The 60,948-nt window shown below is 40.3% G+C and overlaps 3 protein-coding genes across 7 annotated transcripts; all 3 read right to left on the minus strand.

The window, feature by feature from the left end:
* Nucleotides 1-7,530: 7,530 nt before the first annotated feature.
* Nucleotides 7,531-25,958, minus strand: OMA1 (OMA1 zinc metallopeptidase). Its single transcript, XM_009987281.2, has 8 exons — nt 25,422-25,958; nt 24,764-24,992; nt 23,533-23,706; nt 23,330-23,437; nt 21,602-21,730; nt 17,068-17,142; nt 15,017-15,166; nt 7,531-7,833 (listed from the first exon to the last, which is right to left on the minus strand). The coding sequence occupies exons 1-8, from the start codon at nt 25,931-25,933 to the stop codon at nt 7,615-7,617; spliced, it is 1,596 nt and encodes a 531-aa protein (XP_009985583.1). The 5' UTR covers nt 25,934-25,958; the 3' UTR covers nt 7,531-7,614.
* Nucleotides 25,959-35,605: 9,647 nt separating this feature from the next.
* Nucleotides 35,606-36,541, minus strand: TACSTD2 (tumor associated calcium signal transducer 2). Its single transcript, XM_009982872.2, has one exon. It carries the CDS (start codon nt 36,539-36,541, stop codon nt 35,606-35,608), a length of 936 nt encoding a protein of 311 aa, XP_009981174.2.
* Nucleotides 36,542-40,098: 3,557 nt separating this feature from the next.
* On the minus strand, nt 40,099-60,484 carry MYSM1 (Myb like, SWIRM and MPN domains 1). Of its 5 annotated transcripts, XR_015222361.1 has the most exons (21): nt 60,408-60,484; nt 59,233-59,308; nt 58,961-59,031; nt 57,914-58,003; nt 57,751-57,777; nt 56,805-56,883; nt 55,993-56,091; nt 53,631-54,397; nt 52,319-52,449; nt 51,041-51,144; nt 49,834-49,911; nt 48,670-48,758; nt 48,299-48,353; nt 48,164-48,214; nt 47,377-47,451; nt 46,905-47,093; nt 46,551-46,683; nt 44,371-44,476; nt 44,193-44,250; nt 42,758-43,337; nt 40,099-41,667 (listed from the first exon to the last, which is right to left on the minus strand). XR_015222361.1 is itself a non-coding variant. In XM_086617262.1 (20 exons), the coding sequence occupies exons 1-20, from the start codon at nt 60,482-60,484 to the stop codon at nt 43,173-43,175; spliced, it is 2,487 nt and encodes an 828-aa protein (XP_086473388.1). In that variant the 3' UTR covers nt 42,614-43,172. The 5 variants fall into 5 exon arrangements, 4 of the variants coding, with proteins under 4 accessions (XP_086473388.1, XP_086473387.1, XP_086473386.1 ...); XM_086617262.1 differs by lacking the exon at nt 40,099-41,667 and having other exon boundaries at nt 42,614-43,337; nt 57,914-57,991; nt 59,233-59,305; nt 60,426-60,484; XM_086617261.1 differs by lacking the exon at nt 40,099-41,667 and having other exon boundaries at nt 42,614-43,337; nt 57,914-57,991.
* Between the last annotated feature and the right edge of the window lie 464 nt (nt 60,485-60,948).

The following is a 60,948-nucleotide window of genomic DNA, read 5'->3' on the forward strand; positions in this document are numbered from 1 at the left end:
ATATCTTGAATTAATTTATTCTCTCACATTCCTGCTTTACAAAAGAGAAACTTACACACTAAAAATCTATATGACCCTTGCAAGATGGCATAGGATATCGAAATCTGAAGTCTCCATTCCTTAGCTAGGATCTTCACCATTAGGCCACTCTGGCATTATGCAGTCAAATAGGCTCTCCTATCCCAGGATGGCTGTGTCGGAGCTCAAATGCACCAGCAGGCCTTAACTGCCCTGACTGGTCTCAGCAGGGACCTTTGCGCAGGTACCCACCAGCCAGGGCTCCAGGCCAGCTCAGCCCCAGGCCTTGATGAGCTTCGCTGGAGGTAGGTCCGTACACAGCCCTGTCCACTGCTCATCCTGACGTGTTGGCTGGGCCTCCCACTTTGATTTTGGACTGGACCTGCCACCTAGAATTTGTCTGATGACCACCCTGCTTGCGAGATGACTAGCTGGTCCTGTGGTCACCCTCATCTCCCAGCTCACGTTCCCCCACGGAGTGGCCTCACCCTCACTGCTCCCTCTTTCACTGTAGAGGAAGGAAAAAAATAAACCCCAGGATACCAGAAACATGAGTGGGAGCATATATCTTATCTCCTTAGAGCACAGATCCTGCTTTAATCATTAGACAGTGACAAGCATGCCGTCAGCACCAAAATAAAATGTTCTGTCTCCGTTTGTTACCCTACGGTAGGAGGAACGCAGATCGGATTTGCAATAGGGGCTCAAAACTGGCTACTACGAGTGTAAATCCAATGGTGCACACTTAATTTTTGCATGTACCATTTTTCACTCAGTTGCTCATTTCCGATCACTTCTACTGAAGGAAAGCAAGGCTTGCCAGACAGCAGCTTTCTGTAAAGTTATCTGCTACCCAGGTAGAGAGGAACTGGAAGTCTTCTACAGAACCAGACGGGATTCACTGGCTCACAAGGATGACGTTCCGAGTTTGCTCTAGCGAAGAGTCATTGCAGTTACCGCTGAAAGGGAAAATCACCTTGATGATTTACTAAAGCCAGGCTAAAAACGAAGGTGTTGCACTGCATCAGTTTGCAGAGCCGCTCGGGCAGCCCCGCTGCCATCTCGTGGCTAACGGACCACACTGCCCTACTCCTTCATCAGTTACTCCTTCGTCGTTTGTTCCATACACATGCGAAATAAATCTGACGACAACATATCCCAGGCTGGAATAAGGAGCTCTGATTCTCTAGAGCTCAAATAAACAATATAGATCACTGTTGTTAGAAGGGAGAAGAGATAAATTTAATTACATCTCTTAGCGTGCAGTGGTGGGAAGGGGATCATCTGGGTGGGGGCAGAAGCCACCTAAATTCTGGTACTATTCTACACACATTGATCTGGCAAAAGTAAACCAACTTCAATACCTACACGGAGAAACATCCTTTAAAAGTTTGGGGAAAATATTTCACTTGACAATTGGGTCAAATACCCAATCTGCAGCAAGGGAGTTAAGAAATACCACTTTTCGAGCGGATTCTTGCACCTTTTGTGGCCCCTTGGGCTGACCTCAGTAGCCGCTTGAAAAGGTCAAAAGTGGTATTTGAGATTATGAAGAACCTGCAGTGAAACTTGCACAACAACTTTAGAGCTTCCTATAACGTTTATCAAGTTTTCAACCCATTTAGCACTTTCAGTAGCTTCTGTCACTTTTGTATGAATCACCTCACGTCCTTTTTTCACATTGACTTGATGTGGAAATGTTGGTTTGCTCTCCTTACTTCTATGGCACTTGAATTTTCTACATCGGATTGTGTAGAAAAGGCATGATAAGAACCTGAGAGAAACTAGATAGCCTTGACTATGACATCACTCATGAACAAGAAAAAAACCACAACTTGTATCATTTTGATGGAACTCACTTTGGAAAACAATCTTTGTACTCCCCATTACAAACAAAAGATAGAATGACCACAAGGCTGTCCCAATACAGTCACAACAAACATCTTTCCCGTGAAAATCTACATGCCAGTGAATGCTGAAGGAAAAAGTAGGCAGGTCAGATCATACAGCACATGCCACAAGCAAAATTTTTACTTCTGCTTGTTAAATGAGCTGTTTCTAAGATGAGCTATCAGAGCCTCCTCGCATCTGTGCCTCCACTGCCTTTTCACAGGAAGGCAGCAGCAAAATGATCAGATTCCGAAGACTGATCACCTTTGTCTTTGCCTGTTTCCTGCGGTTCCAACTGGAACTACTGCCCTGAGCAGTTACATAGAGCCGTGTGCTCCGAAACAGGCGTCTTTAGCTAAAAGACTTGCAGGCTGAATGTCACAAACTAAATTTGTTCAGCACACATTTTGGTATCTAAGACCAAAAAGTGCTGTCAGCCAGCAGTGTTTTTATCAAATTAAGATACAGAAGACAATCATATCAAACAGAAAGCTATTCTTCAAACCTGTGTTTTCACAAGTTTTGTTGGTCTCCAACTATATAAAAGACTCTATTAAGGATATCATACAGGTGACTAAGTTATACATCAGGTTTCTATCAACTGTTATCCCACTAAATGTTCATTCTGATTTTCTAATAAATGCAGCATTGTCAGAATCTCGTTTTAAACTGAAACATTTTAGTAAGTTGTAACAAAAGGTTTAGGAGCATAATTTTTGGAAGGTGATAGATATCAACAAATAGAAGACTGCTTGAAAAATATTTATGCTTAAAATATAATAACTACTGCACATATCCTGTTCAACTTTTACGCTTCAGTCCATGTATTCTAATTGAGCACTACTGAATTACTTTTCTAGTGGATAAATACTGTACATGCTGCAGTGTGAAGAGACATCATGTAATGTATACTAATTAAGCCATTATATCTGTAGAGAAGATCGTATCTGAAATATCAAATTAGCAGAAATTAAACATCTCAGAGGAGTAACAAAATGTTACGGAGCCATGCACTTCCAGGTCAACAGGTTCAATTTCAGCTTCGTTTAATAGTTATAATGAATTTATGTGCTTGAGATAACAATTCCCTGCACCCATTCATAAATCGGGGTAAGAGCCTCTGGCTTGTGCCAAGAACGGCAGCCTTTAACCAGTACAGCCAGAGCAAGGTAGCCAGGAAGGTTATGCCAGGCCTAAATTTGGCATGTAGCCTCAGGCTCCATGAGATCAACCAGCACATTTCCTGGGCGCCTGCAATATGTGCAGGCAGCAATGAGGGACACCAGAGACTCTCAGTCAGTTCTCCTTACACATCTGCCAACAATTGCCAACCCCAGCAACGAAGTTATCACAGGCAGAACATTCACCTCCATCTTTTATTTGATTTAGTTAAGAGTCCATTCTGCTTATCCTGATTCCTTTCCCAGCAGCCCTTGCTGCCTCTAGCAGAGACAACTGCAACACAAGAAGAAGATGGAGCGGGGGAATGGGAAAGGAAGAATTGCAGCCAACTTTGATGCAGCGTTACCTTACAGCTAATGTGACAGTGGAACCACAAATCTGAGATGAAACTTTTTTTGAGATTAAAGAACCACCATGTCAACAGATTTAGGCATCAGCTCCTTAGAGACAACGGGCAGTAAAAAAATCAATAACCAGTTTACATATAAAAGAAAGGAGTTAATGAGTAACTACATCAACAACAAATAACTGTATCTTAGCCAAGCATGCAGAAAGAGGTACACCCGCCCTCTGTAGATACGCATCAAAAGATGACAAACCGCACAAATGTAACAATCACCCAAAGCCTAGCACTTCCATTTGCTATGAGGACTCTGGGATTCGGCACACAGACATTATACCATGGGCCACAGTAAGCTAAGGAATGATTCAGAACGCCAGAGTTCTGGCCCCAGAGATTTTCATTGATCTTCTTTGAAGCTGTGCTAAAATCACTGTCTTACTGAGCTTCAGAACCTACAATCGAACTGTTAGAAAGTTCACCCGTGCAGGTATTACAGAAAAACTTCACGAGTATTGATGAGGTGCTTCCAGTGATCTAGAAATGCTAGTTATCAATATCAGTCCTTACTGCAGGGGACTAAACCACGCTCTGCAATACGGACTGGAAATCTGAAGAAGCTGCAGCATACTGCAGACAGAAAAGTCTTATCCTGCTGCTTCCGCTACCAACCACAATTCGTCATCGTCTTGCTCCCGCTTTGAAAGCTCCAGAGATCCAGAAAAACAGCCAGGATTTTCAGCAGAGAGAACTTTGATGGCAGTAAAAGAGTTTACAACAGACTATCATATTGGAAATAGTTTTTCAACCAGAGGTATTGAGATAGCAACACCACACTGAAATAAAAAACAAAAAAGCTGTGGCGGCATATGTAATATATGAAAAAAGGTCAAGATTGCAGAATTGTCCTCTTTTAATGACTACAGACAGAATTCAAGAACTAAGGCCATTCTAACAGCTGCTTTCTTTGCTTTCCTAGCACTTACCTATTTCAAGTGAAAAAAAAAAAAAGTGTAAACGTGCCAAACCAATAGGATAAAGAGCCATTTTTATCACAGGACAGCCTCGTGTGCGCATCCCCTGCTTATCAAGTCTCTCAACACTCCCACTACAGTAAAAGCATTAAGAGATTTAGTGAAATTTGTACTCGATATTTAATCTTTCAACAAGAAGCTATGAAGCACAGCCTGCAGCATTCGGGGTGGAAATGCAGACGTGTTTTTACTGATCTATCTTGCCTTTCCTCACTTTAGCCACTGTTCTCCCTCTTGTATGACCTGTGGCTTTCAGGTACGGAATTCCTTCAACAACACTTCGAGATCTCCTTTTCCTGGGACATACTAAGTTACACAACTGCAATATAAAGTTTCTGCAGATCATCAGGAGCTTGTAACCACAGTATTTTCTTAAGGGATATATTTTGAAATTATAATCATTAAGATTAATAATCTATTAATATAGGATAGTTTAATATATATTAGCATACTATATGTAATAATATATTACTATATATAGAAAACAATTTAAAATTATTATATGTTCTTTAATTTTAAAAGTGCAATTTTTACTCTGACTTCCCAAACCTTTAGAAAGCAACATTATTTTTTTTGTTCAAGAAAGAAAAAAGAAAATACTTTCACAATATAGATGGATGTAATGTATAGCCTTCAGTAAGAATTTAAGGAAGAAGTGCCTTCCAAGAGGCAGACGAACACAAGACATTTTCTGTGTTGGACACAAGAGAAGCAGGAAGAAGAAACCCCTCCCAAAGGACCTGAGAAAAATATTAGGGATAATTCAAGATGTAAAGTAAAAACTGAAATTTTCAACATCCCATTTTGGACTTTAGAATGTTTTAGTGTAGAGGCCTAACTCTTGTGTTTGTGTGTGTACTTTATATACATGTGTATATAAAGTACATGTATGTGCGTGTTTGCATATATAAGGTTTGTAAGGAGAGAGAGATGTTTTATTAGACTAGAACAGCTAAAAAAAGTCCATAAGCCCTTTGTTGGTCTAATACGAGCTATTGCTTCTCCCTTGAAACCTTTTCTCTCACATCACCATGGATCATGGTTACATGACCCTTTACATACAAATTTAAAAAAAAAAATATCCCTCGGTGAACTTAAAAATTGCATTTCCAGCATTTCACTGCAATACTTAAGCCACTTAAAATAGAGAGTAGAAATATGGAACTTGTGTCGCTTCATACTTTACCTGGAACGCTACAAAAACTCTCCTGTGTTCTCCTTAGTCCTACCAGACGCAAGCATCAAGGTTCGTGTCAACCAGGAGCCCTGAATAACAAAACCAGCTTTGACACTGGAGCGAGAGAGAGGCAGCAGTGTGGGGCTCTTGGTGTTGCAGTATAAACTACAAAGGTCCACAGGGAAAACTAAATGGTGTATTTTTCTGTTTACCTTCAGGTGACAATGTCCAAACGCTTCAACACATCGCTGAATGTCTGTTACAAAAACTCCTGTCACTAAGAATGAAAATGGATGGATGAATAATGGTCAGGCTGGACCTTCTGCCTCTTGCCAGGAGTGTTGAGAGAGATTTAAAAACAGCTTATAAGCAACATGCAGCCAGTCTAGACCTATACAATCAGACCTAGAATCATCAACATTACAGATACATCAACTTACCTCTGAATAGAGATAAGGTAGGTGGTTGCTGGTGTTTCTCAAAGGACTCTGGTTTGTCGACTGAAGTCAGTGAAGGAATTGCTTGTTTCATAATCTTTTTTCCAACTATATTCACTGACAGTACTGAATAGGTTATTTTTTCCTTTTAAAAATCTTGCATACTGCTTTAATTGAAGAAATATGATGAAGTCTGCCTCTCTCCATATATAAAAAAGAATGTTTCAAAACATAACACACAGTAAAATATTTGGAATGCCCCCTTCGTGTAAAACCCTACCATACATGAAACAGACTTTTGCTTTAATATGAGAAACAAAAAACCTGATAGCAAGTACATCTTGACAGATAAAAGAACAGGATTTCCCTTTTTTATTTTCATTCACTGCTGCCTCTTTCTATGTCTTCCTGCAAGATTGATATTTCAATATTTTCATCAACTGCGAAGTAAGGATAACTCAAACAGTTGCAAATAAAGATTAGCATGCTGGCTATACTGGCTAGCCCATCCTGAAAGGGAGAGCTTTACCTGTATTGCACATATTGGTGTCCACGGTATAAAACACGTGGCTTCAGGGGGGCTGGGGGAAGCAGAGATGCTCAGCATTAGACACCAGTTTCCCAAAGAGAAGTCATCTTTTAGGATAAGGTACAGCCGCGAAAGCTGTGCAGTCAAGAAATCCTGTATTGTCTACTACGTAATAAGTTTCCATATCAGCAATCACTCCTATCCAAACGGATATATCCAAATCAAATGTCATTGCAGTAAAACTGCCCTCTGAGGCACTCTGATCATTTAAAAAAGACAACAGCCATCCCTACAAAGCGTTCTAGTGCTACAAACTACGGTTTTTATGCCGTGTTTCTTTCAGAAGAAAGACTTCCTTGAAAATTATTTAACTCCTTTTTCATACTGAACTTTGAGCAGCCCTTTCAGGTTGCTTTGAAGAAAAACGTTGAACCAATCCATATCCTAAAATGCCTTAGAAAGAAGAAAAATCCCAGCAGTAAATCCCCCTAATTAAGTGAGGGTGTATCTAACCCACAGGCTATTATCACATCTCAGCTTAATATTTTTAAACATTCTATATGTGGAACAGGCAGTAAGCTCTCCTCATTATTTCTCAAATGAAGCTGAACAGTTCTAACCCAAATTGCAGCAAGAAAAACCAGACAACTTAAATGATGAAAATTGTATTTTTTCCTCTGCTTTAGGGACGCTTCTGGCCCAGCTGTCCTCTGATCAAGGTGAGCCTGATAAAGCTGAAAATTACACTGTGTGACTGGATTGTACGAGATTATCTTTCCCCTGAGAAGTGATTTATTTTAGTAACTCTTGATGAATAAGAAACTTCCTGCTCCAGCATTCTGCTCTTCTTGTGTGGGCATGGTTCCTTATTGCTTTGAGTGAGAGATCACATAAAAGAAACGTAGAACATGAGTGGCTACATCTTCTTTATGGCTCAAAGACAAATTTGCATTATAACACAGACCTTCAGGGACCACAAATTTAATAAAAGGTGAAAATTGTTATCATTAGTTTGTAGGTTTAACTGCAAAAGTTACTGGCATATCTTCCACTTTTTGAGTGTGAGGAAAATCCATTTTTGGTTTTGAGAGATCTCGCTTTGTAGAATTTGGAGTTTCTTGATCTTTAGATGATTCCAGGAGATGTTGCATGCTAAGTTTGAAAATGAGGCGAGGATCTGGTCCAGAAAGAGATGGGCAATTGCAGCTCTCTCTTATTTTAAGAGCCTGTGGATACATAGGAAAACAAATCAAGCTCATTTAAATAAGAAAAGCAAAAAAATGTTTCAGTCATCGATTTGGCTTTCCAGTAAGATCTGCATTTGCACATAAAGCTTAGTGAGTATAAAACTGAATCTGAGTTGTTATTGAACAACTTTGTAACAGAAACCAAGAATTCCTGAGAAGAAATGTAGCAATATGGTAAAAAAATGGAAAAAAAAAAAAAGAATGAGGAATGAAAATAATTTTCTTACAGTCTCTCAACCAACATATACTCTAAAAGGTACAGTGTAAATAAATAGGAAGTTCTCCAACTATTTTACGTGATACTTGTTCACATCAGCACCTTTTACTTTTTAATTTACATTCACATGTAAATTAAAATGACTGCATCAAGAAAAAAAGGGCTGTGAAAAATTTACTTCTTCAGATAAGTTCTGTTATTGAAGCAACTGTATATAGGTGTCTGACACAAAAAAAGAGGGAAAAATCTCTGATGACATGATGGACATTTAACTGTTCGGCGCAGAGATAACAGATGGTTGATCAGAACAGTTAAGGTTCAGTTACACAAATGATCTCATCTCTAAGAAGCATTTGAATACACAGCTTCCAAGTGTTCTCAGAAAACCATGTCTCTAGAAGGTAAAAATTTATCTGGATAAAAAGATTAGCACTAAGAGACCAAACTTTAAATTACTCCTGGTCACCAAGTAAATGCCGTGGCTTCCATTCTACAGATTAGAAAGTAGAGGCACAAAGGAGCCAAAGAATTTCACAGAGAACCCAAATCCGTTAGCGCAGGCACGCTCCTCCTGATCATTCCGTCTTGTGGGCAATATAAGAAAGGCATGACAATGGATGAGCCTCACGTCTCAAAGGCACCGTGGAGAAACTGATATAAAACTGTCAGCTGTTTTAAGGGATGCTAAAGTTGGTGTTCGTTGTAACAGAGCTGAACATACTTTAATTAGTTCATAAAAACAGGCAGCTCGTTTTAGAGCCAGCGATGCATACCACACAACTAAGTCCAATGCAGTACTTGGCAAGTGGTTGTACACAGATCTACTAGTATCATCCTTCGAGATCCATGAATTCTCCTACAAGAACCACTTACTCTAATCAAGAAAAGCAAGTTCCTATGTATCATATAGCAAAATATTACACGTAGAATTTTAGAAGGTTTCACACTTCTGCTGAGAACTATTTTTTCAAGATTTGCAAAATGAAACACCGGGATAACACTAAGCCAAAAAACTAGCCTGATATTTAGCATTAATCAATGGTCACTGTGTTACAGTCACTTTTATGCAGTTTTATCTGTATCTTGACCTCAATTAACAGCATAAAACCACGGGCAGATTAACATCCAGCTTTATTTTTAATCCTTTCATGGGAAAATAACTTCAAATGTTTATTTTATTCCAATTCTTTTCATAACCTCAGATTCTTGAGAAGTAATGGCAAGACCTGTGCTTAGTTGCAGCCAGGTGCTCCTTGACCAGCACTAAGGACCTGTTACCAGAAAGCAGGGGTTGATTCCTTTGTTCTAGATGGATTAAACAGGTTGAAGAAAGTAGCAGTTTTCATAGCAGTCCTACCACTGCACTTAAAAAACAGAGCAGAAATTTTCATCTGCTTTACATACACGAGATTTGGCTGAATTACCAAATCAAATATTCCAGTACACTATGTGTAAGTATTTGGGAAAATTTTGAAACAATTTGGTGTTCTTCCACAGAAGACACTGGGAACATCTTACTACAGCAGATTTTAAAACAAAAAAGCAGAGCTTCTTAACTCGTTTCTTTGCATAAGGAGGTACCAAAACATCTCTCCCTATCTTTACTACAGTGAACTGATAAAGGGTTTGCTGTAAATGGCTAGAAACAAATAGAATTTAAATATAACAACTGACTTTGGAAAAAGATGCAGTCAAGGAATATAGCAAGAATTTCTCCAGCTGTTGCTTGCTGAAATGTAACATTTACATTACTGGATACACAAGCCTGGATTAGGCACGCAAATATTTCTCTTGTCTAACTTTTAAAAACTATGAATAAAGCTTTCAGTATTTGTTTTTCCACAGCACGATTGTCCATAGAGTCATCAAATGTAACTGTACCGTGGAACACCCTTCTGCTTCAGTGACCAACTAATTTCTAAACTGACATTTATGACGAACCAGGAGCTTTCTCCTGTTCTCTTCTGGAACATAAGCTGCTGCAAGACTACATTAATGTCAAGCAGCATTATTCAAGGCAAATGGAAATATAAAGATTTAGGCTGTATCCTGGGAAGGGCAACATAATCCTCTTTTAAACTAATTTAGCAATTTTATAGCTCTGGTTTTCGTGGGTATCTAGTGCCTGGCCTATTTTCATGGTTTCACTTATCTAAGATACTAAACTCACAACAGCAAAGGTAAAAAACAATACATTTTTATGTATTGTTAACATTTTTACCCTCTGGATGTCTTTGCACTCTTGCTAGATGTAAAGCTGCCCAAGGAGGTAGAAGGCATCTGTTCAACGCGACCAACTCACATGCCACTAGAAAGACTGCAGTTAGGAGAACGGAAAGCTGTGTTGACATGCCATCTCACTGCTGAAGGCAGCTATGACTACACACTCTACTGAAAGTGGTCCTTGTAGGTAGGTTTGTGACTGCCATGCAACATTCAATCCCAGTTACAAAATGTTCTTTCCCCAGCTCCGTTGACTGCTGCCGTTTTTTTATGCCAGTAGCCCTGTCATGTCATTAGGGTGCCAGTAACAGGCTGAGGAGCTTACACTATAATTTTCCCTGAGATAAACCAGCCTAACATTGTCAGCCATACTATACTTCCAAAATCACGAGCAACTTCAAATTCAGTAATTCAATATTGCTCAAGTAAACTGGTTTTTGACAGTCTGGGTAAGAGGACAAGTAAAGGCATTCTTAACGAAGCACGTGCTAATTGATATCACAATAAGAACGTGTTTCATTGACTGTTTATGCTGAAGAGTGTTCTCCATACAGACGGAACGAAGACAAGGTTAACTAGCTAGAGTGAGTACGTAGATCCACTTGGGAACGGAGAGTTCTCTAGTGGTGTTCATCTCGGGGTGACCTAAGAGAGAAGTACTGCTGAGAATAAAGACCACCCGCATGCTTACTGGTTCAGGAGATCTCAAATAAAACATCAAAACTATCGCCTGTAAGTAACAAAGGGGAAGCTGTTTTTCTCATCAATACAGTAGCAGTCACCTCTTGCAACGTGCTGGGAGGGGGAAAAGGTGTAAGAGTTAGGGAGGTTTGCCCCATCTTATTGCTTTCATATAAAGCCTGCCGGTAGAAACAAATATAGAAAAAAAGTAATTTTTAGCTCTCGGTGTTAATGCTTCACCACTGTCACAGGTACCAGGCAAACCGCTGCATGTCAGCCCCTTACAGGCTTTTGGGGGGCATCCTGCCTCTCAGGCTGTCAGCTGCCTCAGCACAAAAGCCATGTCGTTCTCGTGCCGGAAACCAGGCCGAGGGTTATAATCTGTAGATGAACTGTGATTCCCTCGGCAGGGCTGACACGCTCTGACCTTGCAATTCTGACAAAAACTAAAAAACAGCGCAAGCATGTAGAGAAAAAAAATAAAAATAATTTTTAAAAAAATAATCAGAAACGCTGAGTTGCAAAATGAATTAAAATTAGCATGCAGAGAAGCCAACAGGTTCTACAAACGAAGTGGTAGTAAAAAGATGACTAGAAGAATGGACAGATTTGTTACTTTACAGAGAAGAAAAGCAACTTATATATAATACTAATACTTCAAATCTTTCACTGCCTGTTGGCATAAAAAAGAAAAATTGTAACAAAGTATTCAACAACTTTATGAGGAGGATAGAAAAACAGGCCAGTGTTTTTTTTATTCTTATTTTCCTTTAACTTTTCATATCACACAATTGATAGAGCCTAATTAATATATCCTACTACTAGAACTATCTGAAGCAATCTTCACATTATAAGCAAAGGGCAAATACATCAATTCATTTTTGAAAAGACAGCGAAATAAATGCGTCTTCAATATCCAAAAGGCAGCAGACTGAGGAATAAGCCAGAGCTGCCCAAACAATATTAAAAATAATAAACAGCCAATGTAGATTTGACAAGAACATGTCTTGCCAAAGTAAACTTTTTTTTTTTTTTTTGGCAAGTTAACTAGAGTTAACAAACAAAAGAGAAGCAGTAGACATATCCCAGCTTAGTGTTACTCTCAAAAAGAGTGGGAAACGGGAGTTACGGTGAATCAAAAATGGAATCTGAGCCAAAAACATGATGCCAAAGAAGCAAATGTCACGTCAAGATGAATTTTTGTGTCACAGGCAAGGCTCAGCAGATAACCTTCTGCTTTATTCAGTATAGCTGAGGCTTGAGCTGATGTTCTATTCGGACAGCCTGCTGGGAAAAAGGTAGGCAAACTGTAGCAAGTCAGAGAACATTAAAAAAAAAAAGGTTCAGAGATGAACTAGAAAATCCTATAGCTTCCCTCTGGCACTACACTTCCACAATTTTTCTTTCCAGAACAACGGTAAGCATCCTTCCTGCTAGTACAAAATTATTTTAAGGTTGTTTTTTTTTCTGAAAATAAAGAGCATAGGCCTTAATCGAGCATCTCACCACCTTCCATGTAGGAACTCTAGGAGATTTCAATTTCCTATTTAACAGTACATTCTGTTTTCCTAATTTACAACCCAAATCTCTCCCAGTCTGAGGGGGAAATTCTTTGAAAACATAGTAAATCTTTTTAGTTTCCTTTCCTTTCCAGGACAGCACCACTTTGTAACTGCTTATAGTTCTCTCATTTACTAATTTCTCAGCATGGCTTCCAACTTGTTCAGAAATCCACATGCAAGATCTTTAAAAGCCATTTGATTTGCTCCCTGTCTTTTAATTACGCGCCAAGAGAATCCCTGTGACCTGAGACTGTTAAGTCACCTCATTGAGACATGCCATCTCATTACCTGGAGAAAAATTATCACTTTATATGATCGCATCTTATCGTAAAAGGAGTCTGTAAAGAAACATCTGTGTAGCCTGAGAACTCCAAAAACTTGTCCCTATTTTCCCCAGCTACAGTAGCTGGTCTAATAACAGATATTTTATTGTCCTGAAAAGCATTTCAGCTTCAAAAGCATCAGCATATGAAACAGAACAACGGTCATGATGGATCTGATACTGAGTCTTAAGAAGTACAGCTTCTTCACAGAGATACTAGAATGATAAAAAGGCCCTTTTCAAAACCTGGCTTCTCCCTCTGGGCCTGAATATCTAATGGCCATTAATATATGGTAAACATACTGTTCCCTTTAAATGCCTGAAATTCAGCTTCTAGAAGGCAGCACTCAGATGAAGGGGAGTCAACACTTCAGACAAGAAGCCTCCAATACCACCTCTATGTACATTCTTTCATTTTTATTCCACTTTTGTAGTATCAACCTCAATTATCTAGTGAACTTCTGCTAAAAACAGGAAGCCTTCGGCCTCTGCTTTTTCATACTACTCCAAAGAATGTTTAAGGTAAAAGATAAATGAAAACATCTCCTCAATTATCTTTTGGAAGAAAAATTTCTAGTCTCCACCACTCTTGGAATTGAGAGTGTCTGTAAAAAGATGAAGGTTGCTCCACCTGTTAAACTACAAGAGATAAGACAGAAATAACACGACACAGTTGCTCAGGTATTTAACTTACTTGCTCAGTCCTGGGGTAGAACATAAGGAGCAATTTACTTCATTACCATTTCATAAGCCAGTCAATAACTGTATGAAAATAAAGGATCCTGAACCCTTTATGTTAAATCTAACTAAAACTGAGGCTCCACAACAAGTATCATTTTCCATTCAGCTGCTCACATGTGTCAGAAAATCCATTAAAATAGTCTCACAATTTGTTTTTGCAAAGTACAGAATTTGTGTATATTAATTTAAAACATTCAGCCTAGCCAGTCTCCAACCTCCGACTCCTAACGTTGGTTTTGATTTATGCCATCATTTAGAATATTTACTGCATCCGTTCTCATCAAAGAACTCATGAAGATCTTATTTTCTCCTTTGAAATCAGCAAACACCTCAACATTTTAGTGCTCTGTCTGCCAATAAATCTTCAACTGTCTTTACAGTTTGGAACTGAGAAAGACTTAAAGTGACTGAGAGTTTAAAAAAAAAAAAAAGAAATTATCGGTTGGTTATAAGAAAGGGAATTTCCAAACACAGTTTAGCTTGCTGAAAAAGTGCTGTTGCGAAGTGCTTTAACACTATATTTTAAAAAGAAAAAACGAGGCAAAACCCCAATCCATGCTATTTTTCTGTAGCTACAAAACCCACTCTTTAAAGAAATAGCAAACAATCTAAGACTACTAAGCTCGAAACAGTTCTCTGTTGTTAGGCTACCAGCGAGTAGCACATCAAATTAAGAGAACCTCCAAGAAGCTATCCACTTGGCATTTCTCTGAGAGGAAATCTGAAAGAAAGAAGAGAGAAAAGACTGAGGACGATAGGCAACGGAATCAATTAGCTCAGTTTCCTTGGAGTGGGGTAAAATTTGCTCCCTAATGTGATGGAACAGAGATGTGAAGAAAAAAGCAGGCTGCAAAATCTACCGAGACCTATCATAACTAGGGCTGTTAAGAAATCTTCTACTGGGGATCTGACTTTCTTCTGAGGCACAGTTATTCGAGCAGCATTCAATCCCACATCAGTGAGAGTGAGAGGATAGGATGGAGCATTCCCTATTTGACAGCCAAGGGCTAGCTACCAAAGCAAGAGAAGTCAAGAGAGTTCAGGGATCCAACTTCGAAAATGGTTTCCAAAATGGCAAAGAGAAAAGAATGGATGAGACTTGTGACACTGTCACATCGATACAAGGAAGGCGATTCAAAATAAAAAATACTTCACTTTCTTCAGAAATCAGAAAAGAAAAAAACCCTAGAATATAGTTACATTTTTCCTGTGCTATCTTAACTTTTCCTCATTTAACAAAACCTTTAAGATTGAGAGGTTTGTAACAGAAAATTTCTGTGAGGATAAGGAGAAAGATAAGCATGCTGCTAAAAGAGTAGCTTGTGAATCAATACCAAAGTAGCTTGTGAATCAATATCAAACACTCTGACAACCTTCCTAAGAGGAAAAAAACACGCTTCCTTCAACTCTGCTCACCTCTGGGATAAGCCGGTCTAAGTGCTCAGCTCTGTTTTCATGGGAAGGGTGTGTGGAGAGCCACTCTGGTAACTTGGGCTGCCCTTGAATGGTTTCTGCTAATTCCATCTGTTGCCAAAATACACTGCTTGCTCGTACATCCACACAAGCCTGAAAACAGTAGGGAAATGTATACACCACAATATTTTTTAAATAATACAATACGCTTTCTAACAGATACTGAATTACAAAAGACATCTTAAATTTCAAATCTTGAAAGTCTGTTTAGATACTGCCCCCCATACCTCACAAGAAAAGGCTGTTCTAAAATATCTAAACACAGTAAAAATCTCATCTGGAGAGACACTGGATTTGTTCCTTTTAACATCCATGTAATTCCAGTGATCTTAAAAAACTTACAGCTGAATTAGACAATTCAGGAGAAAAACAGATTCACTATCTCCAGCATGCACTTGTTCCTTAAAAAAAAAAATCCAGCTGCTTATTTTAAGTCACATTTGCAGAGGAACCAATTAATCATCTCCACAGATTTATGAAAATTAACAGAAAAAATTTGAGAGTCAAAAATATAAAACAATAATAATTTATACTTAAATATCTCTAAAAATGAACTACAAAGGCCTTTCTGTAAGTGATTACGTTGCCTTTTCCAAGGGTGATCTGTGTAATCTACAACAGATTAAAACAGTAATTTTGCAGAATTCCTACCTCTCTCCATAAAAATAAAGTCATGGAACACTAACTTTAAGAATGGCATTTTTATATCAACAGACTCCTTTATATTTGCATTTAAGTGGAGGGGAAAAAAAGAACAAGATTTCTTACATTAATTTTCATTGTTTAAGAGAAAAAGAAACAAGTGCTCAGAAGGTAAGACAACGACCAGAATTCACCCCCTAGAAATACAAAAGTGTAGAAATTGTAGAAATACAAAAGCGGTGCTTCATTCTTTAATTTAATTTCTTAAGATTATTATTACAAAAAGATTAACTGCACAAGCAGAGAAATGCTGAGATCCCACTTTGCTTGTTTCTTTCAGCTATGGCCCTACATCTTAGGTGATGAGAAGCAGTGAGCACCCACACAGCAATTACATTTTTTGCCATGAATTGTGTTATTCACTTAGATGACTTTGAACTACAAATGCAGTTTCAATCCCCAAATAAAAGTTAATTTTAAAAACTCTTCCTTGAAGAAATATTAATAATTATGAAGAAAAGGAAATTATCCTTATGAAATATTAACACTAGATGGTGCTGCTCTCGTAGTTATCTAACACTTATCTAACTCTTGCACCTAGCTAGAACTTAAAGAGTTGATTTAGTTTCTTTAATTTAGAATTAAAATCCACAGGGACAAAAAAAAAAAAAGTGACTGAAAAAACAAATTATGAAGAAAATGCTGAGTAGATTCTGATTTAATTTTTGTCTGTCTTTAGCAAAGTCACATTATTTTTATGGCTGTATTTAGACTACATCTTTAAATATTAGAACAACATGGACAGCCTTCGCAATTATCGGCAATCTCAGAAAATAAAATCACAACATCAAAAAGTTCTTAAATTTCACTGTATTGTTACGAGAATAGATATTACAGATCAGAATATTTTAGGTGCACTACAATATAGTAAAGCATTCCTCAGGACTTCTCACAATAGGTGGAAACTAAGTGAGAACAATCTAAAGGGCAATTTATATCCTACTTTTATATATATGTATATATCCTACTTCTGGAAGTTCACTATTTGGCATTCTCTTTATGTAGCTTTTTCTTTTAGTAGTAATAAGCTATATTGAAATTATACTGTGCAGTTAATAATGCACAACTTTACAAACTTAAATTTTATTACAAACAATTTAGCCAGAATGACTTTGTCTTTCCCTACAAACTGTTTTATTTCCCATTGCTTTTTTAATCTACATATCTTTAAAGATTTGGGAACCTTCCCCCATGCACTTTACCTCTGCATAAAGTGTGAAACTCCCTCTTATTAGAATAGAAACTGAAAAATGGCTGGTAAATTGCTAATAAAACCAATCAGTTGTAGTTACCTTTGCTGCAAACTGAAGTCCCACTTTATCAGCTTCGGCCTCCAATGTTCTGCTGTATGGTCTGTCAAACATAAACTGCAAGGAAGCACATCAAATCTCTGTTTCTTGGTTTTGAATGTGTACAAAGCTACAGCATTGTAGCTATTTTCTAACCTTCTCACAAGAAAAGGTGTTTATCATGTTCACATTGCCTGTGATCAGTATTCATTTTCTTAATGTAATCTTTAATTCCATTAGATGTATTTTCATGGCCCTTCTCATCAGCCAGTCTCACGGTATTTTGCAGCAACCAAAAGGTCAACACCAACTTTAAACTAGAATTTTTTCACTTCACTTTTATTGGCATTAAGATTTTTGGATGTGTGTAAAAATTGGTGTTGAGATTTCTTTACTAAATGTAAGAAATTTAGATTAGATCTAAGGAAGAAAATTTTCACTTCGAGGGCGGTGAGGCACTGGCACAGGTTGCCCAGAGAAGTTGTAGATGCCCCATCCCTGGAAGTGTTCAAGGCCAGGCTGGATGGGGCTTTGAGCTACCTGGTGTGGTGGAGGGTTTCCTTGCCCATGGCAGGGGGGTTGGAACTGGATGATCTTTGAGGTCCCTTCCAACCCTAACCATTCTGTGATTCTATAAAATTCCAGTGGCTCCCTTAAACTTTTATGATAAATGTCTTTAAAGCAGGTATGATGTATTTGGTATGGTAAAGAGGCCACATCATGGAACGTAGCCATAAACATTTTCACGCAGAAATCACTCCTTTGTCATGATTATTCCCCAACACAAGTTGAGAAATCAAACTAGAAGACATAAATCTGACAACCCTTCTCCCTTTTTTCTAGTGTATGACATTGAATTAACACACACCAAGAGACAATGGTAGTTTTCTCTAATGGTTATTTAGTCATATAACTTGGGATCTTCCGGCATGGATCATTCATGTGGATTTGGCCAGCCTCACCCTAGTAGATCAGGTTATAGTAAACACAAATCAGGACTTGTTAAAACAGGCTTCTCCTGCAGAGATAAGGAACGTGTCACAACATTCTGGTCTGGGCATCAGTTAGGAAATATCAACTGAAGAATGAGAGTGTGCAAGGGTAGTGAAGAGAAACAGGGTTTATCATCTCTTTATCTGGTTAAAAAACATGTCTTCCTTATATGCTCCAGAAAAGAGAAAAAAAAAAAAAAAAAGCAGATAGAAATGAAGAGCACCAAAGAAGTAGTCCAATCCCTTGAGTACATAAAGATATCTGCAACTTTTTGCTTCTTTCTAAAGCAGTACTGATAGTTTTTCTTTACTAGGTTAAAAATAAAAGCCCACCAAAGCTGCTCCTTCACAGGTGTTTTCAAGCCAAATACATTGGCTTGTAAGTACAGACAAGGTCACTTTCTAAATTCTTTGTTTCGTTACAGACCTTATACATTGCAATTATAAAGATATTTTTAAAATCCTCTGAAGATAAAGTCATTATTTGAAGTAGAATATATTTTTCTATTACCTTGAAAAGTGTTCTGGGCCTACTGGAGTGCATATTTTCACTAAACGACAAAAATATCCGTGGCTAGTCTGTCATACATTCCTGAAGGACCATTTCCCAGTTAGCCAGATAAACTATTTGTTTAATTGTTAAACATTTCTTGGACAGGGAAATGAAACTGGTAAGAGGCAACAGGACTACTCAAATCATCAACTGGAACAGAGGCAAAAGAGGTAGCATCCACCACAAAAAAGATTTGGAGAAGTCTAAGAACCAGGGAATTGATGGGCTGAATGCACATGACTTAACAGACCATCTAGAACGAGAGAAGTGGGACAGAACTAAGACAGCAATAAAAATATCAGTATTTAAACTGGTATTTAAAGCCCTTAATTTCACTTGCATGTACAGTTAAGCACTAGGGTAGGACTATTACCTGTATGCCTACCCCAATAGTGCCAACAAGAATATGGCTATATTTTTAAAAATAAACAGAACACTAATGCAATTCCTAGTTCAGGATCTACCCATGCTGCAGACTGCAGAAGCAGGGATGGCATCTGAAGAAACTATCACCCTACAACTGCTGTTATTTCCTCTTCTTTTCCTGTATCTGCTAGTGACCAGTCACAGGCAAGATGTGAGCCTAAAGAGACTCTGATGTGATTCCATATAGGAATTATTAAGCTAGATACAGCTTGTGAGCAAGTAGGGTTCCAGACTCATTATATTCTCATCATGATCCCAATTTCATGAACATAGAAGAGACTTACACGCGTCCTCTGCAATTTCTGAGAATTCTGTGTTTCTTCTTCAGATCTAAAATTGAAACTATAAGATAATCTGAATCTCTTGAGAAAACTTGGAGTCTCTTTCACAGTGTGCTTCTAGCCAAGAAAGTCTCAGCAATGGTCACATAAAAGGGTCTCGAGACACGTAACGTACAATACTATTCATGTGCTACTGAAAAAAGAATTTTTTAAAAAAAATCTTTTGTGAATGTGCTGGAGTAAAAAATTAGATCTTCAAACTCTGATCTAAAATCCTTGTCAGAAATTGGACATAATAAAGAAGATGATTTAATTTTTCAAATCAATTACCAGAGCTGTCTGTGTATGTTAAAGAAAAGGAAGTTCCAGGCAAGCTGACTATCCAAAGTCACCGGTTTCCACATGAAATACAAATCTGATGGTGTGAGGTGGACAAGACAGGCAACATCAAGTACTGTAACTGTACCTACTATGTGTGGGCCATGAGTAAAACTCATGCTTTGTGCTATTCCAAGAATAATTCCTAGGCTTCAGTTCCCATATAAAATAACTGCTGCTGTAAAACCAAAGCCAACGTATTTCAGTTCAGAAATACAGGACTGAAGAACAGCCATGAATCAATCCCAAAAGAGAACTTAACAATTTCTTAAGACAAGCAAACCCATTAGCTTTGGAGGAAAAAGCACAACTGGACCTAACATGCCAAAGGACCTACAAAGAGTCACTGGAAACTACTTACAGTCAATAGTAAAAAATAAACAATAGTCAATAGGTAAAATAGTTAAGCCTCTGAGGACATAAAAGAAAACGAATACTGAAACTGAAGCAAGTACTGCAATGTGGCTTAAAACATCCTTTCATAGAGTGGGATGCTAAAACTTTAAAAAGTAAAATACAGTTATGGAAGAAGAGGAAAAGAAACATCCTGAGAACATGTGCAGAAAAATGCCTTTTCATGTAAGCACAACAGGCAAACGTTGAATGGAGGAAGCAAACAGACATTGTTCTCCTGGGTGACTAACTGAAAAAAAAAATTCTGTTTAGCATCTTCTGTGTGTGGGATGAAAACTTTTTAAGTATAAATCACTTATTTATTCTGCATTACATATGGACACGTTTAATGTTACTGAAGCTGAGTTTGATCAGTTTTACAGCAGGATGTTTCTGTACAATACCTCGTGTATGATAGATCCTTCCTGAAGCATACTGGGACTGTGAGCTTAAACCCAGGTCCCATTTGCAAAAAAAGCACAACTCCAGTCCTCCATGCCAGAATACCAGTTGCACTTAGAGGAGAAAAGATGCTGACAGGGAGTTAAATCTTGCTCTCTAAATTGTGAGCAGTCCCAGGATTGATTCACACGTCGTTCTTTCCAAATTCAGCTCTTCAAAATGCTGGCTAGCATTCAGCAATGTGTTGGTTTCTTAGCTGCTCGTACAAATATCCAAGCTCTTTAGAGACAATCCATGTTCGGAATTCATACATCTACCCGTTAGCATAAGAACTACCACAACAGATTATTTATGTTTAATTTCATGTTTTTGAGGAAGCAAGGGAAATCTCAGGAAAAGCATCAAGAGAAGTCACAGAAACCAAAGAGCTTTTCACTTAAATTCAGCTTCAAGTTTAATGATGTAAGCAAAATTTCTTTTCAAAAACTCCCACTTTTTAAAAAAGAAATGGATCAGTAGCTGTCCAGAGGCAGAGAGTAAATTGGACTGCTGAAGAAAACTGGCGCCACAAAGCCTCTGAATTTTATTTATTGGAATATATGCTGTCAGAAAAAGATCATTTCAGTAAGTTTTATTATAGCATGGTTAATTCTTCAAAAGATTCTCAATTTTCTTATCCAGGAAGCCATTCTTACCACTAACAATGTATTTAAAGAATTCCATATCTTTTATTTGGTTTAGAAACAATATAACAACTACTCAAAATAAAACCACGGCACTTCAACATATAGAGCTTTGAAGGGCGAGCTCTAGTTAAAAAAGGCAATCATCTAACTTAATTGGCGAGCAGGTACTTGGAGCCTGTCCAGTTAAACCCACTCATGTAGGGAGATCCAAAGTTCCTCAAGATGCCAAATGAAAATAGGTATCAACTAAAGCAGATGCAGATTTATAAAAACATATTCCATTCAAAAACACACTCAAATATTAATTTTTGCTTATAATATTTCTCCTCTTGCTTTTTACATGCTATTTACTGGTACTATCTCCCTAAGATTAAAAAACATTTTTTCATGGAGCTCAGGAAGGATAACACGAAACATCAGTCTTACCTCCTGCAACTTGCTCTGAATCCACTGGCCAACGACTGCCAAACTGTCACGAGGACAAATGGCCCAAATCATAGTGAGAAAGATGAGTGATAGAAAATCCAAGAAGTGAACCAGGCTGGCTTTCTCTGCCTGCAAACAGAAATTGTCTCATTTTCATTCCTTACTGTCTGACATTTCTTTAGAACATAGTAGCATTTGGAAACACTCTAAAAATCAGTTTTTTTTTTTTTTTTCTCTAGGCAGCCACAGGAACAGGGCAAGCACGAGCTACCCTGCCTGCACAAACAAAATCCACTTGGATGCGAGGTGCTTTCAGTCTAGAATCCACATCAACTGCATAAACACAGCTGAAACAAACACATTTTAGCTATCGCCCAATTTGAGAGATTCAAACTTGAGATAAGATGATGGCAGCAGGCAGGCAGAGTTCATTAGTAAAAAGGCCATGAAACACCTTAGTTGGAAGGAAAAATCTATAAAAAGACCTAGAAGATTGCTCTGTACATTAACTTGAGAAGAGATAGACATCATTTAGACAGAAACACTAATGGAATAAGGGGACACTGGGCATAATGTATTTATTTTTTCTATTTTCTAATGCATTACTTTTATTTCAAAAACTGAGAGATCCTGAAAGAAACTGAAATTCTTCTGTTTTTCAGACTTCTATTTGACAAGCAATAAATTGATATGAGCATTTACAAGCTGGATCATGCAATTCTCTTCTCTATGCCAGTCGGGTGACACGGCTCCATACAAACAAGGCAAGTTCTCTTTATTATTAGAAATTTTTGTCAGAAGTTTAACAAGTTAGTTGGCTCAACTGAGCCCAAGCAACTACGATGTGAACTCTTTCTCGTCCAAAATCATACGAGATGTGGTAAAGCAATTCTGTATTTCCACTGCTTTTAAAATGCGTTTACAATTTTAGCAGGATCTTTATGTTTACAAGCTTCTAATTATGTCTCCTTAAACTGATGAACAGGTAATTAATATAATTTTTTAAAACAACATGCACAGAAAGAAACCAATTTGGAAACAAAGAAGAACTTTCTAGAAAATCATGCCAATCTAGAGGAGTATGAGTCACATTTCCATACCATCCTCTTTTTCCATAGTTGTATCTACAAAGCACAACAAAATTATTATATCAATTCTGTTCAAATGACAAAGAACTACCAATTTCAACACATCCATGCCAGCACATGGAAAAATTAAGTCTGTGAAAGCAATCATCTGTAAATGCAGAATCAAGCTCCAGGTATTCTGAAGTCTAGCATTCTAAAACTGTGTGCTACTGTAAGAAAAATATCATGTATTTTATAATAATTTATTAAAGTATATCCACTTCTGTAGATATTAATGAGTCTAGAAGTAACAAACGGAGTTGCTGAGTGCCTCTAGTTCCTTATGCCCGCGCTGCAGGAGGAGAGGCATCTCCAGACCAAGTTCTAAGTGATTGTTAACAGTGAGCCATAATCGATCCGTACAATTGTGAAAAAAGCCCTGGCAGACTTTGTGCTAACACTGACTACTACAGAACTTATGACAGTTATTAAGTATTGCATGAGTAATAAGGATATACGGTATCAGAATACTCTCATTTCAAACTCAAATTTTCATTAACTAGAGTCACACTGAAACTTTGTTGGTAGTGATAGGACAAATCTTAATTAAAGTAATTAGAGTTAATTCAAGAATTTTAGACAGCCTTCTTTAAATACTTACTGCATGTTCCAACACAGCGTGAGCTATTTCATGTCCCAAAATGAAAGACAGCTGATGAATATCAGAAACTGCATTTAACAATCCAGTGAAAACAAACACTTGGCCATTCTGTAAACAGGAGGAGAGCAAAAATTAAGTAGAAGACACATAAATAAAAAACTGTTTCAATATTACTAACAATTTTTATATTGGGTTCGACTTACTGGAAGCACAAAAGCATTTACACCTGGTTCCTCTACCACATGGATAACCCACTTGAGTGAGGAGAGCTGTGGGATGTCCTTATTGCTCTCAGATAAATGACCAACAACTCTCTCCACAACCTGATACCGGGCATCCGTCTCAGGTAACATTTTGCTTTTGAACTCCTCCATCCACTGAAAAAAAAAAAAAAAATCCTTGTCATGCAGAACAAACACACAATAAATTACTAATTTAGTGTCTATACACAATTTGGTTAAATCTAAGTTTTAATACTTTTGTCTTTCACATAGCCCAAGCCAATATATTAGAGTTCAGGCTTTCAGACCCACAAGTTCAGGATTAATAAACTTAAAAGGAAGTAAACTGACTGCAGATCAAAAATCAGATAGTATAAACTCGATCTCACAGCCTCCTGTATCTGGCATTTTCCTAATACACAGTTAACCTTGGCATCACAATTTAGTGAACCTTCCTGAATGTCCACATGAATTTATAATTTTTCTGAATTTGTATATTTCTGTTGTAATTTGTAATACAGACAAATTTATTCACAAGATGTAATTTTTATATATCCTTGCAGCTCTGCTCTTCTGTTCTTATCTCACATTCTCTGTCAGACAGGAATGTAGTGACATTTCTATACGGATTGTCAAGTTTCACTGGGTTTGGAACAGAAAATCACAGAACTCAAAAGTTACACAAATTAGTGCAATGGACAGTTTAAAAGAAAGCAATTAAAGAAAAATGAGCTAATCCAATGAAAAGAAAAGTAGTAGAACTGAATGCAGGTGGAGAGTATTGCCTTATAAAGTGATAGCTTAGAAGAAAGGACCTTGAACAAGTGCCAAAGAATGTTCAAATCAGCACATAAAGCGAGAGATCTCAGCACGTATCTCTTAGTTATGCTTTTATTGCTTCTACTAGGTTTTTATATTTCTTGTTATATTACAACAATGCAGTTAAAAATGTTTGCTACATGCATGTAATGTGTTCTTTAACTGTCATGTGCCTCTGAGTGGTGCTGATGGAAAGGGAACTCTTTAAAAGGATGGGGACAAGAGGAAGGGATAACTGATGGGAGTGCTCTGCAGGGTTCTGAGCATGAAATTCAAAACTTATTAGGACACCCCTAGGTTTGTTTGCCCATCTCATTAACTGGACTATCTCATCTCTGAAAAAAAAAAGCATTAACAATTTTAGAGTATTTTGAATTCTTCTTTAAAATCTTACCATATCGTATTCCATCTGTGACAGTTCCCTGAAATGCTCTTTTTCAAACACCAACAGTCGAGCGCGCCCAGTGATGGGTGTCTCCTCCAAGTGAGTAAAATAAAACATGACAAATAAAACTCCTAAGCTACTAACACCCAGGAGTATCTTCCATTTATTTTGCCTTGCACTTTCTTTTAAAAGTTCCCGTTTATTAGGAGGAAGTGCCTTCCACCAATTTCTTATGCTCCTGTAAAATACAAACAGTGTCAGTTTAGGATATAGTTAGCAAGAGGTTTGTTAGTGTCTGTCCTTGTTGTATTCTCTATTACAGTCTCATCTCATGTAAGAGCTTATGGAAAGTTATACTCTAATTGGCTTCTACTACACTCTATTTCTTCCCTTCCACAGGAGAAGGAATGCCCCTTACTGTCTTGGTTCATCTCCCTCTACCTCGTGTAAGTAAGAATAAGTAGAGCAAAAGATACATCTAACACCTCTGATAATGAAAACAACTTCTCGTGGAGCAAACTCTCTGTCCAGGCCCCAGTCCTACACAATTTTGTACCGATATTAAAATGAAAACACTACAAATACACCTACCATTCTGCACAAACACATGCACACATCTTTGTATAATGGGTCTTACACTGAGAGAGGAAATAAGATAGTACTTTACCTGCCAAGAATTATAGCAAATAATTTCTGAGCTGGCTTAACAATAATCCAGAAAAAAGGAACTGGTGCAGCCTGAAACGATGGTGATGTGTGAAAAGACCTGATGATCTGAATGTTCCAAGCAGAAGAGTGACGTGAGAGTTGCTCTACAGAACTGATCTGGAGGGATGTGATCTTCTCCCTCAGTGGCTGAGAAGACTGGAAGCAAAACCTTCTTGAACTGTGGTGTGCGTTCTTGTAAGTTTCTGTGTTTGGGACATTCAAAAGACACCTCAGTCCTTTACTGATGAAGTTTCTATAGGAGTCAGGGCTTCCAGTCAAAAAACAGTTTCTAATATTACCACTCAAATCCAGCCGTTGGCATCTATCATCTCGTGTACAACTCACTTGAGCTCGGCAACATCCTGTGTAAGACCTACAGAGATTATTGCACTTCCTCTGTCCGGCCAAAGAAGCCAAACGAAAGAAAATACAGTTCCTGCCCAGCAATTTTAGACCACAGATGGAATTCATAACTTCTTTGGTTGGTTACCCTGAAACGAAGAAAAAAATAGCGGAGAGGCATTAAGAAAATCGCCCAAACAGGAAACTCTGAAGCATGACTTCATTTCAACTGAACAGATACCATCTATTTGTCTGTCAACAGTTGCATTGCACAGAAAAAGAGTAACAGTTACAAGTGCATCCTGTAGCAATTTTAAAGTACCAATCTGCTTTCGACTGTGAAAAAGTCAATGTCCTCAGTCACCGAGAATAAAACAAAGTGTGATTTTTTTTTTTTTTTTCTTTCGCTTTTATTACCACCAGATCAGAATGCCTGCAGGTGTCCCACGTGTGCATCCCCACCTTTCTGCGCTGGGCTCCGTGTCATAGCAGCCATTCGTACATACTGAGGAAAACCAGGACAGAGCAAGCATTTTGCTAATACTTTGCTCTTGAACGCAGGGTGCGTATCTGCTGCACCCAGCCTGGAAACAAAACGACTCAACATGGCAAAACTCGGTGTCTCCGAGCTGATACCCTGCTACTCACGGGGCATGGAAACGGCAGGCCCCGGCACCCGGCCACCTCCCGCCCCAGGGTCCCCGCCGGCTCCAACAGCGGCCTCCGCCTCCCGCTCTCCCACCGGCACGGCCGCTCCTCTCGGAGAAAGGAGCTGCGCGGTCGGCTCCACTCGCCTTCTCCTTGTCCTCCCTTTCTGGCAGCGGCCTGGCGCGCCGAGCCGCCCTCGGGTGCTGAGCTCGGCTGCCGGCCCTCAGCGCCTGGCATCCCGCACGCGAGCGACCCTCCCCTCCGACCTCGGTGCTGGCGCGACTATCGTGATATGGGCAGACGTGAGGAGAGGGGAGGGGGAGAGGGAGACGTGTCACTCAGGCGCCCGCCCGGGGCGGGGGAGAGGGGGTCGCTCCGGCCGCTGTCCCAGCCGGACGTCCGTAGGATCCGCTCAGGGAAAGGCCGCCTGCACCGGGCTCCGCTACTCACCGCCCCGGGCGGCGGCGGAGGAGGAGCGGGAGGGGGAGGAGGAAGAGGAGGAGGAGGAGGACCGGGCCGGGGCGGAGGGCGGGAGCGGGGGGGTGGGACGGGGCCGGAGTCGCGCCCCTTCCCTCAGGCGGCGGAGAGAGGCCCCCTCTCCCCCTCCCGCCGCCTCTCGCGCCCCCTCGCGGAGGCTCCGCCTCGAGCCCGGTGCGCGCCGGGACCCGCCATTTTGTGGCAGCCGGAGCCGGCAGGCGGGCGGAGGCGTCTCCTCGGGCCTTTCTGTGTGGCCTCTCCCCGGGCTTCCCCCGTGGTGTTGCTGCGAGGCCGGCATGCTGCCCTGCCTTACCTCCCGGCTGGGGCTGCCCCTGAGACTGACGTCCCCGGGCCGGGCTGTTAAGATGTCCCAAGCCAGACCTTGAGGCCTCCTCAGCTGTCAGAGCTCAGGGGTGTTATGCCTTGGGCTTGCTCGCTCCTATTTGTGGAAACTTGAAGCAGCAAAGTGCTTCCCACCACTGGAGAGGGCGGGTGACACTCCTGTGGAAGGGAGCGGTCAGCTCTCCCATGACAGTGGTAGGTGAGGAAGTGAGGTTTGGCTTTTCCTACATCCTAGAAAATGGCGCGCTGATAACCTGATATGTAACTTTTGGCCTACTCATCTAGCTGACCGAGGTACATCTTAAATGATGCGAAGAACAGGTTGTTTGCTGAAGGAAAGGAGGAGGCCGGGGCACGTGTGGTAATAACAGGGCAGCCCAGGCTGCATACAAGCCCTGAGGCTTGGCATGTAAACAAAGGCCCTCTCATTTCGAAAGGTAAAGACCTTTGCCTTCAGCAGTGACATAATCTCTGTATGAGCACACTCAGGTATTATTCAGTGTTTGCGGAGATATTCATTAGCCCAGCCCTGTTTATTACCAAGGCTCTCTCCTGTGACAGTTCTCAAGCACTGGTGTCAGCTGCCAAGGAAAATACATAGTGACCACATGGAGTCCAGGCCAAGAAGAAACCTTTTGTAATGATAGGTAAAATGTCTATTTTCAGCAGACACAATTCCTTTAAGACCTGTCCAGCCTCCATTATAATAAGAGGTGTAAAGACTAAAATCCATCAGTCAATGAGTGCAGCATTAATTTTTGTGACTGTCAGCTCCAGTCACGAAAACAGAAGAGCTGTAGCAGCAGAAAAGCACTTTGTCTAATCTAAGGCCTGTGTGTGTCCCAGCTGTCAAGAAACAAAGAACTGAGATGGAAGCTCTGATCAATGTCTCCTGAGGCTTAATATCCTTACTTCTTAGATTTCGTATTTGCCTGCTTTTCTTGTTTTCTTTATCTGGAATTCATTGTTCCTAAGCCAAGCGTGAAGGCTTTCTACCGTTTCTTCCATGTTGCAAATTTCATTCTTCCATCTCTCAGAGTCTCCACTTTATTTCAAGTCAGCTGAAAACGTAGAGGTTTTTTTCTTTGCATATTTCTTTTTGCTATTATTTGTTTTTCCAATTGCATGATTTAACTGTCTGCATAGAGAGTATAGGAGCTATTTCCGCATTCCTGACTTGCCTAAATTCCTATTAAACTCAACGGGTGTGTTGAGTGTGCAAGGATGGGGCTAAAAATTGTGTTCTACATTCTGTGCTTCTAAAGTCTCCCCAAGTGGCACCACTTATAATTAAAATTTCAAAGCAGACAAGCAGCAAATACAGCACAGGTAATTATAGGATCTCTCTTATCAGATACCAACACTAAATGTCTGTCTATATGAAAATGTAGTAAACAGTTGAGCAATTGCATAAAGTGGTGTTTTTCTCTAAATAGACATATAATGAAAAAAACATTCTAAGTAGTCATTTATACCATGGCTCCTATTGAATTTTAATGAATATAGATGCATATAACTTTTTTTTCTGAGGAAATAAGAGTGAAAGCTTTATGTTTTAGAGAGGTAAGTTAAGACTTGTTTTGTAGCCAAGATTTTGCTTACCAGCCTCATCTCTTCTTCAAAAAAAGACTAATTCACACTTCTGAAGAAGATCAGAAGGCAAGCTTTCATGCCTTAAGACTGCATAAGACCCACTTAGAGGTCATAAGTGATGTATAGGTTTTCTGATAAACCTCAGCATGGCACTGAATTTCATTGCTGAAAAACTGATCCGTAGAGTGAGTTCAGATCATGAAGCATTTTCACAGCTGTCTTTTTTTTTTTTTTTCCCAAAGATGAAATGCGTACAAAACACCTGTGAACTCTGTACATGGTAGGATGGAGCTCACAGAATCATTTATCATTACCTGTCCCCAAATCTTCGCTTCAAGTTGCTGTGGTTGAAACCATTTAATATCAGAACCCCTTGACTGACCAGGTATGAGCTTATCAAAGCTTTTGTTCTCCACATACACTGTACAAGTACAAATGCACTATGCAGAAATCCTTAGCACAATTGACCAATTAACACTTCAACAGGTAGAATTTTCCTGTGTAGATGTGTCCATTAGTAGTTTTGTATTTCTTAAGTAGTTGCACTGAACTGAATGAGATTTTGTACATATCTGAAATGACTCACACAAGCAAACGTCAAATCCAATAAAAGTAATGAAAAAGAGTTTAACTGTGAATATAAAAGAAAACATTTTCTATATATTCAGATGGAAACAATTTGGTACTAAAGTCTCCTTGCTTTCAGTTGCTACCAATTTTGATCATCATAATTAAAAAATTGTTGGTTAAAATGTACAGTTTTCAGCTTCAAATGAAAAACTTACTGTAAAATAATAAATTATTTGGCTTTTATATAAATCCAAGCAGAAACTAATTGATGGTTTTGCCATTCAAGTTTCAGTGTAATTCACTTCTGCTCATTAGTGTTGGGCTAAAATCTTGGCAGAAACAATGTACTCTGTCACCCTTCTGCACATCAGAAATTGAATTTAATGCCACTTAGCCTGTTTCACCAGTTGAAATCCCAAGAGTTCGCATGCACTTAAAAGACTAGGCAACGCTTTTCATAAATACTAAGATTTTTCCAGATGTCGTTCACTAGAATATCTGTCTTGGTCGACTGCAAGTGGGTTGTGTTGCGTACTAACTGTCCCTTGCCCTCCCTTGCCCCACTGACATACCAGGTAGTGGGTGCTATTTAAGAATTTTTTAATAACTATTTGTGCTTGTTATCTATATTGTTGAAGAAAAAAAAAAAAAGAAAAGAAAAACTAGATTCAAAATCCAGAAGATGAAGTTACTTGGCCAAACAGAAGTTTACTGCAAAACCATTCCTTTAAAAGCCACAAAAAACTATTGGATCCCTTTCTAGTAAGGAATTGATTTTGATATCCCAGATGTCTAGTTTGATAGTGCCATTTCTTCAGCACTGGCATTCCTGGGAACCACTTACGGCTGCCAGTCTTACGTTGACTTGGTGTGTACCTTGCTGGCCCAGAATGCTAGTCAACCCACAGTTGAGTGCATTAGCTGTTTTTCTTCTTCTCTGGGTTGAGATAAATATAGACAAGATACTGGGAATTAAGGAACCAAATGTACAAACATTCAGATTAAACACATTTTAGGAACTTCTGATTTTGAGGGCCTTAAGATGGAGTAATGAAAATGAACTCCAGCATTACGTATTGCTTTCAGCTTGCCAGCTCTGGCAACCATTGCACTTCAGAGGGCAACTTGGATGCTTAATAGTTGCAAAACATTTGAAGGATCTATCATTCAATAATTTTTATTATTCTAGCTTCTAATTCTTGCACATAGTTTGCAAGCTGCTTTTAAAACAGCTGACTTGTATAGAAACATCAGAGAAAAAAGTAAATATCACAGAATTCTTCTACTGCTCTCTAAAGTACAAAATTTATTTGGAGAGACTGAAAAATGGGAGCATTAATTAACTTTCTATACTCAAGAGATTTTGCTTAAGTCCTTCAGCAGAAGTGAGACAATTAAAAAGCTATCTTATTTCCAACAACAGAAAAGAACACACGAAGATTGGAAGAAGAAAGGAGAACTCAACAGACCTGTGCTAAAAATGAGTGTGTCTGCACTGCACAGTGCAGTGGCTACAGCATAGCCACATCCAGTTACTTCCTAGCTGTTCCACTGCTTTTCTGGGTGCAACCAGGTAAGCAAAAATGCTGAGATTTCTCATTCAAGCCTTATAATGTGACATTTATTTAAAAAAAAAAAGCTGAAAAAGGTTGGGTGCACGTGCCACCAGTACTGTTGGACCCACGCGTAAAAATCTCAGTGGAAAATTAGAAATGCGTTCTCGTTCAGTCTTTCGTTTACATAATACAAAGTCTCCCTAATTGTTTCTGCAGCGCTCGATTTGTGCTGGAGTAGGACCGTAGGAGTGTTATCCCTCAGAGAACAGGGATCATCATGAAAATGAGATGTGAATCTTGCCAGGCTGCCTGGCGTGTGTGAAATTTTAACTAGATAAATCCTGGTACAAGGAATTTGATTAGAACTGCTGAATAATAATAATTGTAAAAGTTCTGGAAGTTGATTTTTCCTGCTCTGATAGCAATTGGAATGGTTTAAGATTAATTTTAGCATTCAAAAGAGGTAATTGCAGTACTTAAAACCCTGAGGCAAATCAGTGGAAAGGATAATTATACCTGCACGGGGAAGACTATCTGTTTAATAGCTTTAACTTGTCCAATTAAGGAGAAGTGGAGGAAGGGCCAATCTGTTACTTCTTTAACTATTCTCTGAAAAAGTGGTTTTGATATACAAGCAATAGAAATTGCTTTGTTTTTCTAAGGCGATTCCCTGAGATTTAAACATTTTAAAGACTGTTGGGGGGATCGTGTGTCTAGTTGTCATTAAGTGCTTAATGTCACAGAGTGCTGCTGTTTTACCATCTAAACGAGAAAAGAGAGGTTGGCTGCATTTATGCGGTAGGTATTTTGTTTCACATCCTTAACCTAATCTGGCCATAATCCCAGTCTAAACATCCATGAAGAGATTATTCTTAATCAGGAGGAAGATGGGACAAAAAGAGGAGTCTGTTGTTCCAAACCAGCAGCAGGTTTGGGCTACTTTACCACTGATAAGAGCTAGAGCAGGCTGCAGGCTGGCTGAAGGCAACGCAGGATCTGCTGCCACAAAGCCTTCCCTAGGGCTTGTCTGCTCCAACAGGAACAGTGATGTGTGTCTTTAAGTATAGGTGTGGGAACGACCGGCATGTGTGTGTGTGGGGGGGGTGTGTGTGTACACACGCCAGTCATTTGCAAATTAATGCAGGGATTTCCTGTCAATGGGTCCGAGAATACATACTTGCATATCTAAGCAGGCCTTGATTTTACCAGGGGGAATAGAGGGAACAGAGTTTAAGAGGGTTTTAATCCTTCCATGAATCCTTATCTTTCATTTCCTTGCTGCAGTGCTGGCACTGCTTCTGGCGCTTTCCTTGGATCTTGACTGGTTAAAAAAGTTTTAAATCAAAGTTAAAAGCAAAGGCCCAAACCCGTCCTGGCGCTGGACGGAAAGGGCAGCGTTATCCTCTTCAGCAGTGGCACAGAGACAGGATTTTTTTCCTCTGCCAGTGGTTATTTTGAGCTTTCTAAGGCAGGCCTCCAGCAGTTGGAATCGCAGAACATAATTTAGGCAACAGACATCGTTAAAGCGAGCCTACCCGCTGTTACATAATACAGGTGGGTAATACCACAAAGGCACTCTTGCATATCAGCTATGGGTTTATTTCTGTATCTGTCCATAGACAGATGCATAAATACGTACGTCTATTAAAACAGCATTCCAAACCAAAACAATTCCCTGAATGCATCTATGCCTGAGCAGAGCCCACAGAGACTGATACAAGACTGATGTTAATCACATTGTTCAGGGCACTACTTAAAAGCTGTCAGCCATAAACCCACCATTACCATGCTGGCTGTGCCCATAGATCCCACTGCAAAGAGTATAAAGCCAAATTATTTAAATACGGTGAATAAACACACCATTAAAACAGGATGATGTAATCAGGAGAAGGATAACGAGATATTTCTCAATTAGAATACATAATAAAAAGTATTTTGATACTGCAAAGTTTAAAGTTGACAAGGAGTTCATTTTCTCCTTTTCAGTGAGAACATCAGCAGTGGACAGAAAGTCAAACGAGCTGAACATCATGGACTGTTAATATTTGTAACAGTCTGTAAAATCTGTAAAATATTTGGTTTACCATGTGCAAAAAAGATATTAATACATAGGCTGAGACTGGAGCAGCAGGAGAGAAACGAGTACTTAGCAGGAGCAATGGGTATGTTTGGTTTATTAAAGTCCAGATCCTACAGTAGCTTTACATAGCTTTATTCAAGGAGAATGATCTAATCCAAAGAGAGGTTTCCTGAGCTCTACACTGCAATTAATCTTCCCATTCTTTTGATTAATTGCAGACACACACCTTATCACTCCTATTAAACGACCTGAGTGCATTTCCAGTCCCCTGGCAGCATGCAGTCTACTGGTGCTTGAGGACTAGCAAGGAAATAACTGACCACAACACACGGTTTTCATGGGGCAGTGCTTTAATGATTAATAAAAATATGGATGGCACCACAACAGCCTCTCTTCTCGATCCCAGCTTCTAAAAAAACAAAAGCAGGAGCCAAAGATAGATGTTGAAACTATTATCTGATAAGGTTTTTTCAACCATTAGTCACTTTTGCTTTTCCTAATCAAAATTATGCCTACACGTTCGTGTTCTATTTTAATACAAAATCTCATCGTTCACCTTGAGAAGAATTTTTTTTTTCTTGTGACAGAAATGAAGAAAAACGCAGTGAAGTTAAAAGAATGTTGAAAGCCACAGTAGATCCCCAGAAAAGATGACTCATCTCATGATCTTCTCTGATGGAAGGACAGCACCAACCTCTTAAACACATAGCTTTTTTCAGCTCTGCATAAGTTAAGAAAGTGGTTAAGTAATGTACTTGGAAAATTTTCATTCTGATCCTATATTTCTTCAGCACTGAGGGCTCCTCAGCTCTAGATTTTTAATTTAATCCATTTTATAAATAACTAATTACAAAATTGTGTGGAGTTAGGCTAAGTTCTGAATTTTCCTATGACTTGGGAGAATTCAGCCTAGATATTAAATTTTCACTTTATCTTTTAGCAGTAATAATGTATATACTTGACTGAAAACCAACCAGCTTGGACGTGTAGCCATAAGGCACACAATAAATTATAGACCCTGATCCAGAAATTTTTGAGTGTCTTAATACCGCTGGTGCAATTGCATAAAAATCAAATTTTGGGGAAACGTGATGCATCCGCCTCATCTATGTATGCAAAACCCGAATTTTCCCAGCAAGTAAGTGAACAAGAATGAGGTTAAATGGAGATGGTGTATGTTGAGCTGAAAAATATTAAACAAACACCCTCCCACCCCCCAAAAAGAGCAAGTCTCTTCCTCTTCCACTATAAACAAAGGTAGAAACAGAATCAAAGCATCTTCACTTTTTTCCTAGTATCCTGTTCCTCCAGTAGAATCAGAGACGCATGTTTAATAGTTTGCCCCAGAAGTAGGGTAGTACTGGCTGTTACCAGAACTACTAACTAGTGACATTAAAACTAATTAACGGCATAACGAGCTGACTCTGCTGCAGTGCCTGTGTGCAGCAGTATCATTTTGAACATAAGGAGATTAGACTGGTGGGTCGTCAAGACATCCATGCACAGTACGGAGAGTACAACTGCCAGTATTTCAACACTTAACAACAAGCAGTATTTTCTTTAAAACGTCCTTCGTGGTGGTTACGACCTCCCTAACAAGGAATGCAGCAGATGAGTAGGTAGCAAAGAAGTCCAGTTCTAGTGTCTTGGCCAAATTCCAACTTCAGTAATTACGCTCTGCTCTTAAATTCCCCCTGCAGCTCTACCAGAATAAAGCTCTTTTTCAGCTTGTCCTGAAGCATTGTGTAGTATTTCTGTGAAGCTGTACAACGCTGAAAAATATCTCTTCCCATTAAAATTGCAAGGGGAATTTAGGTAGACAGAAAGCTATTACCAGAGTTTGAATTTGGGCACGACACCAAGGTTAACTTACACTTGCGTTGGGATCAAGGGATCTTTGCTGACTAGGAGTGTCAGACCCTTGTTAAAGAGCACAAGTGGGAATAGCTCACTGTGCTGCCTGAATACAAACTTGGAAACTTGGGATCTCTGCACCTGGAAGTGACCGCAGGAATGTTTCCTAACAAATGACTCTGTATAAAAGCCTCTGGTGCTGTAGAGTATCTTATCACAACCTTATTTGGCTGTTTAGTAATATTCCTGAAATTATTGGTAAAAAAAGTTCCGACAATTTTTTTTGAAAAAAAAATCTTGACCAACAGAAAAGCAGCTATATAACCTACTTATGCCAAGGCACGTGTTTGAATTTCAGCAAGTAGATACACCAAGAACCTCTCAGAGTATTTCAGCGAGCTGAAAGCGTTGTGTGTTGTGCTAACAGACAGCAAAATGGAGAGCCTCTCAGTGGGGACTCATTTAAAACGTTCAGGTAACTGGCTCCCAAATTAGCTGATACCCAAAACCAAGAGAGTCATTCTTACTAAACTAGAATGCTTTAGAACAATCATTGTCCAAATTCCCATAAAAAGGAAAAGAACTCCCCAAATCCATCCACATACATTGAGTCCGTTTGCGATTTGTGCTTTGTGCCTTTTTTTTTCCTTTTCTTTCTGTTGTTGTCTGTCTTTTTTCAGATTAGGGCAGCTGTACGCTTGGGGCTTTTATTTCACCCATTTCTTTGATCTCAACTTTCTCGTATTTTCTTGTCCGCAGCCACCTCAGAATGAGCAGCAGAGTGATGCCAAAGGCAGCAGTCAGTACCACCACTGTCACCACAGCACTGATGCCAGTAGCCAGTTGGCTCATGCAAAACTCTGGTGGCTTTTCATCAACATAGTAAATCCTTATTTTTTCAATATCCAGAGTATCTCCATTGACAGAAACGATTAATGTACTGTTAGAATGAAACACGGAGTCATGTTTTACGTCTTTTTCAAAGTAATAGGCTACGTCGGCGATATCTACATCACACCCAGACTTCTCGGAGCCACTCTGGCTCAGGTGGATTTGGATAAGCGGGCAATCGTACTTGATACGAGTGATGTACTTGGGGTGCAGTTTGTATCGGCTCTCAAACAGGTGCTTCAGGGTGTTTTCCAAGGCAGGAACATCGAAGGCACTGGACCTTTTTCTGTGCTTCATTTGAATGTAGATCAAGCTCGTTCTAACCAGTTCACGACAACTCAGGCTTTTGTCACCCTTCTCCGTTCTTCTGATGCCCGCAGTGTTCACACACCAGCAAGTGTCAGTTTGGTTGCACTGCCTGGCTGTGAAGACACCACTGTCCTTGCAGTCTGGATTGTAAATGCCATCGTTATCTAACAGCCCACGGGGACGGCCCTGGAAGCGCTTCTCCTTCAGGGGCGTCATTTCTGCCTTCATCAGCAAGCATTTGGAAGTCAGTGTTGAACAGTCTACCTTGTGATTGGAACCTACCAGCGTGCAGGTGCAGTTGCCAGATCCGTCCTCAGCACATTCCGCCCACTTGTTGGTCGCGCAGGTACAGTTTTTGTGTGCTGATGAAGCTCCCACCAGAGTCAAACCCAGCAGAACACCAAACAGAGGCTCCATACTGCAGGAGAAAAGCGCGGATGAAGTCCGGAGCGATAGCAGGCAGGATCCAAAGCTATAATCCATTCAGGGAGCCTACTCGTTTCTACATGCTGGTGTGCTGCTCTCTTGATCAAGATTCAAATCAAACCCACCAAACAGGTTCTCCTTCCAAAACAACTGGCATCTCCTACCCAAATCCTAGAGAAGTCAACAAGCTGCACTTTCATCTGTTGCTTCTCAGGGAGTGGCACCGATGCCTGCCTCCAGCTTCCTGCCATCCCTCTCACTTGATGAGGAAATAACAGGGAAGGGATAAAAGCCACCCTGAAGCATAGCTCCTACCTTGGGCTTCCTTTATAGGTTAAAGCACGAGCAGCTTGCCCTTTTCCTTCTGCAGACTTATTATGGACTATGTAAATGCATGTTTAAGGAATTTCTCCCATCTCCTCCACTTTCATTGTGGTTTTCCCTGTGTCTTCTATCACACAGCTTCTGTATCATTCCACTCTCTAGATTCTTACCAGTTACGGACTTCTTCCTTTCTACTTTCCTATATTTATAAAGCAAAGCCTTTTAGATTTTTATGGATGCTGCCTGGAGTAGCTGCCAATTCAGGAGGAGTGACTGTTCATCAGCTCGATGGCTGCTCTCCTACTTACAGAGCACAGGAACGCAGTCTCCTCTTCCAGCACGGAGAGTTTCTCTCCCCCCTTCCCTTTGGCACACATCCATCCCAAGGCAGTACTAGGAACGATGATTTTCATGCTTGCATTACCCTTACAAAGCTGTTAGCTGTTTCTGAAGAAATTTTTCAATCTGAACTTTGAGTAATGCCTTTCGCAGTACACTCCAGTAGCTCCCCAGTGTCCTAACGATCTACAAAGCAGGAGTTACCCTTTCCATGTGTTTTGGCAGCAGCTGAAAGGTATTTTCCAGTTTGCATTAAGCAAGTCCTCTTCATCTGATTTGTCAAACACTGCCAGACACTTTATAAATCATTATTTTCGGACAAGTAACGACCACGGAACAGCATACATGCTGTTTCCCTGTCCACACAACTTGCACGCTGCCTTGCAGTCAGCTCCTTTTCCCTCTGCTGCCATTTTCCTGAGGGCCTGCCCTGCTTGAAATCAGTGCAAGCTGGGCTGCTTGTAGCCACAGCTTGCATCTGTGCCAGCAGTGGGAAGCTACCCTGGCTGCCAGTGAGTGTTTATGACGCAGTGAAGGTTTAAAATTAGAGCTCCAGGTGGAAATGCCCTCTACCACTAGAGAAGGACAAAATCTGGAGTTGAACTTTGCAGCAAGACTTATTTCCAAATAAGCTACAGAAACACACGCTACTTGAGGGAGCAAAGATGAGACAAGTTCTTCCAATTATTCCTGGCTCCTTTACAGCACGTTATCACACTTCTCCATTTCCCCTTCCTTCAGAGAAAAAGAACAGTAGTTACTTTTCTTAGAAAATAATTGAGATCTACAGCTAAAATTACTATTAAAATCTGTAGGTATTTCAAGTTGTCATATTGATGATTCTTTGATAATAGTTTAGTAACTCTTTTCCCATTTTTAATTTCCAAGTCATTCATTTACCTATAACAATCTGCTTTTTTAAAAAAAATTCACATCCCTCCTTCAAAGTCAAAATCCATTTAGCTGTCACCTACATACTCATATCTTGTCTTCGTTTTATTTCACGTTACGAACTTTAGAGAGAGTAAGTTTTGTTTTTCTTCTCCCTGGAGGGCAGAGCCTCAGCTGCTGCCAACTTACGGCTTTGGGGAAGTGACAGCAATTTCTGTACGGCCGAGAGCTGCGCTGCCCCTGTCCTTAGAAAGCACCATGTGGATGGGCAGTAACAGGACCTTTTGGTAAGCAGCAGTTTGCTCCTTGTGATGTTTGCAGACATTCGTGTTTGGTCTCAGCCTCATAATACCATTTGGCAGTTTCCCTTTCTTACAGACACCGCCAGTGAAGCAGGGAGAAATTAAGTGGTTTGTCAAAAGTAATATATGGAAGAAAACTCACAGGTAACTAAACAAGATGCTCTGTTTTCCCTGCTGGTGGAAGATTCTCATTGCTGTTACCTTAATTAAAAACTGCATTCATTGTCTTTTCCCTCAAAGGCAGCCAAAGCATGACGACAGTTTTACAACAAACCCATCGCCAAGCAAAAAGTGTAGAACAGTGGCAAGAGAAGGGCAGAGAAGGAGTAATTGTAAGTTTCCCTGACGGAGCTGCATAAATTGCCAAAATAGAAGTGCACTTTTTCATTGACTTTTTTGTACTGGTAGATTTTCCTCTCTGTAAATAAGGAGAGAACACACTTATTTTAAAGACAAAAGTCTTTCCAAATACCTATATACATACATATATACATATTTATATAGATATTAAAAATATATATATAATGCTTTCAACACAAAAAAAAAATAATTACTTCCTTTAATTCATGCTAAGCTGTAATGGCACTATAAGAGTTAATTCTTTAGAACAGCAGGCTGTAAAAGGAATAATCCTGCAGGAAATGTGGAGTGCATTATTTCTTTAGTGATCTCTGCTTCCATGGAAACAATTTCTCGGCACGATTCTAAATCTCATAAAAGTAGGGCACTAGGTCTATGTAAAACAGCAAGACATTTCCAATTAAACAACCAGAATGCTTTTATCTGAGCCATTAAATACTTTGTTCAGTATCAAATATGATTACAGCCTTCACTGGGATGTTAACAACCAGCTACTTCCCACGCGCTGGCTCCGCGGGGCCGGATGCAGCCACCCTGCACCCATATCCCAACGTCCCTCACCTCCTCAGCGGGGTTTGCAGCAACAGCACAGCCCCTTTCCTTCCCCCTGCAGACACCGGGCGGCACCGCCCTGCCCTGCCATGTCTTTTGGGGTGCCCCGGGCACCTCCCTGCTGCTTGCCTTCCACGTCCACGCTGTCCCTCTCAGCTCAGCAATGCCCAGCAGACCAAATTCTCTGCTAGTGCAGCAGGAAAGAGTTAATCTGGCTCCTGCTGCTGGCAGAAACAGAGCTAGAACCAACACCCTTGAATCAAATTTGGGTAATGAAGATAGTTGTTGGAAAGGTAATCTGATGATCCTATTCAGAGTTCACTGGTGTTGCCCGTGAAAACAAACTCCTTACATTACTTTAGTGATGCTACAGCCGGGATTGTGTCTGTGGTAACACTGTGGAAAACGTCCATCTACCATCTTGGCATCCCTGCCACAAAGTACCACTGGATAGAAGGAGACTAAAGCAGAGGGTTTGTAAGAACAAATGGAAAAAAAACCCAAACAAAGCAAAAATCTATACCAAGCCACACAGCTACTGCCCACAAAATGTAATCACTAGCCAGAAGTTCACACGCACCAGTAAGAACAGGTTCTGCTCGTAGTTCGAACCCTTTTTTGTATCAGCGGTAGCAAAACCCCCTCTAGTGGTATTAAACTCAGTTAAGTCATTTTGTCATTGTTACTGACTCGGAGTAAATACCAATTTTAAGCTCAAGAGACGAGAAACTATTACAAAGATGGATCACAACTTTCCAAGGTACTGCATATCCAGTCTTTATTAGTAAACTCTTGTATATGACCAATCAGGAATATCGAAGCAAGCAAAAGGAAAAAAGTACTTAATACCAACGGCAACAGCATCAACTTTTTTTGCTTGGTCGGTTTGTTTTCCTCAGCTGAATTGTTCTTGGAAAGTTACTTATTAAAAAATAAAAGAAAACATGGGCATTCCCCTCCCCTCCCCTGGAACACAAGGCATATACCCCGTGAAGAAAACTGGGATAGCAGAACTTGACTCTGCCAACAAATGCCCATAGAGGTTATTTGCCAAAAGTCACATCTTGGGAGTTCTGGGTTTTTTGTTTGTTTGTTTCTTCGGTTTTTGAAACTGTTGACTCTTCCACGTTAAATTGTATCATTTTACTTCCCACTCAACCATTTCCCATCTCCTGAGCAACAGCTTGTCAAGGCCTAACAGCTGGTCTTACATAAATTGTGTATTAGTCTGCAATAGGTACACTAAAACAAAGCCAGCATAAAAATAATAGCTGGATGGAAATTAGAAAAAGAGCTTTCCAATGAAAAATATGTAACGCCTTGTATGTGTTTGGTAGCAGAACCAGTAGTATTAGTAAAACAGATTTTTATCTTCTTAGAAGCATGCAACTTCCCAACTCATACTATTAGCCATACAGTCAAAATAAATGATGAAAAGTAGGTTAGTCATTTCCTTACCACAGCTCCTGCCAACAAAACTGTCATTTAGCATCACAAAGGTGGTATTTCCAACTGACATACAACACCGTGTCACAATGCTGGATTACGATGGTGCTGGCGGTTACGTTTCCTCCCGCACCACTCACTCCCCAACTCGGAGAAATGGAGGCTGGGTGTGTGTACCCAAGGCTCAATACTGCACCATGTCCACGTCTCCAGAGACAAACTGCTTCAAAAGCATGTTTCACTCAAAGCTTTTCTTATGTCACATCACCGTTAAATCCAATTAATACAACTGTATTAGCTTAACTCATTGTAATCATTCAACAGAGATGGGGCCAGCGCATCGTTACCGCTGCTTGGGTAATACTGACATCCATCTAAACCTCCGGGAACAGACCGTACGTGGACAAACATTATCCGCTCCGTATTGCTGTTACACAAGAGGCTCCAAAGTCTCTGCCTACAAATCAGAACTAATTACAGCTTTTAGCACACGTATTGATACTGTATGACTTTTCCAGAGTAACCTATGCAAAACTGCAAAAGAAACCTTACACTGCAGACCGCTCCACCAGTCAGGAGGGAAGGAATGCTTTCGCACCAGGAGTGTAGATAAACTAGAAATAGAGAAGGCCATGCAGTATTTTTAACTAGGAAGTCCCAAAGATGATGTTGTCAGATATATGCAGACCGAGTCAACATGCCTTAGATAGACGGACACACCAAGTTTGTAAATGGTACATTAATGGGATGTAAAGCTGTGCCCCGGCAGATCCAAACACAGAAGAGAGCACAGAACATTCACCAATCACCAGTTCACCAAGTCATAGCTCCTGAGGCTGCGTCGGGAGAAGCGCCGAGTTTCAAGGGCCGCCATTTTCATACCATCAGGTTCTGCACCTTCCACTTTGTAATGGAGAGAGACAAGTGTTTTATGAGGCATGATAAAAAAGTGATTTTAACTTCCTGCAAAGGAGTTCCCTCCTTGGGATGCTACTCTACAATTTTAAAGCTTTTCAAACTCTTTATACCAATGAAAAGCTGAAGTTAAAAATGTAAACATATAAAATCTTAAAATTCCATTTATGTTATGTAGAACTATATATATATACACACACATATATATATTTAAAATAAGAATTGTGTCCATTGTCACTCCTCTTGATATAAACTCAAGGTCCTGCTTGCTTCATGCTTTCAAATATATTTTAGACTTTTCTGAGAAACTTTGCCCGAGATAAAACTGTGCAATAGTAATAACTGTACACAGGTCAAGTTCCCTCATGGTTTAGAAAGCAAAATTTAAAGCATATTTTTTCTGTAAAGATTCACAGTGATAGAGCTCATGAAACATTTCCAAGTTGCAATCAAGAAGCTTCTCAATCAAGATCAATCTGGTTCTAATTTATCTGAATATATACTCGTATGAAATTATAACTGAAGTACTGACACAAAACAGGATGTTTTCTCATTGAACTGCACTTTAAAGAGAAGGCTCAGAATATAAAAGTTGGTGTTTGTTTTTTTTTTTCTTTAAAAAGACAAATACTTTTCTGCTTGTTGCACTAAGGTTTGCCATCAATCAAGGGCTCTTGTTTCCACAGGAAACAGTGGCGATTAGAAGGGGACAAATCACAATGATCTGAGAGAACAACATAATATCTCCCTGTAGAATGGAAGATCAGAAAGATTGCAACCTGTAATAAGACAGGAGTTACCATTTCCACTGGAAACAAGCACAACTACTACTGAGAAGTCATGAAAACTTGCCAGCTTTTCCTCCCCAACACAGAAGCAAGATGGCAAAGAACATACCAAAAAGCTACTTGACCATAGGGATCAATGGGGGGGCGGGGGGGAAATCAGACGATGTAGTAAACCACAACTGAATAAAAACTTCAGACTGGGTACCAGGAAAGTTTGAAATCAATGAGCTACAAAATTTTCCTTTCACTGAAGTCGTAAGTTTCTCTTTTGTGAATTCATTCAAACTTACAATCTCTAAAGCATTAAGTAACAACTCTGTTCCGAGTTCGGCGTGCACCTGCAGACAAAACACAAGAGACGGTTCCCAAACCAAAAGTCTTGCGAGAGGACGAACTCTACTTGAAGCCTGAGGTGCAGTATTCTCACCAGGCTGTCCTTCTTCCCAAATGGCAGACTGTTGGTCAACCAATTAATTCTGTGCCACTCGTTTTTTCCAAAATGTTAGTATTTAACATTTCTCATGTGGTCGGGTCATGTACATGAGGAGTTTTTCAAAGTATGTTTAAACCGTAACAATAAGATGACACTGGATTCTGTAACAGTTAAAATGATAATAATTCTGAAAGAGTTGACATAATGGGGAGGAGGGGAAGATAATGAAAAAAATAAAATCAAAATTCCGCAATTTTGTTTTGTTAAAGCCGTCACATCGGCAATTCATTCAAACATTCGTTCTCGTTCTCTTCGGCATCACTCTTCTTCTCACTCTTGTACGTGGACAGGAATAAGTTTTCTATCTGAGTCAAGAACTCCTCCGCGATGAAGCAGTTTGTTACCTTCCCCAAAGTCTTCCTCATGCACTCCAAAAGCTAGTCAAAAGAAAAGGAGATTTTCTTTTAAATTGGCATTTTTCCTGGGTTTATTTTTTCCGCTTCTAGCTGATAGGTCTTCCAAAGGGATTTTTATTTATTTATTTATTTATTTAGGATTAGCACTACAGGAAGAGTTCGACTGTACAATATAAATTTCAGAAAGACACAGTCACACAGGAACATACGAGTGATTTAAAACCGATTCTTTAAAACCTATTGCACAACAGCTAAATTCAAGAGCACTCCACCAACTCAGTTTCAGATTTATGCCGTTTATAAGCAAAATCATGTTGAGAGGAAAAGAAAAAAATCAGATGTGGGTAATCGTTGTGTACGTTCTCTGTTGATGTCCTTTGCTTGAGGCAGGTTTTTGTCTTGTTTATGTGATTAATGTTACATCTGTAGTTATTAACAACGTCACAGCAATGACTACACTGACTGGAAAGTTGAAGTTCCCCCTGAGGCACGACAAACACGGCACAGCGCTACTTCACTGATCGAACAAAGGACTGGAAAGTCCAAATCTTCCCTTGAAACACGTGCAGCTCTCAACACGGAAAACGTACAACATGCTGAGAGGAGACAGGATTAATTTGACATTCTTTCTGCTCCAAACTGAGCTTAAAACTTGGTATCTGCATGGAGTCGTGGTCTCCAGCTCTCAAATGAACCTCATTTTCATTGTGTTTGCAAGGAAAGAAGCTGCACTATGGAAGTAATTTATTGTGATTGGTTTACATCTCTGATTTGTAAAAACGTAGCTTCAGCTGACTTCTGATAATATGAAACAGAACTGTATTTAAAAAAACATTTACAATTAAAAATGCTCAAAATTAAAAGAAGAAAACTTACTTTCTGCAAACAAGTCAGGTCAGAATCTCTATGGAAAATTTTATTCATGGGGACGCTGCTGTTGAAAGAAAAACAAATAGTGCTGTAGAAAGCAGACACACGTTTTCATTGACACATCAATAATAAACACGCAAAAATTCTAAACTGGTTATTCTTTATAATGTAAGTAGACATATACCTATGGCAGAATCTGTATTTCTCAATTATCCATCTTGTTTTTTCAAATATTAATTCCCACTGAGGTTCCTCCAACATCTGCTGTACTTCGAATTTGTAAGGCAGGCCTGTAATCAATTGAACATGATGATTCAGCGTTTTGAGTACGCTCAATGTTATTTTTAATTTTTCTTTTTCAGTTTGAGGTGCAATCCCTTCCTTCCCCATAACCATCCATAATTTATCACTGACTGGAAGCTTGAAGTTCCTGTTAGCTGCCAACGTTAAGGAGGTGAAAGTAAAAGCATGATGTGTTTTGGACTCCAAGTTTCATTTTGGTGGGAGTAGGGAACAAACCTGCTCTCTCACCTGACCTCGCAGACTCCTTATGCCACAAGGAAGCACACAGAAATCAACAACATAACAGAAAAATGGTGAAATGAATTGAGTTTTTGTAACTTAGTACCACTTTTGTAGTCTAAGACTTATGTGGTTATTAAGTGAATAAAAAAGAATTTGTTTTTCATGTATGAACTGTCTGATGAAGTGGCTGACTATTGTTCTAGATTCCAGAGGAATTTTGCTCCTACAGGAAGAAATTCTTTTATTTTATAGCAGGTGAGGGAAGAGGAATTTAGAAAACATTCTAAAGAACACCACAAAATTACTTGCAGAACATAATTTGGTTACAAAAAAAAACAGGGAGGAAGAAAGACTGCAAATTTCAGTAAGTGATTAAGAACACAAAAGCACCTTTCAAAGACAACAAGAATTTAACAAGAGGAAAGGCAACGCCTTCCAGCTGTACCTCAGAGTAAGGGAAATGACAGCAATAAATTCAATTTGCCATCTGAGCACATCTCCAACGTGAAGGGTCAGTGCAGAACGCGCTTCCCAAGAGTAAGAATTAATCTACGGAAGCATCTACAGCTCCTGTGAAACACTACTTTTTGTTCATTTGCTCAGCTCTGGAGTGCTACCACCACCACCATGTAACTTTTCCAAAGAGCTGGAGGAGATTCCGTTTTGTGAAAAAGCTGATTTCAGGAGATAAACATCAAGTCATCTCAGACAGAAAAATGTGTCACCAAAAAAAGTCTACCTCTAAGAGCAGAAAGTTTCTGAGCATTTTAACTCCACGCTACAATAGGAAATGAGGATAAAATGACGGTGCTATCCGTAGGGTAAACAGGAATTATTGCACAGATGTGGCCACCACTTCACTTCCCCGCAGACTATAAAGCAAGTCTGCAGGCAGATGGTCTCCCTTGCTTACTTCCACAGGAAAAAACAGAGAGGGAACTCTCAGGTCACTATCGCCTTGCCAAGGAAATGGGAAACCTTGGAGTTCGGATGCAAAAACGGGGAGGGAAGAGGAGAGAGAAGAGGCCTCTACAATAACCATACACTGTTATCATGGGAATTTTCCTCAAATTAATGTCAGCAAATGAGCAGAAGATCTGATCATCGCTTGAAATACCATAAATTTTATATGATATGTTCTTAGGTATTTAAGGAAGGAAAACATCCCATTTCCATGAAATGCCAATGACATTTTTAATCAAGAATTTGTTCCCTTGGGTTGGGATTCATGCCAGCGCAGCATTTCATCTTTCATATCCTGTGTTTTCCTGGACAGCTGGCAAGTTTGGTCCTTAGACCTTCTGAATGTTAAGTTACTCAAATAAGGATTTTTGGCTGCTTTAGCAGCCAATTCTTTGCTATTATACTTCCGCCTCCTCGATCAGACGATCTGTTCAGAATTTTTGTCCTGGTTTTGACTGAGACAGTTAGTTCTTCTTTTTAGCAGCTGGAAGAGCTCTGTGTTTTGGTTTTAGACTGGGATTAGCTATGAGAAGAATGTTGATAGCACACTGATGTTGATAGTTGGCACTGAGGCCTCAAGGACTTCTCAGCTTGCCGTGTTCTTGCCAGTGTGCAAGAACAACAGGCTGGGGGGAGCACGGCCGGGACAGAGTGTCCACAACTCCCCTTAGGATTTGGACTTAGACTTTGGACTTGACGGCACGGACTACTTGCAGGATTACTCTTTAAGGGAAAATCCTGGTTTTGTCAAGCACAAGTCACCAACATAAACATATAAACACCTATTTTTCAAGTTCAAGAACAGACAACACTTTTCCCCGTAGTATCCAAAAGGAAAAGAAAAATTAAGACGATGGATAAAGCATCGGTACTTACGGTAGGAGCCATCAGAACTGATCTCATCGCTAATTACTAGACAAGTAATCTGAGAGTACGGAAGAGGATTATTTCGGTTGTAAGGACTTATAATCATTCCAATGAACATGGCACCACCCCTGGAGAAATAACTCTAAAAAAAACAAACAAAAAAACAGATAAATGAAATACAATCTTTTTCACAACAGCATTCTGAAATTAAAAAAAATAGAATTTCTGTCAATTTATGAATTAACTTATTTTAAAATGCATTAGAGCAGTAGTGTGTATTAACACATTGCAAATGCCAGGGAGGCTTTAGGGCTGTTGGTTTTTTTCTATTTATTGATCTACAACACACAGGCCAGCAAGTACCTGGTATTTAGCCTGAGTGTCAATATCCCGTATGGAGGGGTTGGGGTCAAAGGCCGGGTGGGAATGGTACCACCCAATAACACTGTATCCTCTGGCAGCCAGCGTTTCCGAGGCCTGCGTCTGAGAGACCGGATCCATCTCGCACTGTAGTCCTGTACTCAGACTGTTGCACGGCTCTGCGGCACAAACCTGTTAAAAAAAAAATCTCCAGATGGATAAATGCAAGAAATCTCCATCAGTTAATTAAAATCCATTTGAAGAATTTTAAGAGTCATATAGCAGATCTTCCTCATGCTAGAGTTGACAGGCCAACACTTGAAGGTAACTCTAACATTTCAAGACTATAGTAATTAACTTCAACTTTAATACATTAAAGTATTGCCCTTCAGAAACAACATTTACATCTATTCAATAACATATGATATCATAACAGTCTCAATATTTTAGAGAGAAAACGTAAAAAGTCACTTACTTCTACAATTTTATCAGCTTCAGAGTATCTTCCACCCAGCAGCCCTATTACTTCTGCCATAGACACATGAGAGTGCTAAAACAATATTAAACAATTACTAAAGCCCAAGCTGTATCATAATTTCTCCTCATTTTGATCTGCACACAACAGAGTACGTCGGCTTCACAGCTACAAGTCAGTAACTTCCCAATGACACTTAGAAGGAAAACTCAGGACAGCTAAAGATTCTCAGACTCCCAGTGTTTCGATTCAAAGGGAACAGAAAAGTGATGTTTGTTTATCATACACCTGTGAGTGTAGAGTGCGTTTGTGTAACACTTCCATACGTGAGGCAATGCTAGCTTCAAAAACTGAACAACTGCGCCGAACAACTGCACCAACTTTGGTACAACCTGTTGTAACTAAAACACCCACACGTTGCTTTATAAACACAACATCAATTCCCAGACTAGTAGAAAAATGAACCAAAGAATTCAAAATGACAGTCTATTTTAAAGAGTTGCTTAAAGTAAATCATATTTAAAGCACGACGGAGAGTAGCGAGTAGTAGCGCTCTTATTAGTGCACAACCATCTACCTTCTAGAGAAACTAAGCACAAAAAAACCCAACATTCATCTTCAGAGGCTTTATTTAATACTCGATTCTCACTTCTAGGCTAACTTCTTTCCGTTCAGACCTAAGAACTGTATTTTTCTCTCTGATGCTGCCCACAAAAATCAAACCAACAAACCAAAACCCCACAACATATGCGTCATAGCTTTCTGAAGGATAAAACTCCATCCTCACCAAATCCATTATTAAAAGTGCTTCGGAAGACACCTTCACCTGAAAAGGCTCCTGCAACGACAAGCACAACAATGGGCACAAGAAAAGTAACCAAAGTCATAAAGCATTCTCGATGATTCACTTCTGGGTACATACCTGTTTTTCTTCCGTGAATAAACAGCACGGGATCAGCTGAAAGGGATCAAAGGAGCTATAAAATGAAAGAAAATTTCTCTAAAGATGTAGTACAGTCAGGAAACTTTTCAAGTTTCCCTCTGTCTGCTTGGCAGAGGAGGAATATCTTCTTTTCAGTACTGGATTTCTCGTCCCACACTAGGATGGCTTCCACCAAATACAGAAACTTCACTACCCACACTCGTGACTATCAATGTGAAACGTGAAACGCGTACGTGGTATGTCAGACCATCATACATGTCAGTGACCTGCAACCTTCCAGCCTGGCACTACCCAAGACACCTACTTGACTTCTAGAAGATCCATGTTTGAACATGATGTACATCAAGTACCTCTTTATTTGTCTTGAACCTTTGGAAGATTTTGCAGGTTTCAGTTTTTCTTCCTCTCTTCTTCTTGCTAGTTCTTCAGCAGACAGATGCTAAAAGCAAAAATAAACAAAAAGCGCTCTTTCAGTAGTGATTCCAAAACCCGCCCAGAACAAGTTCTTGACATCAGTGTCCTCTTGATCCATTTGTCTGTGCTACAGGACTACTCAAGGCAGAGGGCAACAGCCGCAGCAGAATCGAGCAGTGTGAAAGCAACGACGATCTGAGATCTCATCCACAAAACAACTGGTGAGAGAGAATTCTTATATTCCCCAAGTCAACCAAATCCAGTAAAATCTCAGCCCAAATCTCAGACTATGCACAAATGCAAATGGGATAACCAAGGAGAAAACTGGCCATTACAGCCCATGGCCAGAATTTATCATGACCTCCCTCTAGGGACGAGTGTTTTCAAACTTTTTTCCAGGAAGCACTAGATTTATTAACCACAGTTACTGAAAAATAGGTATGGCATTATATTATTATGGATTTGTTATAGATACTTATTAGTGATGACTGCAAGTTTAAGTGGTTTTCTACACAGAAAAAATAGGATGTTTACAGTTTCTCACTTTTTCTGGAGGGATGGACATGCTCAAGTGGACGATACATTTCCAAGTATTCCATAAAATATTTAAACTTGCAAGGATTTTTCTAACCACTTCATAAACCACAGTATTTCTGAGGACATTGCTCATAACAGCATTAATATTAGGAACTCCTATCACCTACATTACAAGCACCAAGAAATAAGGACTGAAAAAAAAAAATATTTAAGTCTTATTCTTTTATCCCCTACTGTTAGCTGTAGTAAGGCAGTTAACTGAAAACACAGGGAGGTGAAATCTCCTGCAAGACAAAGCAAAGAGCTTTACAGCCATAAAACAGCGTAGAGCCATGCGTGCTCACAACACCAACACCTCAGCAAACACCAAAAGTACCGCTGTATTTATCAGCGGCACAAAGATGTAACAGCTGGAAAACAGTTATTTTCCAATTATTGCTTCCACAAAGAGCGGACGCGTACCTATTACACACTCGTTTCCCTCGTACGTTTGATGCGACACCACCTGCTAGCAGTTAGAAAGAACTGATTCTGCAAGGAAAGTCTAAACCACAGAAAGTTACCTCAAACGTCTGTCCTTCCAAATCCTTTGCATCACACCAGTTTCCCCAAGGGTCTCGCACTCGCCGTCGTCTCGTACGCTGCAGCAAGGAAATCGACATGAGCCAAGAATCCCACTCCTGAAAAAAGCTGCATTTCCTTCATTTATGAGCCCCATTGTCCAAGTGGTTACTGCTGCCACACGAATGCTACAAACACCGTGACAAGTTTCCAGAAAAGAAGGAACACCCTGGGGTTCCGCAGAGTTAAGCAGTTCACAACCTGTCACGAAACACATTTGGTGAAGTTTTCAGCTTTCAGGCTGTAAAGCGGAACACCTGGGTGACGCTCCATGGACCATCGACATCTCGTACAGCAACAGTGCACTATTCTCCAGCTCTGAATTACAGCTCAGGCAACACAAACAGCTATAAACCCAGTATGTTTCCATCTAGAGCATGCTACAGTTCTTCATATTTCCATTTATTTTTTTTTAGTGGGATTGATTTAGTTTTACTCTCATCAACTGATTTATTTTGCTGTGAAGTACTTAAAAAATGCTACATTAAATGCGAACGCAAAAATTAAATCTGGCGAGCCTCGGTAATTCACGTAGCTATAAATGAGTTACTACTAATTGTGTGCATAAGGCTCCGAGTAGGTCACACCATATACCCAGTGCACTTAAAATGCCAGGAACTTGATCACACACTACCAACACACTCTACTATTTTCTGGCCAATACAGGCTGACAAATTCTGGGGCGGGGGGGAAGGGGTCAGGGCTGCAGGGAAGACTGAAACACAGTCGTAGTTAAGTAGGAAATGAAACGTGTAAGATCACAGAACGGAGGGAGGACACTTGTCCGACAGCAGTACTTAGAGTGACACTTGAATTAATTTATTAAAAGAAAGGTTTGCCCAGAGAAGCTGTGGCTGCCCCATCCCTGGAAGTGTTCAGGGCCAGGTTGGATGGGGCTTTGGGCAACCTGGTGTAGTGGAGGGTGTCCCTGCCCATGGCAGGGGGGTTGGAACTAGAGGATTTTGAGGTCCCTTCCAACCCAAACCGTTCTATGATTCTGTGATTCTAATTACAGGCCATTCTAACGAAATCGCAAACTAAATGAGAGAAGAAATTTCTTGAAATTCCCTAGCTTGAAAACGAAAACTGAAAAGACCTTCTCCGTGCAGAGTGGTTTTTGCTGCCCCCAACTCCCTCACCAAAACGCACCATGGATTGCAAGCGCTGAGCGAGCTGGTACGCTTCCGCGGTGTCTTTGCCTTCTTTGGAGCGTGTTCTGTCCGCCGGCTGGGGTCGGTTATAGACAGCCTGTTCTGCAGGACACAGGAGAGAGAGACACCGCACTTCAGTCAGGTGTGGAGCCACTTCCTTCTAGTACAGAGCCAAGAGCACCACAGAAAAATGGTAATGACAAACGGTAATGACAAACGCCATAAAGAAAAACGCAACAACAACAACAACCCACAGTGAAAAGACATCTCCTGACGCTCGTATCACTAACTGACTGCACAGCCCACCACCACAGTGCTTTTAAGCCAGTAAAACCTCCTTCCTTATTGCTAATTTACTTCAGACAAAATGTATTTGCAGGCCATTCCTCCTCTCCCAGGTGACTGTCATCCAGCTTTGGACCAAAATCCAATCCAGAGAGACTAAACCAGCAGTAACTTGTAGGTGTGTATGTATTTTTACACGTAGGTGTATACGTCACCTAATTTTAACGTCTGAACATTGTAAAAACTAGCCCTGCGGATGAAGATGTTGTTTTTCATTTAGGAAATAGTTATAATTCAGTATGGGAAAAGAAACAACTTGAATCCTGTCTTACACGGAGGGAGGGCAGAATTTCAGATACGGCAGGTACCAGGAAAACAAATCCAACACTGGACACACAAAAAAGCACAAAACAAACAAAAAAACCACCCCTCCAGCTGCTGTGCGGTGAACATGATGGAGGGAAAGAAAAAAAAGGTCTTGTGTAAAACCAAAAATCCATAATCCTGTAAGCAGGTTACAAACTCCTCCAGATTTTGAAAGGTCATGAGGGACACTCTGCTTAGAAGGTCCTTCCCAGTAAGGATTAACGTGTGTCCCTCTGTGTGAGCAGTACACCCTAACAGGAAGCAGAACTTCAACACCAACTCCAGAAGATGCTACAGCCACACAGGCTGGAACATGATGATACCAAACACAGTTCCAGCAAAGATTCTCTTCTACAGAACTTAAATGGAACAACAATTATTACTTATGACATTAAGAGCATGGAGAAGTTGGAAGATTATGGATGTTTGATTCCGATTAAGTGCAGTCCTCCACGCTTCAAGGAAGCAAACTCACCACTGTTCTTTTAAAGACATCCTTAATGCTTACCCTTCACATCAAAACATTCATTTTAATAAAAAAAAGCTCACAGTCAACAATAGATGTGTTCAGCAGGAACGGATTAGAGTTTAAGTTCTGAATTGATTCCAGTAAAAACATCTTTACCACAGCCAAAGTTAATTGCTCCTATTAATTCCAAGTACGTGTGGATCCGCCCAATGCAGTTAACGTCCCCACAGTTCTTCAGGCCGGGGCGGACCGAAGTCTTATTCAGGTATTTGGGTTTACATCTCTCCCTAAAACGAAGCACAGCACGTTGTCAAATATAAAACCTACAGTGGGGGGAGGAAGGAATTGTGTGGCTCGAGCTGAGGTTAAGACAAGCCACTGAAGCGTTTTTTGCCCTCCGCCACGCAGAGCAATCCCAGATACACACTTCGCAAAGCACATCCAATTTATTTCAGGTTTTTCACACAAATTCATACTTAATACAAGTTTCACTCCGCATAAAACGAACCCTTCAAAATAACTGGTGCCAGGAAGCAGGGAATTGCTCAGAAGGACTGTGGCACTATTGAAGTGATCTAAGAACGTCTGCACCAGATAGGTGTGAACAGCTCACGTAATTGTAGTCTTCCTCAGTGTAATAAATCCACCTGTTTTCACTCCCTGTGCACTTTTCACTTTCCTTTAAACTGACACTGAATCGCTTCAGTTCAACACTTCTCTGGCACGGAACTGCAGAGTTTCTTTGCAACTAGAATAAGCTGCCAATACACAAACCAGCTGAAGCAGAACAGAGTTAAACTCAGCAATTCTCTCTACTTAAAAGCAAGCTAACCAACACGACAAGCACACACCCCGAAACTGTCAACAGAACAAACTGTACTTTGAGCCTCCTACCACAAATCCCTGAGGCTCCTTAGACTGATCCTTTGGAGATGGAATACAAAATACTTGAGTGTACTAGCACTACGCCAAATTGATTCTTAATTTGAAGTATTTTTTGGCCAACATCACTTGCTTTAGCAAAGACTATTTATTCTAGCTGCCCTCCTGAAAAGGCCGTACTACAATGCCATAGACTTCATCACGGAATTAATTTAATCAGTTACTTTGAGGAACCATTTATCAAAACCATATACGCATTCTTACATATCAGATGACAGAAATTGGAAGAAAACAATGTAACCGAAATGGATGCAGCTTGTTCTGATATAGGACACAGTTTCATAATGCTTCAAAGTATTTCCATTGCTTAGCTTCCAGAATGCCAGGAAAAAAAAAACTGGGAAGATGCAAAAGAAGCATTAATAATCAGTGCTGTTCCCTGGCAATCTTTGTAATGCTAACATAAAATTAATTTTACTGTTTTCAGAAGTAAGCTGTTAGTACTAAGTAGTGTTTTAGCTACAACAAAGCAGGTCATGAGTCCTCTTAACAACTTATTTCAGTAAATGAAATTAACACATCTTACCATTGATCCAAAATATAGTTGCGAATTTTCAAATAACGCTCTGGTGTTTTGGCCTGGCGCCCTTCAAAAAATTCAGGAATAGCTTGCTTTTCTTCTTCCAGAATGATGCTTCTGTCAACCTCCACTTCTTGATCAGGTGGCTTAAGCTCCTCTGTTTCTTCTTGATGATCTTCATCAACTTGGCAGGGAGAAGGAAAAAGCAATCCATTATCAGCCAGGTCCCTCTGTTCCTCGTTACGTTCCTGATCACCAGTTACTTGTCTAGTACCACCAGGTGTTACCAGTCTGCCCTGTTCAGCTTTCTCAACAAAACTATTGTAGTGCTGGTAATCTAAGTTCACAGATTTGTCACCGTTCAGGTGCTGAGAACACGTTGCTGCAACACCTGGAAATACTAATGCATCCACTGTATCTTGCTTGGGATGCTGAGGATCTTCTTTAGGTAAAGAAATTGCAGAACTGTATCCAACAGATGAAAAAACATGTTCCACTCCTTTCCTTTCTTCATCTGGACTTTTTGAAATAACAGATAATTCAGATTTTCCAGTTTCCTGATGGAAGGCAGGAGAAAGTAGTTCGTCCACGTCATCAGTTATGTCTACTTCTTCATCATCTGACAGCTTTTCAATTTTCACTGCATTCAGATTGGGATCTGCACGGCCTCTCAAGTTTCCAGATGACCATGCTTCTACCCTTATCCCATCTTCAATGGGAAGACTGCTACCACACTGACTTGGCTCTTCTTTTTCAGAATCACCATTTTTTGCCTTCGGAAAACATAAAATACTTTCAGGAGGGAAAAACAAAACAATCCCTTTTATCTCTCAAATAGTCAGAATTATTTTACTTGAAGAGCAGACATTCCTTATCTTACCCTTTAGTACATTTTAATCCATTGCAATTGAGTTTTACACAGTATTACAGGTATAATTATAGCCCAAGTGTAAATTAATATATATTCCTGTTAAAAAAAAAACAGAAAACCAACAGACAGTACCAATTTCTTCTTAAATGCCCCCGAAGTCTTACATGAAGCTAAAGCTAAAACTACAACACACAGCTGGAACAGCTGTACAGTGGAAAACAAGTAGTTTCAGACTAACAACCAACAGTATAAGAGACTACAATTACATTACTTTAATTGTTTTATTGCAGCAATAAAAACACTGCAGTCATTACAGGAATTTGAAATCAGGTCTGACATATTTAAATCTGCAAATAAGTATATTTCACTTTTCTGAACACGGGAATAAACAGAGTATGTAGTTTAACAGCAGCACCCCGAAAAACAGATTAAAATCAAGATACAGAGAATCACAGAATGGTTTGGGTTGGAAGGGACCTTAAAGACTACCTGGTTCCAAACCCCCTGCCATGGGCTCGGACACCTTCCTCTAGACTGTCCTGGTTTCGGCTGGGACAGAGTTAGTTCTTTTTAGCAGCTGGAAGAGCTCTGTGTTTTGGTTTTAGACTGGGATTAGCTATGAGAAGAATGTTGATAGCAAGCTGATGTTGATAGTTGGCACTGAGGCCTCAAGGACTTCTCAGCTTGCCATGTTCTTGCCAGCATGCAGGAGCACAACAGGCTGGGGGGAGCACAGCCGGGACAGAGGGTCCACAACTCCCCTTGGGATTTGGACTTAGACTTAGGATTGAGGGCTAAATTGGCCAATGAAGTATTCCATATCATGCAGTGCCATGCCCAGTATAAAAATGAGGGTTAACTGGAAAGAAAAGCCTTTGCTCTTCTAGGTGCTCTCACTTTCAGAGTGCTCTCTCTCTCTCTTTTTGGGCCTCTTGCTTGTTCGGGATTGCGGTGTCGGGACTTACCTGTTTCGGGATCATTAGTCTGGGACCAGAGTGGTCTTGGTCACCAGGTGGTGAGCAATTACACTGTGCGTAATGTATTTGTATATATATTATCATTATACACATATATATAGAGAGAGAGTAGTAGTAGTATTAAATTGTTCTTAGCTCAACCCATGGGTCTCTTTCCCTTTATCCCCTTTAATTCTCTTCTCCATCCCCTGGGGCAGGGGGAGTGAGCAGCTGTGTGGCGTTTAGTTGCCGGCCAGGCTAAACCATGACATAGGCCAGGCTGCCCAAAGCCTCATCCAACCTGGCCTTGAACACTTCCAGGGATGGAGCAGCCACAGCTTCTCCGGGCAACCTGTTCCAGTGCCTCACCACCCTCAGAGCGAGGAATTTCGTCCTTAGATCTACTCTAATCTTCCCTCTTTCAGTTTAAAGCCATTGCCCCTTGTCCTGTCACTACATGTCCTTGTAAAAACTCCCTCTCCATGTACAAGAGCACACTTGGTCAAGCAGCTTTTTTGCTAACTGCAGAGATACTCTTTACCTTGTTCTTAAAATACTGCCGAGCATAGCTCTTCACTTGTAGAACAGTACGACTTCCAATCAACTTGGCAATTTTCGTCCACCGGCGGCCAAATTTCACCTGGTACAACAAAGCACATTTGAATTATCCAAACTCTAACATTCCAGACATTGTACTTTACGTGCCAAAAGAGTTTAAAAACTCAATTATTCATAACAAAGGCACAAACAATTCTGCAAAACTATGGTAAAGAACCTCACCACTCATATTCCACCAAGAAAAAAATTGCATCCAATAGTAAGTTATTGCTGTTCTTCTTAACTAGAGGATCTTCTTCACCCACTTCAGGCACATTTACAAGCATTGTAAATTATGCTGCCTACTAACCCAGGGAATCCTGCTGAATTTGTACTTGGTGAAGTAAACCCTATGACATTCAGCACCATACAACCATACAACCTCTAAAGAGCTTACAACTTTAGTTACAGGATTTCACTGTATGAGCTGCTTTGCCTTAAGCACGGTACTCCCTGTAGTTCACTACAGCATTACAATTGTACGATTCATAAAGCTGCACATTTGAGGTATTTTGTGATCTCGAATTGTAATTGGCCTCCTATGAACAAAATCCGGCAAACGAAGCCACTTGAGGGGATTCATCAGTATAAATCCGAAGTAGCATTACACTCTTAGTAGGTGGCAACTATTTTTAACACATTAGAAGTACAAAACCAGAAGCAGATAAATATTCTTCTTTAAATAAATTATTATTTTGTTATTTAAGATAAACTAATGACTTCTACTCAAAACATTACATATATAAACAAACTTACTAGTCCTTGTTCGAACAGTTCTTTCTCTTCTGATGTCCACTTTAATGAGGAGCTGGCTGATTTTGTAGGTGATCGCACCCTAGGAAAATAGGAAATGGAAATTAGTGATTTCTTAAAAAAATATATTCCCAAATCCCAGCAAATGAGGGCAACTTCTGACAGAAGGACTACTCCTCGTCTTCTACAAAACTCATAGAATAGAATCATAGAATCACAGAATGGTTTGGGTTGGAAGGGACCTCAAAACTCATCTAGTTCCAACCCCCTTGCCATGGGCAGGGACACCCTCCACTACACCAGGTTGCCCAAAGCCTCATCCAACCTGGCCTTGAACACTTCCAGGGATGGGGCAGCCACAGCTTCTCTGGGCAATCTGTTCCAGTGCCTCACCACCCTCAGAGTGAAGAATTTCTTCCTTATATCTAAACTAAATCTCCCCTCTTTCAGTTTAAAGCCATTGCCCCTTGTCCTATCATTACATGCCTTTGGAAAAAGTCCCTCTCCAGGGAGGGACAGTATTGTTTTAAGCATGAATGGGGTCAAGGTATTGTTTTAAACATGAACACAGCTGACAAATAAAATATGGAGAGTCATGTCAGCGTCTCCATCACAGAGGAATATTCGAGGCAACACAACTCTCACCAGTAACTAGCAGTACAGAGACACACAGAGGCAGCAAATGGAAAAGTTCACACAAAAAAAGCCAACTGGAATTCACAAGTGTGTTTTTCATAAAGATCACTGTGCTACAAAAATCAAACTAGTTTACTGCAGGCCTATTATAACACACAGCAATATTTCTTTGCATTGGAAGGTCTCTTGAATTTACAGTCAAACAAAAGGAACTAAGGAATTGTAACTTTTTTTTTTTAAACAGAGTCCCAAAACTTATCAAAAATCAGACACTGCACTTAAAAACGCAAATCAATCACTAAAACGTACGTACATGACTTTTCCAGTTTTCTTATGTGGGCTGCAAATAAAAAACAAAGTGAAAATGAAAATTAACAATTGTGATGCTGTCGCACCTCTCAGCAAAGAACCTTATTTTGGAAGGACTTTTCATTTCTTCTCATCTAACTGAGAACTTTTCCCAGAACACAGCTTACCTTTTCACAGATTTTTTCTCCGCTTCCTTTTGATTGAGCCATATTTTTTCAGAAAGTGGTTTATTAGATAAATAATATCTGAAAGAGTTACTAAGTAAGTTTTTGAAGCATCAGAGATCTTTGTACATTTGAGAATTACAATAATCATATAAATTATACTGGTTCATAATTATTCAGCTGCAGAAGCAAATTCTGCTTTCAAAACTGAAATACACAATTTCACACACTCCTACTAGTTAAATGCATAAAGGAAGTGACATTTCACTTCTGAAACCCCACACTCACTTTGTGTGCTGCAAACTAAGCATCCTGTTTCTACAAGAGTATTCTTCTTTTTTGACTTAGAAAACGTACTAAAGTAATTTTAATTGTACTGATACCTTATCTATTTTCAAATTCAGCCTCAATAATTTATCATGAAAACTCTAATTGCTCTATTTTCTTGTTCCTCTACTACTGTATATATTACTACACTTGATTACAAAAAGAACACGAAAATAAATGGGCCCGTGATCACTATTTCTATAACCTACCTAGTCTGAGAGGTCGCACGCTGCTTAAAAAAAAGAAGGAAAAAAAGCAGCAGCTATTCCTTCCCGTTTTCGTCTTGTGTGTTGGCAGAAGTACGAATGTAGGCAGACAAAATCAGGCAGTAAAGAACAATTCAGCACAAGAGAACTGGCTTTTTTTAGCCAGATCAGCTGTTTGATCCGGTTCACTATGAAGCCACACAAGCAGCTGCATCAGCACAACGCCGGAGGTGGCACTGAACAAGCAGCTGAAGCGGGGATAAATACTGCTATTTTTGGTGGCAGTGCCAGCTTAATCTCAATAAGCTTTGGAGTAATTTTCTGCAGAATCAGAAGCATCAGAGAAAGCTGCAGGCAGCCAGATGATTAATTCAAGGGTCCTCCTTGATTTTTGCAACCTACAAGATGACAGTGCTGTGGTCACCTTAACAAGAAAAGATTTGTCCAGGTCCTTTGGAAACAGGAAGTTTTCTATTGTTACAGCGGAAAACACATCAGCAAATCAGCAAAAGGATACTCTTCTTCCAGCAACATTTTCTCAATGACAGCCCTGTTTTCTTCACTAATGCTGCTGTCCAATGTCCAGGGCTGTAAACAATACAAATACGTTTTAATACTTGAATTCTATCACACCTTTACTTGAGTATCAAGAATATAGAACAGTTTCTAAAAGTAAACAAAAAGCACTGTTAAAAACCTAAAAGAGTATGTACATGGAGGAAAGGGAATGGAGAAAACAGAAGTTCTGATAACTTTGCTAGAAGTACTACTCATTTAAAAAACACTTACGAGACTGTTATCAGTTCTCCAAGATGAATCAAGGTAGTGATCCTGCAGCAAGCTTGAAGCTGTGTTTTCATGACCTCTGGAAAAGATTCCAGTGTTCAAAACAATGCAAACATATTCAAACAAAACGTATGCTGTCAGAGTTAAAATAATGGTGTGGTAAATAACAAAAACATTACCAGAAGATGACAGAATTAGATGCTAAAACTAAAATCATATATCGCAGACTATTATATAAAGTTACTTCCTTATAATATTCCATCACACATAGTAAAAATCCCCCTCAGCATATCATCTTTCTTGTTAATCTCAGCAGCAACTCCTCATTTATCTCATTGCAGACTGTATGTGACACGAGTGAAACTCGGAACAGTAAAAATTCTCTTCCAGAAAGCCCGGAAGCAGGAGGGATCATGTGAAATGTACACAAATGAAAGACGCCAGAACTCCATGGACAAATACAGAACTATATTTTCAATATTAGAAGCTTCATTGAGTTGTATTGTCTTCACTTAACATTTCTCCATCTTTCCCCAAATAAGGCACAAACACCTCCTTACAAAAAGCCTTATAAAACACCTCCTTATAAAAAAAAAAAAAAAAAGGAACTGTTTTCCTGCTAAGGAAAGCTCTCACTTCCACCAGGTTTAACAGAAACCGACCACACGGAGCTAACAGTGCTCTACTGAACTCCATCCAGACCACGCTCCATCTTTTCTGCAAACAACTACTCGCTGCTTTCAGAAACCTGCCACTGATTAAAATCATTGACCAACTGCTACGTTAACGCAGCATAAAACCTCCTCAGCGATCCACGTCATTTTTTTTTTCCTTGGGTCACTCTTCGCCTCGAGAACACCCAGACTTTTCCACAGACTAATTCGCCCTTTACCCCTCGCAGCGCTCCAGTAATTAAATCCACCGACTGTTCCCGGCTGCTCTCTGCCGGCGCTCCAAACACCTTTTACGGGCGAAGATAACCCTCGGTGCGCAGCCCGAACCTGACGCAACTCCCGCTTTTTTCGGAGCACACCGAGAGTGTGGCAGAGAGCAGCGCGGGGCCGCCCGCCGCGCCAGCCCCGCCGGTGAGGGGAGCGGAGCGCAGCGCAGCGCAGGGCGGAACGGGCGCGCCCCGCGGAGCGGCGGGGCCGCCAGCGCGCAGCACGGCCCTCACTCACCCCGCCGCCGCCTCCACCTCTCCGGGCGCGGCCGCCGGGTCCCCCTCGATATCCACCTCCGGCTCCTCCGCCGCCATGACGGCGGCGCCGGCGATCTCGCGGGAAAGGGCGGGAGCGCCGCGAGCGGTCACGGGACGCGGCGCGTGCGCAGCAGCCGTGAGGGAGGCGGCGCCCTGAGGAGAAGCCGGGGCGGAGGCGGAGAGATGGAGCCGGGGTAGGCGGGGTGCGCAGGGGCAGCCGAGGGGAAGCTTCTAGCGCACGAGGGAAGGGGAAAGGGGTGGCTGTCAGGCAGAGGCGGGAGAGCGCGGGAGCTGAGGGGGAAGAAGAGCAGCCCGCGGCAGAGGGAGGCCGGAGCCCGCCCAGGCCGCGCTCTCCGGTGCCTGCTGCCCCTCTGGGCTGCCCGGCTCGCCGTGGGGGTGGAGCGCTCCGGGGGGGAAGCCGTGCCTCAGGGCCGCGGCTGGACGGAAGTCCACCTGGCGGTTCGCCTTTCCTCGCTGACGGCTGCCGAAGCACACCGGGGCAGCGGCAGTCGGTGAGCTGC

Source organism: Tauraco erythrolophus, chromosome 10, assembly GCF_009769465.1.
Source record: "Tauraco erythrolophus isolate bTauEry1 chromosome 10, bTauEry1.pri, whole genome shotgun sequence".
Classification (NCBI taxonomy): domain Eukaryota; kingdom Metazoa; phylum Chordata; class Aves; order Musophagiformes; family Musophagidae; genus Tauraco; species Tauraco erythrolophus.

Excerpts from the sequence above, each read along its gene's own strand:
- TACSTD2 (XM_009982872.2), bottom strand. The coding sequence starts at position 36,541 with ATGGAGCCTCTGTTTGGTGTTCTGCTGGGTTTGACTCTGGTGGGAGCT.
- MYSM1 (XM_086617260.1), bottom strand. The coding sequence starts at position 60,484 with ATGGCGGCGGAGGAGCCGGAGGTGGATATCGAGGGGGACCCGGCGGCC. Across the intron at positions 59,032-59,232 it reads GGAGAACTGATAACAGTCTC|CCCTGGACATTGGACAGCAG; the intron begins GTAAGTGTTTTT and ends TATTGTTTACAG. Across the intron at positions 58,004-58,960 it reads AAAATGTTGCTGGAAGAAGA|TAACTCTTTCAGATATTATT; the intron begins GTATCCTTTTGC and ends AAACTTACTTAG.
- OMA1 (XM_009987281.2), bottom strand. The coding sequence starts at position 25,933 with ATGAATTCCATCTGTGGTCTAAAATTGCTGGGCAGGAACTGTATTTTC. Across the intron at positions 21,731-23,329 it reads ACGCTGTGTTGGAACATGCA|GCAGAGAAAGCCAGCCTGGT; the intron begins GTAAGTATTTAA and ends TTCTGTTTGCAG. Across the intron at positions 7,834-15,016 it reads TAGACCGGCTTATCCCAGAG|GCTCTTAAAATAAGAGAGAG; the intron begins GTGAGCAGAGTT and ends ATGTATCCACAG.